At 36.1% G+C, this 65,796-nt stretch overlaps 6 protein-coding genes and 1 long non-coding RNA gene across 14 annotated transcripts; 4 read left to right on the top strand and 3 right to left on the bottom strand.

The window, feature by feature from the left end:
• Window positions 1-20,111: 20,111 nt before the first annotated feature.
• On the bottom strand, window positions 20,112-23,506 carry LOC128875777 (G kinase-anchoring protein 1-like). 4 transcript variants are annotated; one of them, XM_054121651.1, is made up of 7 exons: window positions 23,163-23,321; window positions 22,918-23,100; window positions 22,464-22,538; window positions 21,642-21,876; window positions 21,298-21,573; window positions 21,066-21,220; window positions 20,114-20,977 (listed from the first exon to the last, which is right to left on the bottom strand). In XM_054121651.1, the coding sequence occupies exons 2-7, from the start codon at window positions 23,089-23,091 to the stop codon at window positions 20,945-20,947; spliced, it is 948 nt and encodes a 315-aa protein (XP_053977626.1). In that variant the 5' UTR covers window positions 23,092-23,100; window positions 23,163-23,321; the 3' UTR covers window positions 20,114-20,944. The 4 variants fall into 4 exon arrangements, with proteins under 4 accessions (XP_053977628.1, XP_053977626.1, XP_053977625.1 ...); XM_054121650.1 differs by having other exon boundaries at window positions 20,115-20,977; window positions 23,241-23,506; XM_054121652.1 differs by having other exon boundaries at window positions 20,116-20,977; window positions 21,298-21,555; window positions 23,241-23,457.
• A 275-nt stretch (window positions 23,507-23,781) lies between these two features.
• Window positions 23,782-37,830, top strand: LOC128875774 (uncharacterized). The gene is made up of 4 exons (XM_054121646.1): window positions 23,782-25,620; window positions 25,933-26,216; window positions 26,338-26,414; window positions 26,541-37,830. Exons 2-4 carry the CDS (start codon window positions 26,041-26,043, stop codon window positions 35,726-35,728), a joined length of 9,441 nt encoding a protein of 3,146 aa, XP_053977621.1. The 5' UTR covers window positions 23,782-25,620; window positions 25,933-26,040; the 3' UTR covers window positions 35,729-37,830.
• A 271-nt stretch (window positions 37,831-38,101) lies between these two features.
• Window positions 38,102-43,487, bottom strand: LOC128875775 (phosphatidylinositol 3-kinase catalytic subunit type 3). Its single transcript, XM_054121647.1, has 10 exons — window positions 43,216-43,487; window positions 42,741-42,935; window positions 41,779-42,208; window positions 41,463-41,558; window positions 40,309-40,860; window positions 39,767-40,242; window positions 39,140-39,328; window positions 38,895-39,070; window positions 38,761-38,835; window positions 38,102-38,656 (listed from the first exon to the last, which is right to left on the bottom strand). The coding sequence occupies exons 1-10, from the start codon at window positions 43,284-43,286 to the stop codon at window positions 38,256-38,258; spliced, it is 2,661 nt and encodes an 886-aa protein (XP_053977622.1). The 5' UTR covers window positions 43,287-43,487; the 3' UTR covers window positions 38,102-38,255.
• A 2,416-nt stretch (window positions 43,488-45,903) lies between these two features.
• Window positions 45,904-48,650, top strand: LOC128875776 (odorant receptor Or2-like). The gene is made up of 7 exons (XM_054121648.1): window positions 45,904-46,464; window positions 46,538-46,804; window positions 46,871-47,330; window positions 47,824-47,923; window positions 48,002-48,121; window positions 48,195-48,350; window positions 48,427-48,650. Exons 1-7 carry the CDS (start codon window positions 46,428-46,430, stop codon window positions 48,475-48,477), a joined length of 1,191 nt encoding a protein of 396 aa, XP_053977623.1. The 5' UTR covers window positions 45,904-46,427; the 3' UTR covers window positions 48,478-48,650.
• Window positions 48,651-49,084: 434 nt separating this feature from the next.
• On the top strand, window positions 49,085-52,110 carry LOC128875989 (T-complex protein 1 subunit gamma). Of its 3 annotated transcripts, none has more exons than XM_054122068.1 (5): window positions 49,085-49,219; window positions 49,745-49,850; window positions 49,949-50,010; window positions 50,309-51,446; window positions 51,529-52,110. In XM_054122068.1, exons 2-5 carry the CDS (start codon window positions 49,814-49,816, stop codon window positions 51,939-51,941), a joined length of 1,650 nt encoding a protein of 549 aa, XP_053978043.1. In that variant the 5' UTR covers window positions 49,085-49,219; window positions 49,745-49,813; the 3' UTR covers window positions 51,942-52,110. The 3 variants fall into 3 exon arrangements, with proteins under 3 accessions (XP_053978043.1, XP_053978044.1, XP_053978042.1); XM_054122069.1 differs by having other exon boundaries at window positions 49,143-49,263; XM_054122067.1 differs by lacking the exon at window positions 49,085-49,219 and having other exon boundaries at window positions 49,352-49,850.
• A 153-nt stretch (window positions 52,111-52,263) lies between these two features.
• On the top strand, window positions 52,264-62,589 carry LOC128875987 (death-associated protein kinase 1-like). Of its 3 annotated transcripts, none has more exons than XM_054122063.1 (20): window positions 52,264-53,065; window positions 53,609-53,687; window positions 53,770-53,882; window positions 53,946-54,106; window positions 54,190-54,310; window positions 54,386-54,686; window positions 54,790-54,838; window positions 55,285-55,401; window positions 55,476-55,748; window positions 55,814-55,996; window positions 56,099-56,213; window positions 56,291-56,482; window positions 56,562-56,803; window positions 57,986-58,075; window positions 58,293-58,457; window positions 58,540-58,758; window positions 58,834-59,013; window positions 59,085-59,378; window positions 59,475-59,797; window positions 59,876-62,589. In XM_054122063.1, exons 1-20 carry the CDS (start codon window positions 53,023-53,025, stop codon window positions 60,036-60,038), a joined length of 3,423 nt encoding a protein of 1,140 aa, XP_053978038.1. In that variant the 5' UTR covers window positions 52,264-53,022; the 3' UTR covers window positions 60,039-62,589. The 3 variants fall into 3 exon arrangements, with proteins under 3 accessions (XP_053978038.1, XP_053978037.1, XP_053978039.1); XM_054122062.1 differs by having other exon boundaries at window positions 53,542-53,687; XM_054122064.1 differs by lacking the exon at window positions 57,986-58,075 and having other exon boundaries at window positions 53,542-53,687.
• On the bottom strand, window positions 54,133-56,480 carry LOC128875990 (uncharacterized). Its single transcript, XR_008456928.1, has 3 exons — window positions 56,361-56,480; window positions 54,330-54,460; window positions 54,133-54,256 (listed from the first exon to the last, which is right to left on the bottom strand). It is a non-coding gene; the product is annotated as an uncharacterized LOC128875990 (long non-coding RNA).
• Window positions 62,590-65,796: the final 3,207 nt, after the last annotated feature.

The following is a 65,796-nucleotide window of genomic DNA, read 5'->3' as shown; positions in this document are numbered from 1 at the left end:
TTATATTAATTGTAGAATATGTTCAACATACATTATACATACTGTATATACGTTTTCTTTATTAATATATGTATGTGTACTTATGCAAAATGAAATGATGATATGATTATGACAAATGTGAAATATATTCAACCTACATTATATACATTTTATATATGCTTTCTGTATTACCATACGTCATAAATGCATGAAATCCTCAGTCTAGTAATAAACAAGTTTCTCACTATGCAATTCATTCGATGAATTCTTTAATAAAAAGTTCTGTCACCCGTTTCTGTATGACAGGGCGACCAACTTATTAATCAAACGATTACTGATAATTTTATTCAAAATTCAGCTCTGCCATTGCCGCTCCCCCTTTACAATTCTTCCGATGTACCATCCTCTTCCTTCTATTGTACATTGCTCAGGAGTTGGCGACTTTCTTACGAACAGTCACATAGTCGTACTCCACACTATATCATCAGTTAAATACAAATTGTATCTTACGCGTCTCAAACTCTTCAATTTTTCTTACATACACATATCTACGCCAATAATTAATATTACACTCTCAGTTTATCTCGGTAACGGATTCAACCAATAACGAAAGTGCGTGCGAGTAAAAGTGTCGCCTTTACGCGACAATCGAACTGCCTCGCCGACTCCTGAACAACGAACAGTACTTCTTTCGGCTACGGAGTCGAAGTTACAAAAAACAGCTCCAATAATCACGCGGGCCCCGTCGAACAACTTCGAACACCGTCCCTTCAACCATCCCGCTCCCGCCTCGGGAAGAAGGGAGCACGCCTCCGTGGCTCCGGATAACAAAACGATTTCCGACCGAACGCGGCCGCGATATCGTCGCTCGTTGCGCGCGAAAACAGAAAAGAACGCGAAAGGAGCAAATGGCACGAGGCGCGGGGTTGGCGAGGCCGGGGGTGCCGGCGCGGGAAACAACGAGTCGTCGGCCGCTTAAATCCGAAACACGGCCGGCGTTCCATCAAATCGAAATTCATCTAACGGAGAAGGGTGTAAATACAGCCCCCGCGTTGTTGCGCATCTGCTTTCGCGAAAGAACGGAACGGTTAGGAAAAGGGCGAGAGATGAGGAATCACTCGAATCGGCGGTGGCTCACGGCGGGGGCGTGTAATATTCCCGGGAAGTAAAGCTCCCGAGAATTTCAAGACCCCCTCACCCCCTCCGCGTTACCCCTCCCGTGTCCGTCGCTCCGTTCCACAAACCTCTGTCCCCCATTCCAAACCCCCCAACCCCCTCTGCGCCCCATCCTCCCTGGTCTAGCACCGTGCGAACGTATCCTCCACCTCGCAGCAGGCAGCGTCGACCGAACCCACCGACTGCGGAGGGATGCAAATAACTGGTGATAACAACAGATAGCTCTGCCGGTACGGCCGACTCCGTATCTGTGTCGGTGTACCACCACGCGGTGGCGGTTTAGGTTTTCGAAAGGAGAGAAGGGGACGACTGAAGGGAGATCGGAGGAAAAGAGCACGACGAGAGAGAGAAAGAGAGCGAAAGAGGGTTTGGGGGGTTAGAGGCTGAGGGGGCACGAACTAGAAAGAGGAACCGAGAGAAATATCGCGAAGAGGAACACGACGGAAGATGAAGAGAGCACACACAGTGGGTCGACGGTGGGAGCGAAGAGGCAGAAATCGTGGAGCAGCGAGAGTCAGAGAAGAGATGGGTTTGAGGTGAGCAGAGGGGTGGTTTTAGGCTCGGAGGAGGGGGTGACAACAGAAGCAGGGTGGATGAGCGACGGGAGGGCTCTCTGTCGTAGATGGAGAAGGTTGCAAAGGGTAGAGCGACGACGAGAGAGAGGAAAAGTGGAAACGAGCGAGGACGACAGAGGGAAGAGAGGGAGACGGACAGCGACGGATTAAGATTTTGTGGACTCCTGGGCCACAGGTACCGCCGGTGCACGTGTATGTGGGGCGTTTAACTACAAGTGGGTGATCTTTTAGGGGGCGATTCCGCGGGCGCAAATAAGATGAGAATCAACGATGACGCCGTTGCGTTTTGGGCACATTGTAGCTACACAATTAAGCGAGTGTTCGGGTATAACCGATTTTTCGAACATTGTATTTTTAGAATCTTTGGAATACTGAAAAACATCCTACCCAAGGATTTTTAGAAATCCAACAAATTTACAGAATTACCTTAAGCTTTTGTTAAACGGTACACGAAGCATTAGGGTGGTTCTTAAAAGGGTAACTTTCGAGTTTTAATGCTCCCGAAGACTTAATCCTTTCGACTCGACCTTTTTCTATTGTCCGTTTTTCTTTTAGAAATTAATCTTATCGAACTAGAGTTGGCTACAAATCAAATTCCTCAAGGAGGATCAATTCGTCCAAGCGCAGATGATATTCATTTCTCTTTTACATTCGTACCCGTCTCTCGACCATGACGCGTTAAATCTCAGAGGGCCCTCTAACGAGGGAGCCTGGCCCCCGAAATCCACGCTTTAAGCCGGTCCTGGAGACGAAGATACGCGCGAGAATGGGGGTAAGAGCGAGCAAGAGTAGGGGGACAACAGCGACGGTCCGAGGAAAGCAGCGTTAAGGGGAAGAGCGGCGTGAGGGGAGTACGCTAGGTTTATAGAGTTGGGGAGGAGGAAAGGAGAGGAGGAGGAGGAGGAGGAGGAGGAACGTCACTCGCTGTCGCATCGAGCGCGAGCGATGAGCGGCGCGCGCTCGCTCGTCTTTTGTTTGCGATACGATGCGACTGCCAGCCTGGTGACAGCGGTGACGGGCGGGGTAGTTCGAGGAGGAAAGGGGGTGGGGTTGTAGGGGTTTGGGTCGGGGGTTGATGGAGACGACGGTGGCGGTGGCAGGGCGAGGGTGAGAGCCGAGAGCTGCGCCGCGAGGATGAGAGAGGGTGTGGGTGGGAGAACTGAGCTGGGTACCGGGTGAGAATCACAGAGCTACGCTACACTTAACGCGACCCATGCGTACATATGTTACGTCAGTGATTCTTAACCACCGTTCCCGCGCTACCCCACCGTTCAAGTCGATGGAAATGGCCGACATTCTTTGTTTATTTATTTTTAATGCTTCATGTAATTTTTCTTCCTTTACTCTAAATTTTTAGAGCCATGGCTATTTAATCGTATTTAGGGGTCTGGCAGGGATGAGGGACAATCTTCTTTGTTTATTTATTTTAGATACTAATTGAATTCTTTTTTTTTATTTTTAAAATGTATCGACGAGCACAAGAAGCTTCATTTGAATATACTGTGTAGTTATCTTTAAAAAAAACGTCTCAGAGATCGTTCATTTTTCAACTCCTTGGACGAGACTGCCCCCGTCTGACTACCCTCGTATAACTACCCTCAACCCTTGGAAACAGACTAATCTTTCGGAACTTGTACCATGAAAACTTATCGTACTTGTATCGAAAATGATCAGAAAATGTACATATCGTACTTGTATCGAAAATGATCAGAAAATGGGAATTGAATTTCACGTAATAAACATGCATGTACTTTTAAAAAGTATGCATAATACGTGTCTAATTAAGCAGTGTAACGATTAATAACCGTCAGAGATTTCCTGTAAACTGTGTCATCAGCCCAAAGGGATGAGGAATCTTTTCCTAAACGTTGAGCTTGAAAAGGTTAAGAACCACTGTGTTAGGTGGATGAGCATACGCGCGTATGGATTCTGACGAGCTTCGATACGCGTGTAAATTTCTACTGCTGGCCAAGTTGACTGTATCGGGGCCTTGTTGTCGGCAGGTTGCGCATCCACCTACGGATCCTCTCTGCTCTTCTCGCTTCTGCACTGCTCCGCTTTGCTTATCCGCGCGACCAACGCGTCCTAGTGCATGCGCGAATATTTGTGTGCGTGTGTATCGGAGCTGGCCAACGCGCGTCTCTCTCGTACACGACGTTTTGGGGATAATCGTCTCTACTGTCGTACGCGTACTATTGGATCAGGGTGAATAGTGCGGGGGGTTGTAAGAACAGAGTCGCTGGAAGAAGGAGCGAGGACGAGGCGAGGATGAAAGGGAGCGTAGAGCGGTTTGAGATTTGCTTCTGACACAAGTTGGTATTTCGTTTGGCGAGTCGTCGAATCGATGACACGAATTTGGAATTAACGCTAATTCCGCGCTGTGACGCGGAAATTTAGGTACGCGGGTGCGACTGAGAGGGAACTGACAATGTGACTAATCGCGGTGTAATACTTTCTGATTGTATTCGTCCTAGCACGAAAACACTTCAAGTTTCGAATTTGTTCACATTTTTGTTCGATTCTCCATCAAAAATGCTACGTAACTGTATTTTTTTCAGAATTTTCCAACTTGTTTAACACGTTCATGTCGGCGTGTACCACCGGTGGTTCGCGCTTGACTCTTACATCGGGCGGCGTGTACCACCGGTGGCTCGCGCTCGCGTGTCTATTAGATGGCGTGTACCACCACGCCGCCCTGTGGTGCGTCGTTGTGAATGTGTCAACATACTTTGTTTCACGTGTCTGACAATATTGAAAAAATTAAAGCAATCTTTGTAAATAAAAGATTTAAGCAACTTATTGTACTTCTGTGCATAAATTACAAAATTTGTCAGGTAGCCTACTATCTAGAATCTAGATTCTAGATTATTACGTAAAGTCATTGCTATCGTCTTTTATCCGAGGCTTATTGTCAAGGCAGTTGTTTACAGAGGCTTATTGTGAAGGCAGTTAATTTTCAGAGCAAATGACACGTATTCAAATCCTCTCTATTAATTCTAGTTTCGTCTCAGCATTATTTGCGTTCTATTTTGAGAAACGCGGCACGCGCGGAGACATTGCGTTTCGTCACGAATGTCAAGCGTCTATTCTAAGCAGAAAGAATAGTCACCCATAGATTGAGAATAATATGGTACTATCAGTAAAATTTATTTACATATATTTTAATATAAATATTACCTGTGAAAGCTTACAATCTCAAGTAAAACATTACTTAATAATTTTTCCTTTAACCCTTCCTTAAATGCCCTAAGTTTCAAATTTGACAGCAAACTTTTCAATCGAATTGTACACTCGCAATTGGTATGTCTTTTAATATTCCATAATGTTCGTTTGAACAAAAGTTAAAAATATAAACGTCAGCTGTCAAAATTGTTCAAATAACAAATACCATGACATTTTTTTAAATTTAATTTGGAAAATCAAGCTTCCAAAGGTTAATACGATAATTACTACCGACGATCCATAAGCCTCTACTTATTTTCGCCGTTCCTATCGTCGGAGAACGCCACGAAAATCGGCGACGAACTCTTCTCGGAACGAGGCTCGCGGTCCTGCGTTTCAAAGTTTATCGACAGACGTCTGCTCTTAATTGCTCGACGGTTCGCATTGAATCAAACATTTTTGTCTCCGCGGCGACGACGAGCGAGCAACGCGACGGAAACGTGACGCTTTATCGCGGCGAGCTTGAGGCCGCCAAGTGTTCCGCGGCGAGGAATATGCAACGCTTTAAAGTGCACCGATGCACCCTGTCGGCGCTCGTGCGTGTGTAGTGTGTATATATCCACGGAAATAGAACGTGCCGTTCGTAGCAACGCATTACGTGTGCATTCGATACTGAAGAATGCTCCGCGGCAACCGTGGCGTTTCATTAAATAGACCAAACGCGGAAACGCGAGTCTCTGCCCGCGGAGCGCGAACGAGTGCGATATTGGCGTTTTTCAAACGAATTTTTCGAATTAATCACCGCTGTAAACATTCGTGTTCTTTTCACTAGTTTGTTGGAATAACGTCGGGCGTGAAACGGACGGATTTTACATCAAAGGAGGGCCATTTATTCGTTGCTAATAAACATTGCGCTCTGTTTTGCCAGACCCGTATCGATAGCAACTGTGTTTCGATATCTTTTTCTTGGGCTTTCGAAACATTATTTTTTTGTTACCGTAAAGCGTAACGAGTAGACTGCGGATCTTTATGCAAAATAAAATCTTGGTAAATGTACCTACGAAAAATTGAACCTAAATAGAAGTTTATTTTACTCTGCAGATATTATAATATGGACTTTACTTTCAATCCTTTTTATATTCTTGCATATTGTTTGCATTTTGTAGGTTCTTGCACATTCAAACTCCCCTGTAAATGCATAAAAATCCGGAGTCTAGTAATGAGGCTAAATGTAGATTTTTAATTTTGTATACGCATTTTCTTTTTATTTCAACTTAATAGTTCAATGAAAAAATAGTTTTGTCACGCCTCGCACCGCAAAGGGTTAAAATCAATGAAGTTACAGGAGAGACAAATAGAGAGAAAAGTTCCTCTTCCGTGTACTTATAAAAAGGACAATTTTCGTCACGTTTTCGCCGTTTTCTTTTCGCGTATTCATCGTTTCGTCGTTCGGGATGCGCATACAAAGCGATGAAAACTTTTCCTTGGGATCGTCCGAAGGAAAATGGAAAATAACGGTTCCGTGGCAACGAACAGGAGACGAAGTAAGTTCGAGATGACAGAGTGGGGTCAGAGGATAACTCGGGTCTCGACCGGAGCTGCTTTTGACACGAATACGTTTACGCGATCGCTTGGCCTCTCGTTTCTCACTTTAAGGCTCTGTCCACACCGACACGGATCGCTTATCAGCGTTTTATACCGATCCACGGCATGTCGAGTCTCCTGCCGCCACTTCTTCCAATCGTGGGGAAAGATTTTCCACGTGGATGTGCCCGAGTGATCCTCAAAGAGAATCGTACAACTTTTTTACGATCTTTGGTATCAAAGACAGATCAAATTTTATCCCTGGAGAATGTTTTTATAAATAACGTTATTCATTTCTATACGTGTGGTCACTTTTCAAATAACATTACTTCATATATTATTTCTGAATATCAAACTTTATGTATTTGTGATATAAATTAATACAGTAAATACATGATGAACATAACCAAAAGTATATGCATTTATGCAAAACGACATAACAATGTTATTGTATTAATTCTAGAATATCTTCAATATACATTATACATACTGTATGTACGTTTTCTTTATTAATGTATGTATGTGCACTTATGCAAAATGAAATGATAATATGATTATGACAATTGTGGAATATATATTTAATCTACATTATGTACATTTTATGTATGTTTTGTATATTATTGTATGTATGTGCACTTATGCAAAACCAAATAATAATATTATTGTATTAATTGTAGAATATGTTCAACATACATTATACATACTGTATGTACGTTTTCTTTATTAATGTATGTATGTGTACTTATGCAAAATGACTATGATAATATGATTATGACAATTGTGCTTTCTGTATTACGATACGTCATAAATGCATAAAATCCTCAGTCTAGTAATAATAAACAACAAGTTTACCTCAGAAAGAATTAATTTCCCCGCCTAATATCTCGTACACTAAAAATCTTACTTGTATAAACGACATTTCATATGCACAAATCCTAATACAAAGATCGAGAAGACTCGCGGACCGCCGTGGTATAACGCGCCATTGCGTCTCTGAATCTCTAATGCTTTTGACATCGAGCTTCAGTCGTGTACGCTCCGGTGAAATGTGACGGGGTGAAAAAAAAAAGAAGAGAATGAAAAAGAAGAGGAAATCCGCTGACGACAGAACTCGGTTTTTAACCGATTTGCATCTGTAAACGCGACGCCCGGGCGTCCGTGTGCGCGAAACACCGCGCGAACCTATTAGCGCGTGAAATGGAGCGACTTGAAAGAAACGAATTCTGTCCTCATCGAGGATGCCTGTAATCTACGTAATCGCGGACACGCTTCAAAGCATCTGGCTTAATCCGAGTCGGTGGAATTTTCTCGATTGCCAACGTGCAATTGAGTCGGCAGAGGCGTCGATTACTCGTGCTGGCGATGTCGCGAACGCGGCCGGGCTTTGTCTCGTACGGAATTTATTTCAGAACGAGGGAACTTGGACGCCTTTTACTGAAAATTAAACGATACCGATCTCCGGATCTTTATCTTGAATATTTCTTGCGAAAACATGCGAAACTGGCTTCTCGTTTCGTAAGAGGAGACTGAAGTGAAATAAAATAGAATATCGACCATCTTCTTGTAATTCAAACAGTGAGAGACGTACAATATCAACACGTCGATTATCACGTGAATATTCGTAAACGTTTCTCTGAGAACAAAATTCTCTTTCGGGGCTTGTTTTCTTTTTCATTTAACAAAAATTGAATGAACGGAGTATGTAAACTTTTGTTGAAATTATTAGCTAACTAATACTTTCTTCGGTGTATACGAATATAAATTTCAAATTTTCGTTTGTCCACCACTGTATGTTAAATCCAGATATTGTTATTATTGAATCTATACATATAAAGTAGATTGAAGTGTCTGTTTGCCTGTCTGTGTAAACGGGGCTAATCTCCTGAACTACTGAACCGATTTTACACCATAGCCTATGTTTTATTTTGATAAAAGTACGTTCTCAATTTGAAATCTCAAAATGTATAAATAAAGTTGTACCGCCGTTATACTCACAACGAGAAACATCGATTGAAACGTCCGAGTTACAAAAAACAAAAGACAGTCACCTACTGATTCACGAAGGAACACGTAGTCGAATGCGACCGACATAAAATAAATACGTAGAATTCCACGCGACGTGAAACTACGGAACACAGCTAGTAACAAATATATATTACTATTATCGTTACACAACAAAGATATTATTATCACGATCACCCTGTTTAACTACTTCCTAAAACCTCCATTTTCATATTTATTCCTACACTTTCCACGTTGATCAAACGATATCCAGGTTTTTTTTTACCGATAAAACAGTATCGGTATTCGCGTTTTCAAGCCGACGATTTCAATGGCGGCCGCGTATGAAACGTCGCATGCAAAACCGCGGGGAGAAATACGCCGGTGCGCCTTCGTATAATCGCGAGTGACGTAAAGCTATGACAAGGGACACGGATTCGGCTTCAATATCAGCGCAAATTAAAAATAAAACGCGAAAGGGGGGGGGGTGCGCCTCCATTGTAATCCCGGCGGCTCGTGGGATATGAAAAGCGTGACGTGCAAAAATCTCCCGCTGTAATTGCGACATAAAAGTACTATATCGGAATAAATTAAAGGTTTAACATTTTACGCGACTCCGCGACGCGAGATTCCGTTGACAAAAGAAACTCGACGGATGCAAATGGGTTAAGGACAAGAGATACTTTTTGTCGCTTCGGGGATCGGTTCGTGATTGTTTCGTCGCGCAATGGAATTTCGTGGGCGATACAACCGGCGAGCCTCGCTTAAAGATCGCCGGCTATCTTTAATTGGGGGTCGGTAGGGATTTAGAAATTGCGTAACGAAGTATGACAGGTTTTAAGATGGGCTCGTCACTGTCTATTTTTTAATTTACTTTTTTGGTTCTTCTCGGTTCAAATAAAACTGTTAGGTATTGAAATTAACTCTGTGACTTTATATGTACATAATCGTTTGTTGTAACTCTAGTTTAGATAGAAATATTTATTGGCAATTTTGTTATGATGAATGAATGTAAAGGGACAGAATTAACTTTGACACCTCGTATATAACAATAATTATTAGACTTCGGACGATCATGCAAATTCGTATTTTCACAGATACACATACAGACAATTAAGAAATAGAAATAAACAAAAATTACTCGCATGCTTACACAAACGAAAATATGTATTTTTTAAGGAATATATAAATAGTTTTTTTTTTTTATTATTAAAGTTTTAAGTCGCATTAACAACTCTGGTCATGAGCGACTTTATACATTTACGTTTAACATCATGTATAATTTTACATTGTGTTGCTCGATGGGACTACCGTGTGTTTAATTACATGTACAAACTTATGTTATCAGTGATTTTACAATTTGTTACAGATTTTGGTTTCTTTTAGGAATATAATTCAGTTTTTGATATTGTCCCGAGAGTTCATTATTTCATTTATATTGTTTTGGATCTTGAGGTTTTTCCTAATTCTATTGAAATGCTGGCAGATAAATAGGATGTGTTTCGTGCTGAGGATTTCATTGCATACTGAACATTTGGGTGCACTCTCTTTTAAGAACAAGTAGATATGCGTGAGTCTGGTGTGGCCGATTAATGTTCGAGTGATGATTACTTGATCACGTCTGCTTAGATTACTAATGTCTGGTTTGAAATTTCCCTCTTTGCCGGAAGGTAGTTTTGATAAGACTAAGCTTGTTAGGCTTTGGTTCCAGTTATTTTTTAGTATTCTATTCATCTCTCTTCTGTAGTCCTGGAATGGAATTTTCACGGACTCGTCCAGGGTATCACATCGCGACGCTAATTTGGCTGCCAGATCTGCTTGATCGTTTCCCTAAATCCCAACATGGGAGGGTATCCATGTAAATATTAATAAATAGTTTTCTTTATCGTGAATTCATTTCAATTTAAAAGAAGCTAAATGAACAAAAATTCTCTTTCAAATTAAAAGAGAAAGGAAGGGAAAAAAATTGGTCAATTAATTTCAATTTAAAAGAAGTTGAATGAACAAAAATTTTCTTTGAAATTGAAAAAGAAAGGAAGGAATAAAATTGGCAAATGAGAAACGTTCGGTCCGATCGGTAGTGGTGAATTTAAGAGAAGAGTTACGGAGCCAAGCCGAGCCAGCAGCCTCGATCCCGACTTCCGGTGACACGATGACGAGCATAACTCTGGGGCCATGCGACGCATTAAACGCAAGGACAATTAAATGGCCCCTTTCGCTGCCTCCCGTTGGTAAGTTATCCCCAAAGTTTCCCGAACTTGGCCGAGCAAACAACTTTAATTAAATATCTGCCACCGATGGATGCGTGTGTGCGTCTTGAATGATTAAGACAGAGAGCGAAAGAGGAAAAGAGTGGAGAGGAGGTGAGCGCCGATGGGGAGGGATGAAAAGGAGAGGAACAGAGAGTTAAACGCGACCGCTACCGATATAATCCTGGGTCGATCGTGTCTTTACGAGCTTCGAAATCGCCCTGGAACGAGAGAGTACACAGGGTGGGCCATTAAAATGAGAACACCTCGACATCTTCGTAAGTATGCGAAAAAAGTGTTTCGAGCAAAGTTAAATTATTCGAAGGGGCAGATTTAGGAGAAATATTTTCCTGATGGTTCTGATGGATATCGATTATGTATGTTGTAGTTTGGAGATATAGAAATAATATATTTATACGGTCTCATTATAAGAATAGGATTAGGGATCCTTGTTTGATTGCCTGGTGAGTTATGTTCAATCAATCGACTACAGACTTTGATTTGAGGATTTGTGTTGTAATACGATAAATAAGTTTGTATGACAGGTCGATGAATTTATCTAAACAAATACTATCTTATTGTGGATAGTATAATTGATTTGCTTTTTAAATCTCCTCGTCTGAGTGGTGATTGAACTTCCTCTAAGTTGGCTACTGGATTATATAAACAAAAGTGAAGAGAACTGAACAAAACTGAGCGAAACTAAGCGAAATTAAACAAATCTAAACAAAGTTGAACGAATTTACACGAAAATGAAGAAACGCGTGGCTGATTCGAGAAAAATTGTAAACACACTGTCCCTCTAGCAACATTTTTGGAATATAATAGAAAATCGCGCCCTAATAGGTAACTCACACGAATACTTAACCCTTAAATGCCCTAAGTTTCAAATTTCGAATTGTACACTTGCAATTGGTTTGTTTTTAATATTTGGCTGTATTTATGTCAGCATTGCATAATGTTCTTCAGAACAAAAGTTAAAAAAATAAACGTCAGCTGTTTGTTCAAATAATAAATATATTGATAATTTAATATAATTTCATTTGGAAAATCAAGCTTCTAAGGGTTAAGAACTTCGTAACAAGAACGTTGTTGTTGAAGTATGAACGTTACATGTTGAAGTGTGTAGTGTACATAAAAAGTAAAGAGCATTGCAGAAGAGTGGCTAAACACGTCTAAGATGAACAAAATCGAAACGATAATTTTAAGGATAGAAGAAAAGTATCCTTTCGACGTTTAAATAAAGGAAGCATACAGAGATAGCGAAGACTGGAAGTCCGTTAACCCTTCGAGGACAACGAACCCATATATGCGTTCGACGAAAGCCATCCTCATAGTTGATGGACTCATATACGAGGGGACATCAAAAAGTTCCCTAACTGACTTTATAAACCAGTGTTTCTTCAAGTTGGGGGCACGACCCACAGAGGGAACATCTTACAAATTAGTGTGGGCTCCAAAGAAAATGCTTATAAATGCTTCTATTAACACGTTGACTGGCAGACAAATGTTCTTGAAAATTTCTGCTAGGATTAAATATTATTTAGACTATTGGACACTACTAATCAAACATTTCATTTCGGTTCATCGCAATTTATAAGTTTCATTTAAATTCGTTTCCTTTGATGCTTCATTTTCAGAATTAATTTCTTTAGTTTTTGACAGTGAAAATCAACGAGTTAAGTTAAGACAGTGAGACGATCAACGTATTAACATGTCCATTAACAGACTTTTACTGTAAGGGTAAAGTCTCGTGCCATTTTAAGTCTGCTACGTCTCCCATTTAATGAAAGCCCAGTTTCCAACTTTTAACCCCTTGAAACATATTGATACATACAATCAGTCCCATAAATATAATATTATAGTCGTACCTTCTCTTTATCTATTGCAAAGATTTGTATAAAGGAATTATATTTTTTGGACTGTTTGAGTTAATAAAGTTAAGTTAAACTTCTTCTATTCTGCAACTTCTTTAACCCTTCATTTACTGAATTTCTCAAAAGTTTTTAAAATCTAGCCGTCCATCTTGGTCTTATATCGTCTTATGGAGTTGCCTCTAACGAGCTTCCAAAAGAAAAAAAAAACTTGTGTTGCCATCCAGCAATTAAAAACGAATTTCGTCACAATAGGTTTCAAAGCGTTTAATTAATACAGTGCCGTGAGAAAATTGACGGGACTTATATTAGGTCTACCGGAAAGTTCCGTCTTTAATTAAAAACGATATACAAACTGCGATCATGCCGGCAAGATGTCATAAATAATGATAAAACTTATATTATTCGATAAAATTTATTCAAGGTATTTATTCTATGTTATTCGAAAAACGGACAGAACTTTCCGCTAGACCTAATATAGGTCCCTGCCCGTAAATAAAGGGTTAAGACACAAATTAACGAGGCCCGACTGTATCATAAAGAATATATTACTCCCGACAAAAATCTACAGGAACGTGTGTTTAATTCCAGTGGTGAAACGCCGGTTTCCGGACCACTGTGCGTTAGGAGGAATTATCGACGGTTCAAGGAGCGCGTGGGAGCCCGGAACCGGTGTCGATACGAAAAGGAATATCGACTTTGACCATCCATCGGCTCTCTCACCTTTGCCTGGGCGTTCCTTTTAATCTATCGACGATGGAACATCGTCGTTCCTCTGTCCCCCGGGGGTTTTACGAATCGCAATGGTGGAAAGAGTGGAGGAAAAGAAGGGAAAAAGAAGAAAGCAAGAAAGAAAGAAAGATCGAGTGCGGAATCGCGGGCGTCGAGTACGCGGAACGCATTACACGATCATCGCGTACGGAAAGCCCAGATCAATTACATAATGGCGCGACTGAAACGGATGCTCTTCAACCACCGCCCCCGGAGCCCCCTTGGCCCGCCAGCCGCCCGTACCCTCGGTCCACCACCCAGGAGCATCCCCCGCGCGCTCCTCGCGCAGCCCCTTTCGCAAAGTGACTATAGAACAAAGGGTTGAGCCTCTTCACTGCAGGCGCAGTAATTATTATGCTCTTTGACGATCCCTCTGTCTGTCAACGGTAACGCCAACGGAATCGATACTTCTAAAACTTTAATCGTTTCACGTATGAGTGACATGCTTTCGCGCTGAAGCCGACGTGAAAAAGTATCTCGCGAGACGCCGGATAGGGAGACGATATCGAAGATCGCGAAACGGCGGGGACGTCGATGATCGTCGTCGACGAGATTCTAACGTGCGGACGCATTTTGGGTAAAAGGTGCGAAGGGGGTTAAACGTGATCGTAAACCGAATTCTAGTTGCGATGAGAAAATAAAAACAATGTGTACGAAGGTTAAAGCATGGAGATATTATAGGGGAGTCGGATCTGCGACCACGCAACGGATACAAAGAGAAAGAAAACGGCGGTACCTTGCCTGTTTCTCTGTCGCTTTGAAAAAGTTGAACAAAAAATGAGGGTAAAGTACTATTTATTCTGTTTATGAAGAAAGTTTCGAAAACATGGAAAGATTTAAATTAGCTGATACTCATCGAAGACCAAGGGGAGAAAACTTATTGTGTCCAATTCTTACCGAAATTGAAACATGTATGCGGAAAAAGAAGCAAGGAATCGATTTATGCAATCGAAAAATCGATATAATCAACCGTTTTGACAGAAAACGGTCCACAATAAATAGACATCCGTTTTTGTTTGTTTTTTAATAAAAGGTTACCAGGGTAACTTTTTTTTCACCTGATTCTTAAACTGGATACATTAAACTTCGAAATACGTATTTTTGCCGAATTTTTAAACCACTATTAATGCCCCTAGGAGTTACGTAAAGTATAATCACGATTTTCTCCATTTTTAATTTTTGGACATAATGAATCTTTCCCCCTTGGTCTTCAATTGAAGTGAACGTTAATCGTTATTTCGGTCGAGTGATACAAAATTCATGATATTGAGAAAATAAAACCAAAGCCGCGGTTAAGGAAAATTAAATGAAAGTAGATTTAAATCATAAATAGAGAGCGAGGAAAGTCAGTTTTCGATAACACTCACCACTGGTGAGCAGTAGTGGTCAGTAGTGGCCAGTAGTGGACAGTGGTGGACAGTGGTGGACAGTAGTGGACAGTAGTCGCTAGTAGTGGACAGTAGTGGACAGTAGTCGCTAGTAGTGGTCACCCTCTTCCAATTACACAACGAGGAAATTCGCGCACGAAATAGCGGCGTCCTCATCGACCGAAGGATCCGCAGAAACTGAATCGTGACCTGTATGGGATTACCACGTTCGCGACCATGGCAAAAAATGTCCTATCCCCGTACGCCCAAGAATGCGCTACGCGTCTTGTTCACGCTTCGCTGTACGATATAAACAATTTTCCTTGTATGGAATGGCCTTGTATATTTCTCGGAATTTCTTAGATTTTAATCTAGTACCGAAACAGATCTTTGTTGTAATACACGAACAATTTTTCTGCTTTCAATTTATTCCAAAGTCAAGCTCCTTTACTTAGTTATTTTATAATTTGTGATCAATGTCTGTACATATTTTATTCTTAGTTCTCTCATACTTTTTATGATGCATATAGAAGATACTACATTTAAAAAATTACAGTTAAGTTTCACATCTTCTCTGTGCTTCCACTGATAAAAAAAGTTATTAGCTCCGCATTATGTACCCCTTCGAATCAAGTGTTCCTTCTTATTCGACGCTCTATTTTCTATCGTTAAAAGCAAACGAATTATTCTGGTGGTCTGTTTTAAATGCCTCATCCAGTACACACAAAAAGTATTTAGAATTCTCTACTAGAGTATATTTTGACAAATGAAAAATCCACAAATGCGTACTCGTATCAGCTGACAAATTCTCGCAAGAATAGAGCATTCGTACGAATACTTACATAACGAAATTTCTCATATTAAAAGATCTTTACTGCACGACACATACACACGATAAACAGAAATTCCACGGACAAATCGTGCACGTGTAGGTTCGAAAACTTTACAAAATGCCCAACCGACAATGTACCTACGCTATCTACATATATATGGACTAAGCATTTCTAAACAGACATACGAAAGATAAGCGTAGAAATTGTTGACTTGTCTGTTGTGACAAATAAAGGGACATGGAACGGTAAACGTGGGATCACGATGTTTCGAGCGGAGTTAGATACTTTCTTGGATCAGTAGTGAAAAATGATAGGGTGCGATCGAGCCACGGGGACGGTGGAATCTCATTATCCGAGGAGGAAAGACGAGATCTCCTCGCGGAACTTCTTTCCGCGGTCGGAGGAAGAAGAACCACCCCGTTCGACGATACAGAAACGCTTTCCTCGTTAGTCTTAATTTTCCAGCGGACCGACATAGGCTGACACTTCATACAGGCGAACGACAGTACATCCGTGGGAGCGTTAATGACACCGTGGATGCACACGATGAATAAGATCGTAATAACGAGTGCCAACCGTTGTTTGCACGGGCCCCCTTAATTTTCCTGCCTAATGTTTGGATTAATTTTCCGTTCGTCTTTTTCGCGTCGCGTATTTACTTTTGTGGAACGAAACAAAGAATGTAGGCCGTTGTCGTCGTCGTGGTCGTCTGAAAATGAAATTCCTTTCGCTCGTGCGACGAGAGCGAGAATTTACGCGTAGAATTGCGCATTGTATACAGTTACGTGCGAAAGTATCGAGCCACCGTGTGAATTATTATTAACTATTTCTAAATCTACAAAACAAACAAAAAAAGTAGAAATTACGCATAAATAGCTTCGCTAACTCGGTACACGCTTTTGTATTCGCCGAGTAATTGAACATTGCGCGCTATGTACTCCAGAAACTTAATACCGCGTAAGGCTTAATTGACGGTACGAGACAGAAGGAACTCGTTTAAAACGTGAAATATAAAATTCCGTCGACAACAATTACGGTGACATATGTATCCCAACAATTGCGAAAGGGTTAAGGGAGGAAACCACATTAGAAGGCCGAATATTAATCGACTTCGTGATTATTTATACAGAGAACAATTTTTCTAATTTTTTATTTTAACTTTGAGAATATTTTACGTAAATTTGCTACCTTTTTTAATTGATTTCTAAAACTAAAGGAAAGTAAAAGACGTTACGTAGAAAAATTTGGCGTCAATTCGTAAACAAGATGATGCTGGAAAATTAAGTACTACTGTTGGAATGTAGGTACATTTTTATTATGCGTGTGTCACGTATGGTATTGATGAGGTGCCACTAGTGGCTAAACCGTTAAACGTATTTGCGTTTTTGTTTTTTATGCTTCTTCTTCCTGCGACAAGGTGCGAGTACGGATGTACAAAATATGTCAGTCTTTGTTTTACCATTTATTATATTCTAAATAAATATATTATTCTTTCAACTACCACGAATGTTAAATTATGCAGTTTCCAATGGTCTTGAAAGAAACCTTTAGACATTTTTACGAGTATCAATCTGGCAGTCAACGCGTTAAAGGATCGTTTCCAGTAGTAACGTCGAAGAATCACGGTTGGTCCCGTTGAAAGATCTTCGACCGAGACGTATGTAACGTATTCGAAGGAAGAAAAAAAGGGAATCGAAGATGTCTGACATTCCAAACGCGTTTCTAAAGGGAGATATCGCGTATCACCGCACATATACGTCGCAGTATGAATGTACACAGACATATAACAGAGATGCTGCTCTTGGCCCGAGCAAAATCTCAGCCCGGAGGAATGACAATAGACTGTCAGATAATGAATCCCCACTGTCACCCCCTTTACCATCCCACGCCCTAAAACCCACCCTCTCTCGTGTTCTCCCTTGCTCGCGTTTTCCCTTCCTCTCCAGAGTCGCTTCTCTCGCGGCAGCGACGGCTTCGAAACTGGCAACTTTCACCCGCGGAGAACAAACTTTTCCGCTTTCCAAAATTGGACTAATCGAATCCGTCGCGCTAATTGCTTCGCCAGCGACGCCCGTGGCAATGGTAAAAATTCGATCTTGAATCGGGGTACTCGAAATCGATGAAAAAGAGCATATTTGATAAATCGGACGTCGCGTCGCCCGCATATGGGTGACAAGAATTTTCACTAAAGAATTAAATGAATTTATTCTAAAGGTGAGGCGTCAAAGAAAAATATCTGACTGAAAATATCTTGGTAAATTTCGAAGAGATTGAAAAAATGAATGGTGCCAGAAATATTGGATTATGTAGTTTCTAATTGTATAGAAACAAAATTCTAGCTTCTTAGATACTTTTAGGGAGAGACTTTTACTTAGGTTGCAGTTGTACCTATCGCTAACCGTACCCTTGTACTTTCCACCCTCAGCTCTTGTACCAAACAGGACTATGACCGAGTAGGCGAGGCGTCCACTTAGCGCTAATGCCCCTTTTATTGGTCAAGATTTCAGTCAAAAGCTGAATAGATGCCCGCCCGGCTCGTTCTTCCGCATCAGCTTCCCCGAAAAATTAAACGAAGCTATCGATTCAACCCTGTTTGCAAATATTGCGTTCGTCTGTCGAAGATCAGTTTAACGCGTTGGTCGCCACATTGCCCAGAAATCAGTATTTCGAAGTTTTAAATTTATTCGATTCTATTGTAGGAAAGATATTATACTATCTATTTGTTTCTCGAGGGTAGTAAAAGTAATAAATATTACACAAATGTATGTAGTAATGCATAGTATTCGGTTAAATATTAATAACAATCACGGTTCAGAATAAGTATTCATTGAAGACATTAATCGTGGGAAATTTGTCTATATTTTGATATCTATTGGTTGTAATAACTAAAAATTAATTTTTGACAATAGTTAAATTAATAATTCACGATACTTGTTGAAGCAATTGTGGGTAATATAATTTTGCTATAATGTTTATGTTTCGCGAACTGTTTTCTCGATGGATCCAACGAGACCTCGAATAGACCGTAACGCGTTTGTTGTTTGTCCTTTCCTCTCTCGATACATACGAGATACATACACAGTTTAGGCATTATCGCTTAGTAACAATTTACCTGTCTCACCTTGTATAAATATTAATATTAATCAAAATACAATTCTAATAGTATTGTATTTAATTACTGCCTCCCCTCAAGGTTTGCAGGGGCCCTACAATTCTAATAGATAAAATAGAGATTGAATAACGCTAATATTGCCAAAATAAAAAAAATCGCTAACGGTCGGTAAAGTGTTAATGAAATAAAAAATCACTGATGGGGTTACAGTCGTCGCTCTAAAATTGATAACACTCGACCCTCTACAATTTTTCTCATAGTTCATGTCATAAATCTTGAAATAAAGCATGAAACATTCGAACAATTAATCCTGCAATCAACACCTTAAAAACGCCTGACTTTTCACCGATACTGCTATTTACGCATGTTTCCCCACTTTTTTTCAGTTATCCTATTATTAACGATACATTAGCGTTTTACATATGACGTAAATCATTCATTTATCCGCTTACGGCTATAAGCCGATGACACTCTTTAATGAAAAGTATAATGCGTATTTAAATTTATCATGGTACGTGCAAATCCTCTTTGCTGCTTTTTTTCCCCTCTCTCTCTCTCTCTCTCTCTCTCTCGTTCTTTTTTTTACGTGAACTCGGGAACGAATGGAGCAAAGCCGGCAAAAAGAATTGGAACGTGAGGTGTAACATATCGGAACCGAATGTTGAAGCAGAGCGAGTGAGGGAGCACGAAAAAAAAAATTTCGCCAGGAATAACTCGAGGCAGGAAAAAAAAAGTGAACAAAAAATTTCCATAAAAATGGACCCGCACGCGTATAATCCGGATGAAGCTTAGCATCGCGCGAAATGGTATGTTACCGATGGGAATGGCTGAAAAAGCACAAAATTGGTACGTAGAGATGATGGCAATCGGAGACTAAAAAGACTCGCGAAGGGTAATATCGTACGACCAGTTTGGATCAAAAAGAATTATATTTTAGTATCGTAAGAGTTTTCATCGCAGTTATCTTAGTTGGGAGATAACAAACTCTTATAGGATGAGTGAGTTCTATTTACGAAGGTGATAAGCCGTATAACTTGACAATAACATCTATTGTACCAGGCTTGCATTTGCTTTACTTAAATAAAGCTCTCTTCGTAATTTTCCCATTAGGGATGACAGGGTTTTTTGGGCCCCATTGGGTTCCCTATAGCTCGGGTACCTCGGGATTGCAAAACCCGTACTGTAGCTGCAATCAAACATGTAGCTACAGCCCCTGAGGGTGTACATGATGACTTTAGTTCGATAAAGTTTATATTTACTAGATTTAAGTAAACCTGTGAACTTGGAACGAAACTCATGACTATGAATACAATGAATTCTATAAATAATTGTAGAAATACTACACGAGAATGCTAACAAAATATTAGTATTAACATATGTGGTTCAGTTTGCCAAATAATGTTAAAACACCCACACCATTTTGTGAAAATATATATTTATTTTATTGTTTATTTTGATACATTTATGATAGGTTGTATATAAATATGGCTTACATTTAGGACCTGAAATTTTGTTTCTGTAATGTATATAGTTCTGTGTCAGTCTCATAGAAGGAAAAATTTGATCATCTTCTTTCAATGTTTAACTTCTACAAAGTGCTCTTTATACGATGAAACATTGTCACTTTTAAAATATATAATAGTCTTTTCAAAATATATTAATTTCTCTAACCGATTTAACAGAATATCAAGGAAATCATTAATATCAACAAGCATACTGTAGAATATTTTTATTACAAAATATGTTAGATAATGTGTATTGTACTCACTGATGTAGATTCTAAAAAAATTTGGAAGATAACGATACTGTGTATAATTCACATCGCGGTGTTTTTACGTTGGAAGTAGTATCGCAGAAGATTTATATCTAAACTTTACTGCAACGCTCATTTGTACAGATTCAATGATTATTATGCAGAAGAGTTTGGATAAAAGGATAAGTAATATCCTTGCGTGATTTGTGAAAACATATTGTAAAGAAATTGAATTATAAACGAAAATGCATGGTTTAGAAAAATATTAACATGGCTATGTCTCCATTAAATGAATCTTATATGTATCTAAAAAATATGTAGTTTAAAAAAATGCTCGATATGCTTGCAAGTTGAGTATGAGATACATTGCCATGAGATCTTAGGTTTTAATAATTAGACATCAGTCTTGAGACTGTTAACTGATTAATAGAATAATCAATAGCAGTAAATTAAGCTTTGCAGATCACAATGTTTCAGTATTTTACGTTCAACAAAATTATTTTGTAACTTAGGCATTTTCACTAGCAGGCCTCTTCTTGTTCTAAAAAGTAAACATTTTATTTTCATTATTAAGCGATCGTGGGTACAAAAATATTAAATATTCAATTTAATTTAAAAAAAAATCTTACAGTTTGTTTAGATGGTTTGACATCCGCGCTAGAAATACGTGTCTTGGACCTTTCTTGTTCCAACTGTGCGTGTAAAGATGTTACTTCTGATGTTAATTCATCTCGTATTTCTTGTAATTTTGCTACTTCTGCTAATACCGATGCTTTATCCTTCACTAAGAGTCATAATTAACACTATGAATCATATTTACCACAATATTACAATATTATTAACAAAGCAATATAAACTTACTTTCACCGTGAGATAATATTTGATAAAGCTTTTTATTTCTCTCTTTAACTTGTGTCAATTCTTCTTTCAAGCTCCCAACCTGAGTCCTTAATTGATTAATAATTTCATCTCGTTTTTCCACTTCAACCCTTAGCTGAGCAGATGTAATATCATCATCAATTTTCTTTAGTCTTGCTTTCAACATATCTTTTTCCTTTCCCTTTGTTATTTCGTCTTTTGTTTCTTTTTCAACCCTTTCAAAAAATTCTGCATCCTCTTCTACAAAATTCGTATGAACTAATCACATATTATTTTATTTCACGTGTTTCCCTTGCAAAAGATTTGCAATTACAAGGAAATATTACCTTTTGATTTAATTTCTCCACAGTCAGGTGGTGGAACTGTATTTTGAACAGCATTTGATCCCATATTATTGAATTCCTCTAACGACATGGTGGCCTTTTTCGATTTTTTCCCTGACTTTTTATTAGGTTCTTGCTCTTTGTCTGACTTTGCTGCACTTACTAGTTGTTCTTCATAAGCCAGTTTCGACAGTAAGATGGCTTGATGCAACTCTTGCTCAAACGTTTCCTCGACAGCCTTAAGGAAATCACAATTGGACGTGATAACACACAACACATATAAATATGTCACTACTGAAACAAAACCTCAGATTTAAAAATTTATATTTGAAATTAAACGATGATTTTCACACTTATTAGTCAAGTCTGTGCTGTCCTTATTATAGACAACTCGATGGAAGGCATTGTATAAATACCCGTTGTAAAACAAGTACTATATTACATATGAAAGAAGCTTAGGAGATTAGAATGAATATAGTTTATTTATTTAATAAATGTTTCGTCTTTCATTTAGATCTCTTCTATACAAAAATATTTATTATAAATATACAGTTATTACACAATTTCAGTGTTAATAACCTTAAAATAAAACTAAAAGTTTAAAACATACATAATTGTTTTAATTTGTGAAACATCTTTGATGACATTTATATAAAGAAACTGAACTATTTATAGTGTTTTATATATTTATTTTAAAACAGATGTATGAAAATCTCAAGGACGCGTACGTGCGTCACTCGAAGCCAATGTGTTAGATTAGAATGAAATCATTTACAAAGCTATCATGAAATGAACTTACAATTATAAAAACAATTTATACATTACCATTGTATCTTTCTGTTTCCATTGTTCCCACTGCTGATTTTCATTGTTATTATTGTTAGTCTTTTTCTTTTTTCCCTACAAACGAAGAAGATAATTATAAATTAACATAGTAAAAAGTAAATGAAAATGTTATTGTACAAGTACTTTGACAAATTATATTCATGTGTCGTTGTCATGAATAAATCGCTATATTGTTGTTTGTTACTTGTTATTCATTGTTCGAATAAAATTTGTGCTACTTCCGATTTGATTTTATTTGAAAAAATCGAACACAGAAGAATAAATATACAAAATCGAAGATTGTCATATCAAGCTCGATTTTCTAGAAAATCGATTAAAAGTCGAGCATTTCTCATTTAACATTCCCGCCAGTGGTTTTGTAAGTATTGTGACGTTTCCCGGCTAATCAAAAACAACAACAACAAAAAAACAACAAAGACTACACGCGTTGTACCTTGTTCTGTTTTTTTTTGTCATCCTTCTTTGATTGTTGCTGTTGCTTCGATTTGTCGTTTTTGGTTTTTTGATTCAGCTTGCCAGTGGTAATGTTCTTCGCCGTTTTCTTCGGCTTACAATCGTCATCATCGATGCTGAGCACTGCAAATCTCGAAGGAACAGCGGTCGCCATTTCTGTGAACTGTGAATGTACGTATTGATAACGAAACTACAGAACTTCCGGTATCGTTATGGTCGCAATACTTGTTATATTCGTGGTGCCCCTCGCTACTCTATCGTATATCTCACAGAAAATGGCCTAACGTAACGTACACAACTTACGCGTGTGAACACTTATCGCGTGAAAAGGGATGCAAAGGGATGTAGAACGGAAAATGAAGAACGTTGTTCAACTACGACATAAACCGGAAACGAATAGTAAACGTTCTTGCAAAACACGAGCGCCCCTGGCGGAAAATATTGTCGATATTTCGCTTAACCCGCCCGGCGACACACTGCAGCCAACTGTCGCGGAAGAAATGAGAACACCTTCGCGTTACATTTTGAAGTTTTAAATTGTTTTATGTGTACGATCATTTTTTGATGGATTTGTAAGATTTGTAATCAAACGTCGTTCCTTTGTATATACATTTCAATACAGAAACAAGAATCTGTATATTGACGATTAAAGAATGTACTTGAAACTAAGTAATTTAAGTTAATTAAATATTGAATGTATTTCAGCAGTTATATATAGACTGCGAATTTCTATGTATTTATGGTGTGAATATGAATTACTCGTGGAAAGTGTATGCAATTTATATGTATTTATAAAATATATAAAATTTATATACATATTTATAAAATATATAAAATTCATATACGTATTTATAAAATATATAAAATATATATATATGTATTTATAAATTTATAAAATATATTCTGCGCACATTTTACATATCCTTTCTTATATTAATACATGTCATAGGTGTATTCACTCCACAGTCGAATTATTTATCGATTAGATGCTTTGGCTGAAATTGTGTGAAATATATTTCGTTTCCTAAATCGTCAGAAAAATATCATAGTTAGTAGTTTTTAATTTAAATTTATGATTTTTACTTCAAAAAAATGATCTTCTCTCCTATCAAATTTTTGTAGACAATTCCGTTCAACTTTGTACATTTTTAAGACAATGAATGTGGACATAATATTTTCAAATACCAAAGTGACTTAAATATAAGCCTTAACGTTTTAAATAAACGAGTATCTCTTTTTTAAATCGCAAACTTTCGATCTCTATTTCTGATAAACCTCTCCTGCGATATAGAGCAAAACAGAGAGCTCAACATACACACATACATACACGCTGTACATATACACATATAATATATCGAATTTTGTTCATTTTCCAACCTGAGAGATTTCGAAAAAGCGAAAAAGATCGAAGTTTCCATACCTCCTTTTCTGTTTTACTCGGTAACGGCTTGGTAAAGTAAAAAAAAAAGTAATAAAATGAGCATCGCGAAAGGTTATTAACTCGCGATAGTTGGCAATCCTGCCGGATCGAGAATCTCGATCAACGAGAGAGAAGGAAGTATCCATCTACACATCCATCCATCCACCGTACTGAGCCCCGTTGCACGTCGGGAACACTGAACATGCACGTACGTCGTACGAGCGACGTAGAGCGTTGAATGTGTCGATTGCGTTCGGGGTTGGCTTGGACTTTTCGCGGTTGTATGTGCGCGCAGCAACGTCGCGTGGTCGGCGATCGAGGGTGTCGCGAAGCCTTCTAGCGTATCGTGGACTGGTTGATAAGAGGCGAGGTTGAAAAGTGAAACTTGTTCGTTCCCTGGGACGCTCGCCAATTCTGGAGGTGCACCGACTCCTATTGCGGCGTCGTTCTAACAAACAGCCGGGAGTATACCGCAAAGTTCACAAACTGTGCATCCGTGTGTAGAGGCATCCAATCACGGAATTCGCGGGCTAAGATGCCCGACGTGGCTCCTGTGGACAACGTCGGCATCGAGACCAGGATCAACGAAGAGGTGCACGACGAAGGGAACGACGCTCGCTCCTGGTTTCCCGCGAATACACCGCCGATTTCATTTTTACGCATACCCGTGCATATGGGCCAACAGTTTCTCGTATTTTGAAACGCCAGTGCTTTGGCGAATTAACTGTTTCGAAAGAATTTCGTGCTCGATGCACTGGATTTGTTGCTACACGGTTTTAACAATAACAACATAGAAACAACGACTATTTACTACCGCGGTATTTTGCCCCTCGTTCACGTTCGAGGAAGTATGTCGTGCGTTATGTGAGCAGAAAAATATTTTGTTTATGGTGCAGATAGATTTGAAAGGACTTATATTAATTAAAGCTGGGTAAATGGTTTTTTGAAAGTATTCGGTAGTGACTGTGTTACTTTTCTGTGTTTACACTGGTCAATGAATGTCTACGTGGAATAACTAAAAGTGTTTTAATAATCTTGTCATACTTTGGAACATCTGACAGTGCTTGCATAAATTGAATACGTTGGCTGGTTCAAGAGAATATTTGTGTTCTACTCAGTCGCATTGGATGGTTGCTATTCCATTTTGAGATAATAGTGTAAAAACAACGATCACTTATTAACCCATTATTCGCTTTGCTTGCCTCTATGGAAGAATGTAACGTGTGATGCGATCAGAGAAATATTTCAAAGGAAATGTTTACGGTGCGTTCTATAGATCTGGAAAGTTATAAATTAATTAAGGCTTGGTATATGATTTCTATTAAAGATTCAATAGGAACCACATTATCTTTTGTACTTATGCTAGTAAATGAAAATATACATGGAACAACAAACAATATTTCAATACTGTGTACATATTAAAATGAAAGGCATGTAATTGCAAAGTACCCAAAATTTTAAGAAAATCATTTATTTCTTTGCATATTAATCATGTTACTTTTTCAATGAAATAAAAACATTTGTCATTGCCTTGTACCAAAACTATAAATATTTGTTCTGTATTATTATATACAGGGGCAGATAGTACTAGAGGTACGCATTGAAAGACAAATGTAAGACAACGGATCTATTTTCATTTTCAATGCTGATATTGTGAAAGATAAAGCCAAATATCTTTCAAAGATGTGCGAACAAACAGAAATCAATTACTTGGATGGAGACATTGTCTGGGTGAAACTCGGAGCTTGTTGGTGGCCAGGACAAGTTACCGGGTTTCATAATTTGCCAGAAGATATTCAACATGAATTTAAAAAAAAGCCTTTAATAGCTGCTGTAAAGTTCTTTCAAGAGGATACATAGTAAGCAATTTATATATATTTATTACTTACATTTAGCAATGTTTTCAGTTTCTTGGTATATCTGCATATTTATTCTATAAATACATATAATAACATCTTGTAAATGTTTTCCTTTTTTCAGCGAATTTGTCAAGAATTATCAACAGATTTACAAGTACAATTGCACGCAAAAAGATGACTTCATCAAAAAAGGATTAGGTATGCTGTTTGCACATGTGTAACCATTTAATCATGTAAATGGTTTAATATCTAAAAAATTGTATATAATTTTACATTTAAGAAAACATTTCCAACGTGATTGTTTTTTTAAACAATTGTTTACAGATAAATACAGAAGCAAAAGTAAGGATGGCTCTAGGTACATGGATAAATTCCCTGGAGATGTTGAAATGGCTGAAAAGTTAACAGGAGGCGATCCAGACATATTAAGCCAAGATAAATTCTGTCCAGAAGAAAAGCCAAACATATCGGCACTATTCGGAGAGAAGAAAATTCCTAAGAAAAAACGAGAGCGCGAGGAAAATCCTAGAAGAAGCGATAGCATCGAAGTAGTACGCAAAATTACGCATCCGCGATTTTTGAAGGAAAGTGATCATGAAGTTCGAATTCGTCACCAACCTACTAGTTTACCGTCTACGCCAAATAGTGCCACTTCTCCGCAATATCCCTGTCATTTGTGCAATTTCACTTCTTCCCGCGTTAACGTTATTATTTGTCATATAAAAAGTCATAGGTCGGGTGGCTCGCCAATGGCAAAATCAAAAGTAAAAACTTATTCCCAGTATAAAGGAAGAATTTCAGATGTAGATACTCCTAAAAGAAAATACGTCAAAAAAGAGAAAATTCAGTCGAACAGAAGTAAAAGTAATAGTGAATCAAGCAAACGAAAGCAATCTAAACAAAGTGAGAAAGCTGCTAAAAAGAAAAAGACAGATCCTCAAATTCGTGATACTATATTAGCGGATTGGGAAGATGAATCAGACGAGGAAATTACTTTAATTCAGAGTGAAAGTAGCTCGACAACGAAAAGTCAATTTGACCTTGAAAAATCAGAAGATTCTAATCAAAAGAACGATACAGTGCCAGATACCAATGAAATTATTGCAGAAACCGAAAAATTGCTTAAAGAAACTGAGAAATTAACATCGATCGACGTAATGAAGGATTCTGTTGGCGGTACTATTAACATTTCGAAAAGTTTGCAATCAAATCTCTCTGATAATAAGTCAGAACAAGAGAAAGATGCGAAAATATTGGATACTGATATTAACAAATCAATCGATAAATCACAGAAAGAGAAGGAAATTTTCAGTGTTGACAATGAAAGTAAAGTTAATGTCCCTAAGAAGGACGACAAAAAATCCCTATTATCTTGTTTTGATTTTCATGAGGAGGAGCCATCCATACCTCCTGTAAGGAAAAAAGTTCGCGTGTTTCACCAAAAGAAAGAAATTATAAAAGAATTCGAAATGAGTCAAGCTTTAAAAACGGAACAAGAAAAAGAAGCAGAAAATAATAAAGCTAGTGGTAAAGATGATACGAAACCAAAAGAGTCTGAAAACTTAGATGCACAATTGTCTTTGAGTGCGCAAGATTCGGATAAATTTGGCAAAAATAAAGATATTGATCAAGATAAGCAGACAAATAATGAAGTTAAACGATCGAAAGAAAAGAGCGAAGTTGAAAAAGTACCAGATGTGCAAAAATCTGATTCTGGTGGTTCTAGTACGGAATTAGAAATTGTAGAAATAGTCGAGGTTGAAAAGGTTGAGAGTAAGAATGAAAAAGCCATAAAGGCTTCGAAACCTTTAGAAGTACAAGATACTCGAGCAATAAATTCTGACAAAGAATTAATGGAAAATAAAAAATTAGATACACAAAGTGTACCTACCGACAATAAACAAGTAGAATCTAAAGATTCAGTTAACGATGATGAAAATATGGAACCGACGAAGCAAAAGTCTTCAAAAGAAGTTGACGACATTTTGTCTGAACAGTGTACGACAGAAACGGAGGACGAAACGATTTCTGAATCCGCTGACACACTTCCTGAACAAAGCGAAAATTCAGATGTAGATATGTTGGATCAAGATCGAGTTCTTCAATCTGACACTACGAAAATTGTATTAAATAACGATAAATTGACTTTTACTCCGCAAGTTCGAAAGCGCAGAGGTAGGCCAAAAAAATCAGAATCAGCTCATACCAGTACTAGTGGAAATACAAGCGGAACTGAAAGTCCAAAAATAAAGGATAGGAAGTACAACAAAAAATTGTTTGAAAAATTTGAGTTATCGAGAAGAACATCCGAATCTGACAGCGAACGTTCGTACAGTGGCAGAAAACGAAAACCAAATAAAAAATATTTGGAATCTGATATATATGTGCAAGATGTGGAACAAAAACTATATAGAACTGATGAAAGTCAATCCGAAAGTGAAGAAATTAGTTTTGAAAAAGTGAAAAGTAAATCAAGGAGAAATAAAAAAGGGATAGAAATGGACAAGAAAAGAAATGAGGGCATCGTTTTGGAAGAGCAAAAAGAATTGGAAATCTCTTGTAGTGTATTGAATTCATCAGAAAATAATGTTCCTGCTTCAAGTACAGAAGTGAAGCATGATTTGACTGATAATAGTGCATGCAAAACTGAAATGTTATTGGAGGTAGATAAAGAAGTAAGTGACAATCAACCTCCTATTGAAACTTCTGAAAAACTACAAGTGTCTTCGGAGGAAAGATGTTCCCCAGAAAAATCTGATATACGTGTAGTTTCTGAAGATACAAAAATGTCAATAACAGAAAATATTTCTAAAAGTCAGAGTATAACACATGACCTTGAGAAAGGAAAAGGTAATGAAATTGAAACTGAAAATATATTACCTTCAAGTGATCCTCAACAAGAAACTTTAAAAGATATGAAAACGGAATCTTCAAGTACATTTCAGTTAGAACCTTTGCCAGAGAAGGAAACAACTCCTAAAAAATTGGATACTTTGAAAACAGTCGACATGCTTCCACCTAAAAAGTCTCAAATCAAAAAGTTTGAGCTATCACAAATTGATTTTTTTGACACCAATGCCTCCACCAATAAAACTATTACACAGCCTGAATTAGATAGGGGACAAGAAAAATTGGAGGACGTGAATAATGAAATAGTTGAAACCAGTGTAGATGCAAATGCAATCAGTCCTTTGAAACAAAAAGAAGACAATTCTACGGAAAAACTTGGACAGAATACTATCAAACCAACAGATGAGGATATTGGAAAAGATGCATTAAAAGAAGAGAAGAAAATTCAGGATAAAGAAGAAACTATATCAACAAATCAGGAAGTTCATAAAGTAGAAATGGAAACACCAGAGACCCAAGAATTAGAACTTACATTAGAAAGTTCAGAACAACTGTCCAAAGATGCACCAACTGTTTTAAGCGAACAAGTTCAAAAGAGATCATCTATGCAAACAAGGTACAAAGGGAAATTTACACCAGAGACAGGTGCTAAGTCTAAAAAAGATAAAGAATCGATAGACGATAAATCAACGAACACATTCCAGGAAGCTTTTTTGAAAACTTTACACATAGATAAGAAAAAAGGTACAGTAGATGATTCTGAGTCACCTGGAAAAGGAAGAAGAGGTAAGAAACCAGTTAAAAAGAAACTTGAAGATGAAGAAGACACAAACATTTTGTCTGTGACAACCCAAGATGTAAAAACTGATGATGAGTTAAATAAAGGCTTAGAAACCTTTCCTAACAATCAGTCTCAGGAAAATAATTCTCAAATCGCAGTTACAAGTAATTTTGAAGGTATTGAAATTGTAGTTGATCACAATCTTGAAGTTGATACAAAAATGGACGATAGTATGTTTCAAAACATTGATCAGCTAGCATCGTCATCAAGTGAATTAGGCATTATGACCAAGTCAATAGCACAGTACCCTTCTATTGAGGACAGGCCTAAAACCATCAGCTTAGACATACAAAAGTTTGACGAATCTTCAAGAATGTCTACGTCCACACCTTCGCCATCATCGGACATTACAGTACCAGTAAAGAAACGTGAAATGCCGCGAATAATTGAAAATGTTACGTTGACTGAACCTATGCAGATTTTAAAATCAAAATTACTGGATAAGTTACCACAGAAAGGACTGAAGCATAAATTAGAAACAGATAGTACAAAAAAAGGTGATCAAAAAGGTAGTTCAAAGGCAAAAATAATGAAACTCGAGTCTACGTCGTCGAACGCCAAAATGAAAACTGGTCTAAAAGTTACATCTCCTAATCTGTCTCTGACTAAAAAATTACAAGTGCTGAAAGCTGAGGAAGCAGAAACTGCCGCAATGATGGAAGCACAAAATGAACAGTTAAATCTGAAAACATCGAAAACTGCTACCGCAACAACCACAACAGAGAAATATATTCAACAAAGTTCACAAAGCCTGGCGGATATGGAACTGGATATAAACTCGATGCCATTTGTCTTGAGCGAAGATGTTTTAACTCCAGAAAGTATTGAACAAATGCCTGTTGTTATATCATCCATCATACCTGCATCCAGTACGATACCGGCAACTTTGTCATTCACGCCTACCACACAAATAGTGTCACCCACTCAAACCCATTTTAAATTAAATGAAAGTACAAGCGAATTATCGCCTTCGAAGAAGAAGAGTGGTACACCCGCAATCTTGAAAAACAAAAGTAAAACGAAACCTACGATCACGAGTATAAAAACGTTAGTACCACCACTTACCGGTGGCGTAAAAGGTTTAAAGTTTCAAAGTGCTCCAGCAACAAGCAAAGTTCCTCCTCTTCTAACACAGAAGGGAACACCAGGTAAATATGTAGTTGTTCAAACTTCTGGAGGACAGCAATTACGTTATAGCGTTCAGGGTAAAACGGGAACGCAACAAAAAATTGCTATACCGTCTGGTAAAAGTGCTGGAAATGCACAAATAGTTCAACAAGGAGGAAAAGTGGTTATATTAACGTCAGCTCAATCTGGTCAAACGAAAATGTTACCTTTAAATATCTCTAAAACATTAAGTGGTAAAGTTCAAAGAATTATGACCAATAAAGGCCAAGTACTCTGTCCTATCAGTCCACAGGGTATCGTAAATTCAAAAACAATAATTGCCCCAAAGGGAGATGGTGTCTCACCAACGACATCTAAGCTTCCTGCGGGACATAAAATTCTTAATACCCAAAGTATAATAGCGTCGAAAGGAGTATTAACTCCTATTTCAGGAACAATTGCTAAGACAGCTTTGTTGGGAACCTTATCTCAGGGAATTCTTACAAAAGATGGAATTTATACTCCGATAAGTACTGCTACTTTAAGCGGGAAAACGATTATTGGATCAAAGGCTTTAGTAACAAAAGGTACTACTATTTTGTCTCCTCAGAATTTAGGAACTTCGAAAGCTATTTTAACTCCTATATCTCAAGCTCTCACGACGAAAACACTTTTAAGTCCTCAAGGTATCGTAAGTAACAAAGCTACTGTTTTGACTCCAATAACAGGGCAACAAGTAAAAGCCATTGCGGCAAAAAGTCCATCCAAAGGCACAAGTAAGGTGCACTATCAATCTGTACAACAAAAGGTGCAGTTACCCATATTACAAAAATCGCAAAAAGTTTCATTGTCTTCGCAAGGTAGATCTGGACAATTAAAAGCTACAGCTAATACGGTAGTATTGCAGAATACTATGCCCACACAAAAGACTGTACATCAAGGAAAGAGAGGAATAAAACAAACAGTTGTTCAGCAAGGTTCACTTCAAAATATTTCATCTCAAGGCAGCACGCAACAGGTAATAGGTATAAATCCACAAATTCAACAAAAAGGAAAAGCAGGATCTACATCGACTATACAAAAAGTCATCGTTCCTCGTGGTAGCCGACACTCAAAATCGCAACAAAAGATAGTTGTTCAAAAAGTACAAGAACCTGCAATCACGACAGTACAAAGTATTCATACAAAACAAACAGCACTGACAAGTGTGCCAAGTATGTCTAAGATAACAACGGATCAGAAGCAAGCAAGTGCTACAATCACAAAGGCTTCTACAAAAGGTCACGCGATAAGTAAAGCTACCCAACAGCAGAAAAATTTATTAAATATTGCGATGAATTCAGCATCCGCGAGTAACGTTAATACAAATCTCTCTGCATCGTTATCTCTTCCACCGCTGGAGCCTATCGAGCCTGAAAAGAAATTAAAAGTGGAAAACGTACTAACTGAGACTGTGCAGAAAGAGCAACCTAAAATAGAAAAGTTTAGTGTTGAAAAAGGCAGCGAGGTAGAAAAAGTGGAAGAACCAAAAGTAGCAACACAGCCGCAAATAATGGCTTTACCAACGGAGAGCAGCGACGGAACGCAAACTTATGTTTTAGTAACTATCGATGACCAGGGACAAATACAACCACTCGATAATAATACTCTTATGTCATTGGAAGGCACTACACAGAATCCAGATGGCACGAGAACTTTGTACATAGATCCTAGTTCATTAGGAGAAGCAGGCACATTGGATAACATTGTTCTACAATTTGACAATGGTGTCATGCCAAGTATACAAACCACTGTTACAGAACCCACTCAGACAATTATATCTGAAAGTTTTCCTACTTCAGAAGTGATACAAACGTCGAATCAAGATATTCTGGCAGCGGCTCTGGCTAATACGGATTTCCAACAAGAAATTAGCTTATCGGATAATCCAGCAGGAAGCGTAATGACTACTGGTTTGACTCAAACAAGTTTGATCAATCAGACTATTTTACAGTCAACTATCATCCCACCTACCGAGCCAATATCTTCTGCCTCTGTACTTGAAACATCGTTAACCTTGAATCAGCCTATAATGACTCCACTAGAGGTGCCCAGTAGTTTACCTATACAAACGGAATCAACTTCGACTTCTACTATAGCAACTATTCCATCTTCTCTCGAACTACCAATAACCATAACGAATCCTAACATTTCTTACATTTCAACTGGTGAAGCACAAATTCAGATTCCTGGTAATTCTATGCCAGATATTGGAGAAATCATGGAAAGTTCAAGTACAGCGGAAATTGCTCGAACAGAAATTCCTGCGAGTACACAGTACCTAGTGTTACCGAATTTGGAAAGTAATATCGCTGTGGATGCTCAAAATGTTCAAAACGACGCAATATCAATACCTAGCGTTTCATATTCAGTTTCAATACCAAACAACATGGTTTTACAAAGTTCCCAAGTTCAAACGACTCCTTCGATGCCTATAATAGATGATACCTATACTGAAAATGTACAATTTACATCTACCATTGAACCATCGATAACAACCGAGCAATCTTTTGTGGATATACCTGTTTCTGAGATGCTTGTTTCGAAGCCTGCTATTTCCACGGAAACTATACAATCGCAAGATATTACTGTAACATCAGAAATGATAGTATGCGACGATGTTCCTGCATCCTCTGAAGAATCTATCGTATCAACAAATGAACCTTCCACTTTACACGAACACCAAGATTTGAACAGTGTAGAAATATCTTTGCAGGAAGAGATCTCTTCTCAAGAAATACCCATTAAATCGGAAGAGATAGTTTTACAGGATACGATTGTTAAAGAAGATAGCAGTTCAATCATTGCAGCGGGTAGTCAAAGCGAAGAAGTTAGCAATAATGATGATATAGCACATGTGCAAATTGCGAAGCAACCAGATGAGTCGACGACAAATAGTTCGTCGATAATAGATGAGACTGCCTTAGTTACATCTGAATCCAGTTCAAAAATGTCGCCTGCGGAACACACGAGTTTTGAAGTTTCCGATTCGAACGTAATGGAAACGGATACTTCGCAACAATCAAAAAACACCGAGAAACTTAAAGAACTAAATTTGACTCGAGAAACTAGTACTATAGCCTCCTCTCCAGTAATCGAAGAGCAAGCTGCAACATCTAACGAAGTAGAGTCTGTTCCAGAGTCAGCGCAAATTGTACCTGCGGAGTCACTGAATCGTTTAGACGAGCAAAGTATGGACGTAGACGAGGCTATCGATTCGAAAATGTATGCTGCGAGTACAATTAAAGATGACTGCCAAAGAGACGAGCCGTCGTCTCAGGGTGAATCAGAACCGGTGCAAAGAAATTTAGAGTTACATTTCGAAGATACGAATTTAGAGACTAATCACGAAACGCCGTCGCAATCGTACGAGCAATTTGGAGTAGCAGTGACTACCGATTCTACCGATTTACCTAGTCAATCTGCTACCAAGTCCGAGAATTCGAGGGAGCCATCGCAGTCGATAACATACGAGCCAATGGAAACGGACGAAGAAGCAATCGTTACGGAACCACCGAGTCAATCGTTTGAACATTCGAAAATTAACGAAGCCTCTCAGTCGTACGAGACTTCCGCGGAAGCAAGTACAAATGCGCCTACGCAATCGTTTAACGAACTTATGCAGAGTCAAGAGGAGAGAACGACTATGGACGAGGCGATCGACGATCAAACGTTTCCAACGCAGAGCTACGAAGTCGGTAAAGCGGAAAATATTTCGGAAAATCTAGAGACTGACACCGAGATTAGCCAGGAGGGAAACATGCCGTCTCAGTCGAACGACATTGGTGCTGACGGTATCGGTACCTCTTCGGTTTCTACGAATAATTCTGGTCTCAACGAGGACGAAACTGCCAGTTCGTCTTACGTTCCAGAAACTCCTGAGAACCAAGAAAGAGATCCAGACCAAGAAAGTGCAATAAGTACGTCGTCTTGCGAGATTCCACCCTGCGCGGAACTGAACATTGCGTCGTCCAGCGCAGAGCACACGAGTATCCATGACAATGGAGTACCTGAAATACCTACATCTTCGTACAATTTGAACCCAGACATTTCGTCAACCCACGTGGATTCTGTACCAACTTCTAGTTACGAAGAGCAGAATGTATCAACCTCTTACGAAGTGCCGATCTCGATGCCTGGCCTAGAAGAGGCTCCCTCCCAGAATTTCGTTACCGAGAGCACGGATCATAGAAACGAGCCTTCCAGCTACTATGCTCATCACCAGGAAGTGACAGCGAGCTATTATGAATCGGTAGGCCAGGAAACAAATTCTAGGTTGGATGAAGATCCACAGGAGGAGGTCACACCCAGTTATTACGAGGGTAACCCGCAAGAAGCAAGTCAGAGCTATTTTAATCCAGAAGAAGCTACACCGAGTTATTCCAGTCATAATGTTTCTCCTAGTTATTACGATCACAGACCAGAAAGTGAGGCAAGTCAAAGTTACTACTCTACGGACGATATAGAAAAGACGGAGCAGTCCTCGCAAAATATTGAAGCCTCGCAAAGCTTTTATCAAGAACAGTCGGACGAATTAAAATTAAGGCAACAAGGAGAAGCTACTCCTACATACACGGAAAGATACCCAGTCGATTACACGTTGGAGAATTCACCTATAGAAAGGCATGATCTTGTAGAAAGTTCTGTACCAGCCACCAAGCCTACAGAAAGGTAATACATTATGATAGGAAATAGCATTGTGCTACGGGGAAACTCCTTGTTTTCATAGACTATCAGACATTACAGCCATTGATAGATAAACTCGAATCTATTTTCAAGTGTACATATAATATTAAGATGATAAGTGACTAGACGTAAGATTAAAATTAGATTCTTACTATAATTTATATCTATATATAAAAAATATATACATATATTATGTCTACTAAATGTATATACATACGTACATGTTAACACAATGTATGTATATATATATACATATATATTTATATATGTCGATATATTTATATATATATATACATATATATCGACAACGGATGCAATCCGTAGATAGAACTCGGTACGTAAGCAATGTAATTATAAAGAAATATGGTTTCATTACAAAGACACTATGATCTAATTATTGTTTTTTTCATATACTGAACTAGTATCGTCTTTTCAATATAATATACCCATGATTTCATTTAATTCTCGAAAGTGAACACGTTAATATTTTGTCATCTAATTATTTCATTGCTATTGTGCATTTTCAAACACTTTGCACATGTAATTGTGTATGTTGTAAAATTTTACTATGGATCATTGGAGTAGTAGTAAGATCTACCAATTATGTTTTCATGATGTGATTGTCGTATGAGAAATATGTTTGTCCTATGAATAATCTGTTTTACAATCATCTTGAATGAATAAACATAAATTGATCGTAAAATATTTATACGTTGCTATACATTCTTATTAAAGATGGTTGGGGTTACATGAGTTTACTACTACTCCGTAGTGTCGAGTCGTAACGAGCGATTTTTCGTCTGACACCCGAAGAACATCAGCTCGAGTGATTGTATAAAAATAAATGCACAATATATCTTCAATAAAGTACCAGTAATCTACGCCTCAAAATATTTGTAAAATACAAGTAAAGACTTTTTGGGCTCTCATTTGAAGACTTAATTTTTCAGATAAGTTTTTCACCATCCTTCTCTTTCGCTCGATGCGTCGCCTGCTGATAGAAATTTTTTAATGTTGTAACTAATCACGGGTACGAATGGTTGAGCGAATCGAGGATCGTGTTATTAGACATACAGCGTTTACTTTATAGATAATAGCTTACATTATGAGAAATAAAGAAGCCTATTATTTCAAATATAGTGATGTGTAATCTGTGTGTTGAAGTGTAAAGGATAAAAACGGTTTATTAGGAAATCTGTCGTGTTTGAGATAAGTTTATACCTACAAGGAGTGATTTTTAATTGAAAATATTCTGAGAATTCAATTTCTGTCGAATTAACTTACCCAAAACATCGCATATTTTACGCGTAAACCAATTTAGATACATAATGATCGACTGAAAGTACATTTTTATGGTTTTTAAAGAAGTCTTATTAGATCTTAAACAAGACAGATTTACCAACATATCCTAATAGAAATGATTATATTATATTCTTTATAAACTCATGTTATCAAAAATAAATCTGTTTTTATTTCTCGTGGCGTTTTCAATTACGGTCACGTGTGTACATATTATGTATTATGTTATCGTCAGGAGAAGAAAGTTATTAATTAAAGTTATTAATGTCGCACTAAAAAGAAAACACAAAGTTGATCAAATGTTCTGGATAAATTGGGCCAGATAAATTTTCTAAGATGAACTGAATTGTTAATATTCTTTAATTGCTCTTACAATTGAATCGATATGTATATATTTATGCATGCATATATGTACCTCCGTAAATATACATGCATATATATCTTCCACTCGAAAGAGGTACACTACAAAAATTTCTGTACCTATAAATAGTATATAATACTGTGAGATGGGGGTAAAGATATAGTTACATTTTCTAATAAAACTTTCTGATACAATCGTAAGTTGGGATATGTGTGTTGCTTCGTTGAAGTAACCAAATCTAAGTGGCATAAAGTGATACCGAATAAATTACCATTACTGCGTTCTTATATCAATAACAATTTGATACTTTCATCACTAACAATATTATCTTTTTATTTCTACAGTGTGCACCACATACACGATTGTAACTAAGAGATAATATAAATATATGAATATTTACGTAACAGATTATATGTATGTACAATGAATGCTTTTAGTTGTTTTATTATTTGAAAATTTCCCATTACAATAAACTTTTCTCTGTAAAAGAATATTTCATTTCCTTTTAGTCTATCGTCATAACGAAGAAACTTGCAAGTAAATATGTATAAGAAATTTATATTTAAAATTTGTTTTAAAAAATTATTAACAAATATCGTTTGTCTTAGTTTTTTGATAATATATTATATCTTAGTATAACATGCTAAGAAGTAAAATTTTTTTCCGTGGAATTTGCAAACACGCAAGAAGTACAATCCTTCGTTATTATCAAAGATTTATTAGCTAAAATAATCTCAAAATACAATAAATTATGTTACATTTATAGACGTATGGTCATTTATATACAATATAGTAATATTTGCAATAGTTAAAAAGGAACACAGTCTTTGTGATCATTATTTCGATTGATTTGGGTTTATTTCCGCCAATACTGTGCAAATTTGTGCAATTGTTCTACTAATGCTGCCATTACAGCTGTTACCGATAAATCCAAAAGATTCTGAACATAATGCACCGCTTCTTCGTCGCTCAAATCCAATCGCAATTTATCTTGAACTTTTTTTACAGCTTTATCCGGTTCTAACGCTATATCTGGTACGCTAGCATCCACCATCAACGAAAATAGATTTAACATCAAATTTGCATGTCTGCGTAAATGCAAAAATGCGGTATAACACTGTTTTCGAAATTCGTGATAATGTTCCGATCCTACGCCTCCCATAGCTTCAACCATTTCTTTGCTCAATTTCATAGGCGGCGGTAAAGGCTTTGGATCTCTGCCGAGAATGTAACCAAAGTCTATGTGGAAAAGTTTCCCTGTAATATAAATGTACTTGCAATTACGTCCTTTTATTCTTTTTTCGATAGTAATATTGTACTTATGTCACGTTTTATATTTACGATTTTGCAAAGAAATTTACCTGATGTTGTCAAGAGCAAATTATCTAAATGCCGATCACCAACGCCAAGTACATATGTAATAATACAATAGCCAGCTGAAAATTTAAAGTTTATTTAATTTGTATTACTAAAAATTATTATTGTGTACACTTACCACAACTTCTAATGTAAGTGTCCATAACTTCAGGTACAACGCCATAAGGACCATTCTCGGAAGGATGATGTTTACGAAAAAAACTTAATATAGAACCCTCGCTAGCTAAAACTTCTGCGACTGTCGTAGATTCGATGAATTGTAAAAAACCATGTCTAGTACTCGTTGCAAGGACCCTAGAAAAAAAATTAATTTACATTTTAAATAAAACATTACATTACATGGATCAGTCTAACAATATTTACCTGTAAGGAGTAAGTTTTAAATCCAAATTTTCCCTTCTTAATAATTTGTCCATAAGTGCTATCGTTTGTAAAATTAATTGATCTTGTCTTAGGTCGTCGCCATGTTTAAATATTGCAATGTATTCACTGTTATCCGTCATCAAAAAGGTTAATTTGGATGGCATAAGAGCTGATTTAAAGAGACTTGCTCTGAAAAGAATAATTTTTTTTGAATACCAAGTATACGAAACGTAAATACATTTAATATACAGAACGAGTCTATAACAGTTGCTATCCAACGATTTTTATGTATTGATTTTTGGTAAAACTGCTTTACGTAAAATATGTTATATTCGAGAGTTTATTCGGCTAGAAGCATTTCACACATTTACGATACAATACAATCTTGATATCGCCTTGATTGGATTAATTAAATGGTTTCATTCTCTGAATCTTATAGCGACATAACATAATTAATTAGATATACATTGCTTTATTTGTTGTATTTAATGTGGCAAATAGTCATAAAATAAAATAAAATATCTACATGTGATGAGCCTAATCGAATACAACATGTTTCAGATAAACCAGTTTAACCTAAAATCGATAAATCAGACTCGCTCTATACGGAATAAAAGTAATTCGTACTTTTCGGGAATAATTCCTTTGATACAAATTTCTGGATCTAAGGGAAAAGGTATTGGTTCAAAATTGGAGAAATTAATTTTGAATGCTGGGTCTGGATCTGCCAGTAATGCTCTAAGCCTGTCAGTCTTTTTTTTACGATTTCCACTTTCTCTAGCGACTGCTTTCACGAGCGCTACTAATTGGTCAATAAATATCTTTTGACGTAGAAGAAACGCTCTTCTCTTTTGCCAAATAGCGTTTCCTTGAGCCAGTATTGCCGAAAACATTGTCATTACGGTAATATACATTTCCTTAACACGCGTATCTTGTTTTGCACTTATAGCTGGGTCATTTTGCTCTTCGCATTCGATAGAAAGATACCAGTAAAAATAGTTAGCCAATGTGGTATTTTGACATGCACGAGTAATCAGGAAAGATGCTAAATCCATAAGAGACTCTTGATTTGTCAAAGACTGCCCGTTTTCGGATTCACAGGACTGCAAATTATGTTTACTATTTGTAATCATTTATAACCTTAATATTACTACCACAGAATTACTTACATTCGTAATAGGCGTAGATGAAGAATCGTTGATCTGTATGTCTCTATCTAATTTATCGATTTTTTCAGATTCCTTGTCCTTCATTAATGTATGATGTGCTCTTTTAATGCCTTCAAAATCTTCATATTTTAAAGCTTGCACTAACTGTAACAAGTATAACATTAAGTCATCGTCGGGTGCTTGATTAAGCCGACCTATAGCGTATCTTCTAACAGCTGGATGCGTGAATGCTGGACCAAGTAGTTCTAATGCATCTTCGGGATCAGGTGGTGCCCATAATGTTAACATTTCTAAAGCTTGCCGTTCTTCTCCGGCAACTTTCCAATTCACGCATTTTACGAACTTTGTTAAAGCTTTCTTTTGACTTGACAAATAAAATCTGTATTTCCAAATTAAATCTTGTTCCTCGGTAGAAAGTGCCGTCGTTGGCGGATAACTTAATATTATATTCAAAGCATCGCGTACATTTGAAGTTGGCTTTAATTCTCGTGTGTGATCCCCACTACGTAAACTTCGAGCTAATTTGTGATGCTTTGCTTCCACAAGATTTTCCTAAAAATAATTAAATGTCCATGAAATGAAAACACAGATATATTCGCTTAATAATTAAGTGTTGTGTATGTATTTTGTTATGACATTACTTTAAAATAACAAAGAGTGTACTTTGTATCTTTTAAATTATTTGAGATATGTATTGTTCATAGATAAATAAAAATAATTGTTATGTACTTCTTGTTTTACCTGTTGAATTTCTTTTCTATGTTACATATAGCGAAAATTTACGATATATGGATTTCTTTTTAAATCAATCAAAAATGTAGCATACACTAACCAGCCATTTATAAATCTTACTTACTTTCGTTACAAGCATATTGCTTCAGATTAAGTAATATGTATGTCAATTAATACATCAAACAAAAGTTTTAGATTGTATCATACTTTTCTGTCAAGATTATAAATATTTTTCAATTTATCTTGAATTGTACAGGTAAAACAGAAAAAAGCAAAGTTTCGTTTTTCTGAAACATAAAATGTTTGTGTATATTTTACCTTTAAAGATGACGATAAACCAAATTAGAAGTACACGTGTTGGGGTAATCATTCGTGTTTTGTGAATTGTATGAGAAAATATAATAATTTATAATCACACTTACTTGTAAAATTTCATAATCAGGAAGAGTTACAACATCTGGTTGGGATCTATGTTGAACAACTTCATCCCCATCTCTCTCATAATATACTACTGAGTACTACAACAAAGACAGTGTATCAATACAATAGAAATTGATTCGATCATAACCTATACGTTTGTATCTAATACTAATAACTTAGTCCTTTTTACTTTATGTGTAAGATAAAGAGAATAAAAATTAAAATTAAAACTTCTTCCTTATCTCATATATAGGGTAACAACAAGAAAAATAATACTAGAAAAAAAAACGAATTTATTAAATATGGAGTTCTTCATACCGGTATTCCATCCATAGTAATTTCTGGAAACTCAATCATTAAATATAAATATTCAGATGCTCTTTTCTCTCTTTCATTAATTAATTCGATTTCTCTGAATGTTAATCTATCCAACCAATCAACTTTGTTCATCTGACCATTTCTGTGCTTTTTAACAAGTTTTGCTAATCTCTGCATTTGTTCTTTTCCATGATCTCTAGTTTTTCCTGGAGTACTGGTAGATATACTACCATCTGCTTCTACTCCAGGCCAAACTCTAAGATCTAACATTCCCTGACGAAAGACTCCATGTTTTCCAAATAAAGATATTGTTGTACCGCCAACTGGCAGTCGTCTACCAGGCCCAGCACAATCATACAAGCTTATGCATAATTGAGCATCTCGTGGTAAGTCGGAATAAGAAATAGGAAGAGTAACCCATTGATTCCAACTGCAAAGATTACAAAAAAAAAAAAACAATATTAATCTATATGTGATACTTTGAACTTACAAATGTGGAACACCTTCTACACATATGTAGAAAACTCTTGTTGAAAAATATCAAATAGCATTGCTTTCAATCTAATTATTATTACCACACAAGTCTGGTGTACAGACATACATAGGACTGGCTGTATATGAAACCAAACGCTGCACTCTGATTGAACAAGAAAGAGAAAAAGATAAATTAAAACAATTAATCAGGGAAACATGATTGTCATATCTCTGTGTAACTTTCCACATAAACCATTACATAGATTTTAGTTTAAAAGCAAGGAATTTTTTAAAAGTTTATACCTATGCTTGACAACAATTAAAAATTAAAAATTGAAAAGCATACCATTTAATTCCTCTCTATAAGAGCTTTCCAAAGATGCATAAAAATTGTTGCAATATCTTAGGTACAAAATGCCTCATAACCTTTAATGTTTTATACTAAACATCAATTACAGTGTTAATATAAAATCCAAATTTATACATACTTCCAACGTGATGTAAAGTGTTTATAAGCTGTATGAACAGGTAAAGCAAGCGGTCTTCCTCCAGCCCACACTTGCAGAGAAGCTACTAAGTCTCCACGTCCTCCATTGGCTCCATAGAGACCAGAGTATTTTAACATAGGGTCGATGAGTAATTTATCATATTCAGGTCGTTGTCTTTTACCTTCTAAAGTTCCTCTGCAAAAAAAGTATGATGTGTTAAGATAATTTCCATTGGAGCGTGATGGTACATTAGTTAATAGAATTTCTAGAGCAACATATTTTTCAATTAAATATTTGGTAGTCCGTTTCTTATCCGAATTAGATATTATAATCGGATTATTTCATATCTAACAATACTGTCATTCGTTCACTTGTCGTCGTCGGAAATGTACACCAGAAAGAATTTATTATGGTAACCTGATACCAGCTGATACTGACGTTTATTATATCTAAGTCATTTACAATGAAATCTTACATTTTAATTTGTATTCTGATGTCTAAAGAAGAACTGTACACATAGAAAAACTTATCATTAACATCTTCCATGATTATTTTACGAAATTATAAACTCAACACATTTCTCTACTTTATATTTGCCGTCATTCTACAGCGTCTACCGTGTTGAAACAAACACGTGTTCATTAATTCTTGCCGTTTGAGGGGAATACGGCACATGAAACGTATCCCCTCCTTTTCTGCAAGCTTTCACCGTTGCGTCAATGAAACGTTAGATGGTGTTATTTAAACTTTGCAATAGATTATCGTATCTGCAAAAAGATTATTATTTATTCAATACGTATAAATGCATTTTAAGTTGCTAAAAGTTTTTATTTCATATCACTCGCCATGTATAGGTAATAAGTCTGAAACGCAATAGTACATTTTTAATGAATAATGAATGATGGTATTAATCTAGTTCCTAGAGCTGTTTAGAATTTTGCATAATAGATCTCAGAGAATCGGAAACAAAACGACCTTGCATTTTTATTTACTTTAATATTATTTAAAAAGAAAATTGGTACTGCAATTATATAGTCGTTTAGTTGCTAATGAATCGATAGTTTCTAGTTGTGCCGTCTGATGACACCACTAACTTCCGTAAACTCCCACAAGTAGCTTCCATTTCCTTTCTTTCGTACTCAAATATTGATAGTAGCGGAGAGATCAAAACAGATAGTGGAAATCAGTGCAGAATTGCAGATTGGTGCTGATAATTTGAGGAGTGACGTTGTAAAGCGTTTATATATTATTATATATTATAAAATCCAGAATAATTCACGAGTGTGAAATTATTAAACGATACGTCATAATCCAATCATTTTTAATTGTTATACGTAAGTAAAACGTCATGTCATTTTATATAATAGCTGAAAAATAAAATAAACATATCTTATTATAAATTCGCTTTATTTGACGTTAATATGTCTGAAAAGTCACAAATAATAAATATAGAAATTAAAACCTTGAAAGTTTATATAAATTTTCGAAATTGTGGAAAAGCGAAAATAGTGATGCAATTAAACGCAATTTCCCATTGTTTGCTTGTTGATAAGATATTAGCTTTTTATGGCTTGTACTATGAAACTTCAGATAATATCAACAAAGATATTAGTCATAGGACTAACAAGAATTCTGTTATCTCCTTTTGATATATTATGTTTTCGATAAAAATTGAAATATGAATTACACAATCAAATTATGTTTCAGGTTCAACGAGTAAAAGCTTAACTGAATAACTGTTCAATCAGATTGGATACAATTCCACCAATTTCTGCTGTAGAGGCCACCAAATTGTGTAACACATCCTTTCAGAAAATGGGTCCAATTTGTAATTCGCCTACATCTTCAAAAGATAGTGGGTTACCAATGCCACTTCATCTATATTTAAATCGTCTCCATTTTCATGATGGCCATGGTCATGGTCATGGACCTGGTCGTGGTCATCATCATGGTCATGGTCATCATCATGGTCATGGTCATCATCATGGTCATGATCATCATCATGGTCATGATCATCATCATGGTCATGGTCATCATCATGGTCATGATCATCATCATGGTCATGATCATGGTCATGATCATGGTCATGGTCATCATCATGGTCATGGTCATCATCATGGTCACGGTCACGATCACGGTCACGATCACGGACACGGTCACCGTCATGGTCATGAACATCATCGTCCGCATATACAACAGCATCAACATGAACATTGTCGTCGCGATCGTTGTTAAAAAGTTGAACAATGTTCTTGTTATGTGCAATATGGTACAGCATATTAAAAGATTAAAATAAAACAAGAAAAATGTTTTTCTGTTATAAAATATTTTTAAAAAAATGACAATCGCTTGATGATGACGAAAGTACTTAAAACCGATAAGAAATAAAATCAAATGTACGATATGCATGTACTTACGCCTCCGAAGGCTCGTGGACAATTAAATAGCTTCGGACGGAATCGATAATATGGCAAACAGTTATCGCAATACTTTTTTGGTATTCAGTCGAGTAGTTCTAATTCTATCGCGACTCCGACCACTTGTTTACAGCACATGTTGATTACGTAACTCGATTATAGTATTACTTTAACCACGCAGTGAATACATGTTCGTTACGAGTACTTTTGAAATCATTGTATGAATTATAAAATGTTATATAAACGTTAATCAAAAAACGATTTTAATAAATATTGTATAATACTGATGTTGCAAAAATTGAAAAATATTGTCGAATTTAATTATATACCCAACCGCTTTCAGTCGGCAAAGTGTTAAGCATTTATCGACCAAATGCTTCTCTACACTTTGTTACCGATCGGTAAAGTGTTAACTTTAGAGCTTATCATTTACCGACACCTCTACGTTATCGACTTCTCATCCATAATCAATACATCAATCATTAGTTTAGCGGGTCAGAGCCTGTATCAGACACTTAACATACATGTAATAATATAATGTAATACTCTTACATTTTGCATATGTTTCATTAATAATTAAATATTTCGGGTGCATAAGTATCGTACGTTTATTACAAATCTTACGTGTGTAAACATTAGCGCATTAGTTATAGTCTTCTATTTTGATCCGGTTACGTCGATGGCTCCAAAATGTTAAGGGGTATCACATCAATTGTTCATCGGTTCCGAAAAGTGCCATAAGTACTCTGGACTTACGCTAGCTTCACAAATGAAAGAAATAATACGTAACAAATATTCACTGGAAGTAAACGAAGATGATAGATATTATCACCGGAGACCAGAGAACTTGCGTAAATGAAACACTCGACGTGATCTACGCGCGTGACGAATGTGTTCTGCTGTTGAAAATGAGTCTTCGGGCGATCGGACCCCCCCAGTCCTAACGCGATATTAAAAAATGTACGAGGAAGGATAAACTCTTTCACCCTGTCTTCGAAACTTTCGTTAGAATAACGTTTCATTGTACTCGTTTGCAACTATGCTGTCTACTGAAAAAATCATGCGACGCAACTGCAACGTGGAAAAATTTCACTGCCCGCGACGTCGCGCGATGGAATATTAAATCCCTTTCTACCTCTACTTGGTCCGTTTTTTTGTACATACTTCTCGCGGAGGTATAATAGTAGCAATTTAACGTTGTAGTTTTTTACTACGATCTTGTGGACAAGAGAAAACGATAGGGTTGGATCGCGCACGGACGAGTTTAGCCATGAATAACTCATCGCTTGGGTTCGCGAAACACGCAGGTATAATTTCATTTCTACCTATTTGAGAAATGTCTATCCAGTTGATGTTCAATCGTTGTTTTTACCCCCTTAGACTACGAATGGGCAGTTAGCTTGAATCGCTACTGCTTGAAGATAACTGGTCTTTGGCCGCAAGTGAATCATGGTGTCGGTTCATTATTGGCAAAGCTGCACATAATAGTGATTCTTATAGCGTTTACATTGGTCTGTACGATTCCGTGTTTCTGTGGATTGATCATGAAATGCGATAACATTATGGCGCGCATAAACTGTTTAGGATTTTGTATACCTTTCCTGATCGTCTATCTGAAGTATTTTGTTTTATACAGCAAAAGGAGAAGTAAGTTCGTGTATCAGGCACCGTTTTAATATCGACATAAATCGTTTTTTGCTTTCTTATTTCAAGTTCTGTTGCCTGTTATACGTATGATCGCCGAAGACTGGGCAAAATCGAAAACGGATGCGGAAAAAGGCGTAATGATACGTCAAGGTCGTATTTCACGAGCGTTCATAATATTTTCCTATGCAAGTACAGCTTTGGCAGTGTTATGTATAATTATCATGCCGCAATTCGGTAACTCGTTTCGACTCTCAACCGAGGAATCCGATTTATTTCCTATTCCGACTTATTTCGTGTACGACGTTTCGCAAAGTCCGTATTACGAGATAATATTCGTCGTTCAAGTAATTACCATAGTGACCTCAACATGTTGTTACATCGGAGTTGGCCATTTCTTTGGACTATTGATTCTGCATATTTGCGGCCAACTGGAAATTCTTCGAACTCGTTTGTCGGATATGAAAAATTCCGACAATTTTGATTACAACTTAATGACCGTCGTATTGAATCACAATCAGCTTATCAGGTATCTTGCAGAGATGAGTCGAATTCTCATCTAGATAGAATAAGGTAGAATAAGAAATAAGCTGGGTCGATACCAATTGAGGTTTCCGGTTGTACGCCGTGTCCTATTGGATAAGATACCTCGACGGTTTCGCCAACACTGCAGATAGCTTCTTTAGGGGTCAACTGACATTTCGATATTGCCGTGGTTCGTGTATCGACAGTCATTTTAGAGATCATTCAACCGAGCAATCAGAATAACTTCTATTGGTGACCAGTGAACCGTGCTTTGAGCTCGATGATTGGTTGTCAATGAACCCTGACATGAGCACGGGTACCACTAATGACCACCACTACACGACAAACACCAATACAAGTTTGTCATTTGACCTCTGAAGGGCTATAATCGCAATATCTTATCCAAAAGACGTGCCTTACACCTGGAAGGCTTAGTTCGTACGATGTCCATTTATGTACCTCCTAGAAATTACTATAAGTTTGACAATGATCTCCAGGGCAGTCGATGCAATCGAAGACACGTACACGCTGTTGCTTTTTGTCTTATTTCTTTACTTCGGTGTGTTTATTTGTATCTACGGATTAATTTTAGTGAACGTAAGTAAACGAACTCGAAGCACAGTCCATACATAGAATGTAAATTGACCATCCAGATATGTGATTATTTTTGCCTAGATGATCACTGGAGAAGGCACTTTTTCACCGTTGGAACTGTTCTTTTCGCTAAGTACTCTTACGAATACCTTTGTTCAGACGGCCCTTTACTGTACCGTGGGTCAGATTTTGGCAAGTCAAGTAAATAAAATTTAAAATTTTTAAATGTTTGATGCTCGATCCTTTCGATTTTATTGCGAATATTTATCTAAAGTCGGAGGGAGTGTTCGACGCTGCCTACGAATGCGAATGGCTCAACCTGAAGGTGAAGGAAGTGAAAAATTTGATTTTGATCATGACGATAGCTCGGAGACCGCTTTACGTTACAGCAGGAAAAATATTTCCTCTGACGATGCTGACATTTTGCAACGTAAGACGTATCCTTCGCGTACGTTCTCGTTCTCGTTCTTCCTCGCATCTGTGAATCTCATTTACTATCGTTTCAGATATTGAAAGTGTCGTTCAGCTATATATCTTATTTACTGACACGGATATAGTATCATAGACCTTTATAAAAATCATTAATTTAATCGACGCGTCTACTCTAATGGAAGATTCGCTCTTAATAGAGTGTAATTGATAGATACATTATGGAAATGTACACAGAATCTTTTATTGCTAACGTTAAAGATGATTTATGGTAATCGTAAATGCAACGATCCAAGTTACTCATCGGTACTACACATCTCTCGAAACTAATAAACTAACATATTGTGTTTGTATAAATACAAATATGTAGAAAAATATTCCTATTCTATAGTTTTCAAATTATTGATAGTATTACAATTCGATCGAAGATTTGTCAACAATAAATTGAAACGTGAAACATAGACTACAATTTCTTTTTTCATCAGATGATTGTAAAAGTACTTTTTTATTTTATATGAAAACCAGTATAAGAATCTTTCTTTCCTGATTCAATGTTTGTCGTTTTGTTCGGATACATACTGCTACATTAGGGTACAATATTCAAAGCTCTGTACATTGTTATCCATTTAATATGTATTTCATACCATTTAGGTATGTTTTATTAAAAAACAAAATCTTATTTAGTAAACGTGCCCATGTACAAGCGTAAAGTATTGACTCACAAGTACGTCGGGTTGCCTGTTGCTAGGGGCGTTTCGACAAGAACGAGTTCAGGGTGTACTTTTGTAATATACACATTTAATTTACAATTTACACATTTGAATCAGTGAATATTTATCTATAAAGTCTATTATAACCTTAAGACTTCAGGTAATATTATTTTTCAAATTCTAAATATTTTACCTACAGAGAAGGTAAGTAGCTGTAACGGAAGCACATGTCCTAAACGAACAATTTTATTTTAATCTTTATTTTTCAATTATAATTTATAGAGTAATTGAAGATTGTGGTGCAAGAACTGGTTGTCTTCAAAAATGAAGATTTATCAGTAAATAAAAGTATCGTTCTTCTTTCTTAATTGGCCGAATACATTCTAACCTACAAATGATCGAAAATAGAAACGTTCGATTTATGCGCAAAAATCTTCAATTATTCTTTTACTTTGGTATTAATATTAATCTTAAGTACATGTCTTGGTACAATAATATGAATGTATTTCAAACTTTTATTAAAGTAGATGTAGCTATAGGGATATTTCATACTTTCGTTGGTAACGTATACTTTGATAAAGTGTATTTCGTTTTAGTACTATATGACAGTTGTCACACGTATAATTATTGTAACACAGAGTATTCTTCGATGTTCTTCTGTGACTCGTCTTTCGTTTTCTTCTAGAAAAATCAAGTGTGTACTTAAACATCATTTTCTGTCAGGATATTTTACTGTTAAAGTAACTGAAGAATCATGTTCAGACCAGGGACTGGTTCGATCATAGTTTTAAGTAAGTTGAAGAAAAATGACGGCTAATGATTTTCGTTTGTTTAGAAATTAAACAGAACATTTCCTTTTTTACGATGTCGTGTGCTCTGATTATTGCAGGTCAGAATACCAAACGGGATTCCGGCCGAAAAGTTCAGAGAGAAAATATCGAAGCCGGCAAGGTGAGCTTCATAACCGATTTGCACATTTACCTTTTATGGTACCCAATCGTCGGCACGCCCACGTGTATTTTACTTTGCGGAATTTTTCGTTAATACTATTTATAATTCTACCCAGTAATGCCAATTCTAAAGAAAATTTCAAAGATTTTTTTCATATAATTGTTGCACCATGTTGTACTTAGTTCTAAAATGAATTCTTTACAGTTGCATTACAGACACTTTTGTAATTAAATTTATATAGTCTTTATACTTATAAACTTAAATCATAATTTCATCATAACTATATTATTTTGTAAAGGCGATTGCAGATGTCATTAGAACATGTCTTGGACCACAAGCAATGTTAAAAATGTTGATGGATCCAATGGGAGGCATTGTTATGACTAACGATGGAAATGCTATTTTACGCGAAATCACTGTCCAACATCCAGCTGGAAAGTCAATGATTGAAATTGCTAGAACTCAAGATGAAGAAGTTGGAGACGGTACCACATCGGTTATTGTACTGGCAGGAGAAATTTTAGCTACCGCAGAACCTTTCCTGGAGCAAAATATGCATCCAACAGTTATCATAAGAGCATTTCGTGAAGCTTTGGAAGACATGGTGATCATCCTCAATGAGAAAGTTAGCATAGACTTGGATTGTAACGACAGAGAGAAATTGATTCAAGTGATAAATGCTTGCGTAGGAACTAAATTCATTGGTCGTTGGCCTGAATTAGCATGCCAGATTGCTTTGGATGCAGTTAATACTGTTAAACTTGAGGAAAATGGTAGACGAGAAATAGATATAAAGCGTTATGCAAAGGTGGAAAAAATTCCTGGCGGTACTATAGAAGAAAGTACTGTTCTTAAAGGGGTGATGATTAATAAAGATGTGACGCATCCGAAAATGAGACGATACATTAAGAATCCTAGAATAGTTTTGCTGGATTGTCCTTTAGAATATAAAAAGGGCGAATCGCAAACTAATATCGAGATAATGAGAGATACTGATTTCACTAGGATTTTGGAATTGGAGGAAGAACACGTTAAAAAAATATGCGAAGAGATTATATCTGTAAAACCAGATGTAGTCATTACCGAGAAAGGAGTATCAGATTTGGCCCAACATTATCTCGTGAAAGCTGGAATTTCTGCTATTCGTAGATTGAGAAAAAGCGATATTAACAGAATCGCAAGAGCTTGTGGCGCAACCGTCGTTAATCGTACGGAAGAATTGCAAAATGAAGATGTCGGTACCAAAGCTGGTCTTTTCGAAATTAAAAAAATTGGAGACGATTACTTCTGCTTTATTACGGAATGTAAAGACCCTAAAGCATGTACTATAATCTTGAGAGGTGCTAGTAAAGATGTATTAAATGAAATCGAAAGGAATTTGCAAGATGCTCTTCATGTTGCAAGAAATCTTCTCATTGAACCCAAATTAGTACCAGGTATGTACTGTTTCGTATTTGAATTATATACAATGGATTTTACAACATTCTATTAATATTACAATTGTATTGTTTATTAAAGGTGGAGGAGCAGTGGAAATGGCAGTATCAAGACTTTTGACAGAACAAGCGGAAAAATTGGATGGCGCGGAACAATTGCCTTATAAAGCTTTAGCGCAAGCCTTGGAAATAATTCCAAGAACTCTTGCACAGAACTGCGGAGCTAATACGATTAGAACGTTGACCGCGTTACGTGCAAAACACGCCACTGAAGGAATGACATGGGGTATCGACGGAGAAACTGGTCAATTAGTAGACATGAAAGAACGCGGCATTTGGGAGCCTTTGTCTGTTAAGTTACAAACATATAAAACAGCTATCGAAACTGCTATTTTCTTGTTACGAATCGATGACATTGTCTCAGGAAGCAAGAAGAAGAAAGATAATGAGTCTACAGCACCTGCACAAGTCACAGAAGAATCTATGAAAGAATAAAATTACTAAACTTGATTGCGCTCGAAATGCTTTTATATTTGTGTTAACATTTAATAACTCATGTCCACGATAATTTTATTCGAATTCGATTCATGTTCATGAAAGGCATTATTTGCTTATCTGTATGCATTTTCACATAATAAAAATACTTTGATAAGTTATTAAAGCACGTGTCGCATTTATCTACATATTATTTTCAACCGACTTTTCGTTATAATGAGCTAACAATGCGAACCTTTGATAATTAGTGCAAAGTAATCATTTTACTGAACACTGCCTTGATAGCATATTTATACAAAATTCTAATAAAAGTAAAAAAGTATTTTACAAAACCGATATATGTACACGTATATTGGTCATGGTTTATACGTAGTACTGTTTCACTGCATGTTTAATATACCATGAAATAATACAATACTGCTGAAATGTTATCTTCTGAACTTTCAAATGCCTCCATTTGCATTCCATTCCGTCGAAACAATGTGCATAATAGGTGCTATTTTGTGATTAACGTTAAAAACACAGATAACATTTTAAATTATCAAAGGTCATAAATTTGCTAAAGTTTTGTAACAAGTGAATTTTATCAAAAAATATTAACAAATACTATTTGAATTAAAACTTTGTTTAGGAATTGAATGACAGTGTATTACGTTTCACATTCTGCTATAACAGTTATCGAAACTTCTTAATAATAAGACAAGTATCCTTTCAATGATTTAAGTATCGCATAATTAATAATGTTAATCAGCGATGCATAGACCGGGAGCTTCGAAAGATTAGAATGTTCCATGACAGTGTTTCTCAAACAACGAACTGCTACGAACCTTTTCAGACATGAAAGTTTTGTTATGAAAACGTTGAATACTCATGGACCCCATGGACAGTTTGAGAAACGCTGTTCTATGAGATCGCAATGTACTTTAAGGAAGGTGGCGTTTCACGCGACACAGGTATATCGATTGTGTGTGTGGGGTGGCCGGCATGAGTGAAGGCCGACGAATGGGACACAATTTTCGTAACGGCTCTTTGCGAAACTGAAAACTGTCCGGTTTGACTGAACGATGAGAATGAACGTGAGATGATGCCAGGCACGTCTCGCCAACTGGGAACTTCGAACGGTGGTAAAAACCGATTTCCTTTGGATTGTTTTTTAATTTTTTTTATACGATACCGTGTCGATATTTCTGTCAAGGCTGGCAGATGTTTAATATTTTTCCGCGACTCGATGCGAACGAGGGATGCGAGCCGTACTCTTAACATTTTTTCACACACATTTGTTATTGTATTAACAAGAATGTATCCACGTGGTTACGTGTATACGGAAGTGATTTTCATATCTGTTTACTACGAGATTGACAGGTGTCTATGTTCTGTTGATTTCTAAGCCGAGTTATTAATAAATAACTCTTTTGGATTATCAAGAATCGTGTTTTAATGAAAATATCATCTCTGTTTTTTTTTTGTTTATTTGTATTAAAAAGTATTTATAGAGAGGATCTGTTCTTGAAATATTAGTAGATATTATTAGTGTTTAGAAAAATATTACTTGTTAATTACAAACTGTGTTTTCATAATTTATATATTTTCTATCATTAAGTGAACAAATAGAATTGTTTACATGGTAAAGAGATTTAAGCAAAATACAATTTTGCCTCTGCAATTAGGCCCCGAGTGGGACACATTGATGGAGGTTCATCATGAACCGATTGAGAAAAATTTTAAGTTGCTGGAAGAAATTGGCAAGTAAGTATTTATCAAGTCATACATTTTATTAATAATAAAAATATAAATATGTTTTAAACAATTTTTCTTTTGTAAATTGTAGAGGACAATTTGCAATAGTACGAAAATGTATGGACATAAAGACTGGAGAGTTATACGCTGCCAAAATTATGAGAAAAAGACGAGTTGCCAGAGGTGTTGCAGCTGCAGACATTGGTAGATATCTTTAACTATACATTTGTAATTATTTTATACATAATTGGCTACTGTTTGTTTTAGCTCGAGAAGCTGGTTTATTAGCACGTCTAAGGCATCCAAATATTGTTTCGCTGCACAAAGTTGTAGACACAGGCACAACTGTTGTTTTACTTTTAGAATTAATTTCTGGAGGAGAACTATTTCACTGGGTACCATCTGGTGAATTAGAGGCTGCTCATGTGGTTTGTACTATAAAATAGTTCACATGAAGAAAGTATGCTGGAATTCATATTATAAACCTGGTATCAATTGTATTCTTTTATAGGTCCGTCAAGTTTTAATGGCACTTAGTCATTTACATTCTCATCAAGTTGCTCATTTAGATATCAAACCTGAAAATATCCTTTTATCAACTCCACCGCCAATGCCAAACATAAAGTTAATAGGTAATACACAAATATTTACTATCAAAGCTGACTTGTGAGTGTAAAGAAAATGTGTGCAATTCTATTATTATAAAGATCTAGGTCTTTCACACCGATTAGTACCAGGGTCAGAACACAGAGCATTGTTTGGTACACCTGAATTTGTTGCTCCTGAAATTGTGAATTACGAACCACTCAGTTTGGGAACTGATCTTTGGGCAGTTGGTGTATTGACGTATATACTTTTAAGTGGTGCATCACCATTCCTAGGTGAAGATAAACAAGAAACTTATGCGAACGTAGCTGCTTGTCAATATCAATTTGACAACGAGTATTTCAGTACTGTATCAGAAATTGCCAAAGATTTCATAAGATCCTTGTTGATCAAGGATCCAAAGTAAGTGAACAAAATTTGTAACTTATATTAAAGGTCTCATCTTTGAGACTTATGAGCACATCTTACAGTGTAACGAAGTAATAACAATAAATTTAATTTTCAGAGAAAGAGGAACTGCAGAATCGTGCCTTAAACATCCTTGGATCCTCACGGTCTGTTCCTGATTGCAATAATTATAATTTACATTATAACTGTCAGAGCTGATTTTTAACTTTTGTTTTTAATCGCTCGCATAACTTTTTTGATTTTTTTATGAAATAATGTTTATTTATGTACATCATGTGACTGGTGTTAGTATCATCTGTACAGTTGCATCATACATACAAATTACTTCTCACAGAATATACATTATTAAGTTAAACTCTATATATTTTTTTACTGAACATTTATACCTTGAATTATATTTTCCAAAATATAATAATTTAATATTTCTTACATAGTTGCAGGTAGTATTATTGAAAGATGTTTCGCGTGTTAATAATTTTTGGTTGAATATTTAAATATTTTTAATAATACAAATATATAAAGTTTAAATCATACATTATAATATAATTAAAAATAAAACATTGAACAGCTGTATCTTTTTGTTATTCTGTAGGAATCGGAAGCTTCTCAAGGTCTTGGTGGAGCCATGATTAGCGCTGTCAAACGTGGCTGTGTGGAGGCTGTGTCTCAGTTATTGCTACAAGGAGCACCATTGAACGTGAAAGATTCTGTAAGATTTTGCTTTTATGAATATCTTTCAAATGCAATATAAGTAGGATATAAACGTCGTGTATCTCCGCACAGAAAGAAGATACACTTTTACACATAGCGTGCGAGGCTGGAGATGAGGGAATGGTAACTTTTTTGATAGAGAATGGAATAGATCTGGATACACCTAATAAGAATGGCTTAACACCACTTCACGTGGCTGCTAGGCATGGTTTCATTAACCTTGTTAGACATTTGTGCCTTGCTGGATGTGATGTTGACAAAGCAAATCGTGGAATTAGAGCGGATGTGACAGCAATTAAGTACGGATATCCGGATATTGCGTCGTTATTGGATAAGCTCCGAAACGTATGTTACTAAATAACATTTATTCTATGGCGTGTATTTTCTACTAATGTCGATTCAAATTCTAGCCCATTCAACGTGAAAATTACATTAAACAGTTGCAACCAACACATAGACCAATAGATCGTCTACATATTAGACTGTTAGGACATTGCGCGTCAGGAAAATCGTCTTTAATAAATTCTTTAAAATCTGGTATTTTTAGTTTTGGCTTTTTTAGAAGGTCAAGAAGTCAGAATTATACTGCAAAGGTAGTTATATTAAATATACGATAATAGTATCAAAGATATAGCATATTTATTGAAATACTCCGAAAATGAAACATTCTATTAAAAATGACATTTTATATTCAGAGGGAACCAAGTATCGAATTAGATGTAACTAGCAAGCATGGTTCGCTTAGTTTTGAATATAGCGATAATGAATATGAAGGTACGCAAGGAGTAGAATGGAGTCGCGGTAACGTAGGTGAGAAAAATAACTTCGAGTTTTCTTTACGATACATAATAGTAGAAATACGCACGTTTATCATTTGAATTGTTAAGGTGGAGAATGTGTATTTTGGGAATTATGTGGACGCGAGGAGTTTCTAGCATCATATCATTATGTTCTTACTTTTCAACAACCTGCAGTTCACCTTATAACAGTCAGTCTCAGAGAACCACTTACTGTACAACTTCAGCAAGTGAAATTTTGGCTGCGATTTATTTCAGATCGTATTGCATCAATCAATTTTGGTAAGAAATATTAACTATAACTTCGCTATAGTATAATTATATCTGTTACTAACTTTTAAAATACTTTTTCACAACATAGGTTTTGGTGGCAAATACAGTGATGTAAAAGTAATCTTAGTTGGGACATATGCACCAGAACCTCTTGCCTCAAATTCCAATTCTGGTAGCCTTCTTGCACCACTTTTACCTTTCTTAAAAGAGTTCACATCAATTTTGGGAGATGAACCTCAAATGGTCGCAGTGGATGCAACTAATTCTTCTAGTCCCGGTCTGAAACTTCTAAGATCATATTTGAATAATGCAAGGATGGACTTTCTAGAGGTGAAGTGATTATATGATTTATAAAAACTATTGTACTTCACGCATTTTCTTACGCGACTTACGAGACAATTTTTTTGTTTCTATCAAGGATTGCTAAACGCGTACTAAAAGAGCATCATTGCGATTATCATAGTTTTTACTAAGTTCTTATAAAAATGCGTAATCACTTCCACTACTTTTTCAGTCATAACATTTTTTTTATAACATTTACATTAAAAAATGTTTGTATTAAATTGTTAAAATGAACTAAACTAAACAAACTATTGCATGCCGGCATATACAGTACCAGATTTAAGAAAGTCAAAATCATTTTATGTTTGACCTGAATTGAAATTTTAGGATATAAATCATGTCAATAAACAACAAGATTTATACAATACAGTGTTGGTTATTAATTTATTACATTTTGAATCTATTGATCAATCAATTAAATAATTACAAGTAACATGTTTTGATAACGATTTACATGCACAAGTCTCAACTCAGATCAATAATTTGTATGACCGCGAAATCCTTAAATATTTAATCATTTCATGCTTGATTGCACAAACGACTCGTTCAATCTAGAAAATCTGATGTGACACACTATTAAAATATTTATGCAGAATATACGAATCGAAAGGTTCAGGTCCAGCTGAATATCTTCGTGTACATAATTATACTTCCACATTTTTTTACAGGAATAACGCCAGTGTTTGTACAGCATGCAATAAATGTGTGCATTAACATTTTCAAAACGATTCTCATTAGAATCGGGTCATTTCATTTTGCATAGTGCCAAGTATATTTGTCCGATTCACGTCTCTTTGATTTCAAATCCTGCAATGTTAACACTGTTCAATAAAGCATTAACTCCTAAATACGATGCAATTATTTTTGTTGAAGTTATGATTCAGTAATCCATGGTCACTCATGATGCATGGTTGATTTTATATATGTATAAGTAATCGAGCTCATCGGAAGTAATATTTTGTATTTTTCATAATTTCCAATTAAAGTAATTGTTTGCGACATTTAATCAAGCACACTCCCAACGAAAAATATCGTTCCGAACAATTTTTCTTATATCTGCTGTCACTCTGTCACATAATCAATTTACTAACAACATATATTTTAGTTGCTGATTATTTGGTCATTAACATTTATTAACATCAGCCTTACTGCATGCAATGCATGATGTAGGAAGGACCGGAAGTTGCAGAAAGTATTCTCCGACGCGACACGCCGCGGGCTGCGGCCACGTACGTGCCCTTGGCGAATCTTGATAAACAGGTCGAACTATTTCTCAATTCCTTTGATAAGTGATGTGTATAATGAAGCTGTAATTTATTTAATAATTGCTCTAATGCTTTATCCCATTAATACATACATGCACTACTGTCCAATGCAATAAAAAAACTACTCTTGTATATATTTTCTGTATCAGTGTATTATTTAATACTTTTTTTGCTTGTATTCTATCATTAAGGATTCAAAAATCTTCTTATAGAGTGCACTAGTTTGGACTGGTCTTGCCGAATCTTGGAGAACATATGTGCAAACTTTAGAGGTACCTCCAGTAATGCTCACGCAGGAGGAATTTTTGAAGGAAGTGAGAAAAATTAATCCATTAGTCTGTTTAGAACATTGTAGACATCTTGGATTGCAATTACAGGTTTTTACTTTTAATATTACATATTATAATGTATTTTTTATAATTGTTTATTAATGTTGATTAATTAAACATTCATTTTCAGAATTTAGGAGAATGCATGTTACTTCCTGGGAATTTAGTAGTTCTAAGTCTAGAATGGTTTTGGCAAGATGTTGTAAATTGGCAGTTAAGCTCAGAACAAAGAGGACGCCTTGGTGGACGTACTACGGGAGTTTATGCTTTAGAAGATTTTCAGGCTCGTTGTCCTTGCCCCGCAGGTCAAGCTTTACAAGCTTTGCAAGCCGTAAATTTATGTGTTCCAGTAGGTCTTTGAAGTGTTTGTTTATTAACAAGCAATGCTATATTATTATTATAAAATTACCTAATCTTGTGTCAGTGTGAAGTCGATGACGACGAAGTGGAATATGAAATACCCTGCTTGAACTTTGTCGAGCGTTTACCGGGATTATGGGAACCATGGAAGCCGTGTTCCAATGTCTTACCTCATACAGGTCTTCGTCTTGCCCCAGCTGAAGCTCCTTTATATCATTTGATCGCAATATTTCCACATTTGCAAGTACGTAGTAATGACAAACAATTGTTGATTTAGTATCTTAATTTTACTGATGATAATGCGTTAATATATAGGCACAGTTGAGAAAAATTACGCAAACGTGGGATCCATCGAATTCAGATTTATACCAATGGTGGCGAGGATCAAAATTATGCATCGGACCTTGCGAAAGTATAATAACTTTTGAAGAAGAAGACCAGGGTTGTATAGAGATACGAGTACGAGGACCACGAGGTACAAGTGCTCAGTGTTTTGCACTTTTGAGCATTATTTTCGACGCTATTGAGACAACTATCGAATTAGTTGCTCCTGGGATGCTGCTGGAAAGGCACTGGCTAAGTCCTAGTCAGCTTCGTGAATATGATGAAGTTAGTTATTACTCTATAGATATAAGTTAAAGATAAAAATTGTAAGCCCTACGATTAAAATGTATTTAATCGTCTTTCAATAAACTTCATGTATAGGTTGTACATTCTTGGGAGCCCGCGCCGATTATATCGGCGCTGGTAGACAAAAGTCTTGACGAAGCAAGTCTTAAAAATCCTTTGAATGGTCAAGAAGAAACTGTATGGGATATAGTAGGTTGCGGATTACCTTTAATGGAAAATTGTCTTCCTGGACCAAAACAACCCATAAAGCACATCAAACCTGCCATACAAAGAAGACTAGCGCAGATGCTCGACCCTCCTGATCGGCATGGAAGAGATTGGTGTTTACTTGCCGTAAGACTTGGTTTGGGAGATCGAGTCGCACAGCTAGATAGTACAGTAGACAGTCCAACGTTGAGGTAAATTATTTTGCAACTATTTAATGTTAAATAGTAAGTTACATAAAATTTTGTATTACATGAATTTTTTCATTGCAGATTATTGAATACTGCAGGCGCTGATTGTGCTGTCGGTTCTCTAATACAACAGTTGCGAGCTCTGGATAGAGAGGATGCTGTACACCTGTTGCTCTCTTATACACCAACGTATATTCTATCAACGACAATTGATTCCGAAACGGGATCTAATCTTTCTAGATGACAATGCTGCGTTTATCAATGGTGCATTAATACTTTCTGAAAGATTGATTTCCAAAGAGACTTTGTTTCCATGCCGTGGGTTTGACAGACTTATTACAACACCGCTTCCGCCCAACGTAAATTTTGCATTGCTCTTTAATCTAAGTACGTACATTATAATACATCGTCTGTATACTTCTGTAGAGGTATATCAAAATGCACATGCACCAATGTGTACTTTTATATCAACTTATTACCAAGCACTTTAAGCGGCACAAAATTCATTTTTATATGTACATATACATATACAATCATAAGTTAAAAAGTTGCATAACTTGCGTCAGTTTGTGTATTTTCTCTTACGAGCTCTTATAACATAAATATATCATAATTTAAGCATCCTTGTTAGCATAACGAAATATTTATAATTATTTGTTTTCGTTAGGTTTGAGAATATTTACTTAAGAGGATCTATATAAACAAAGTTTTAATTTCTAATATTTAGAATTTTTTTGCATTATGAAATATTCGTAAGCGTTTGTATTGTGATATTATATTGTATGATTACCTAGATCCCTGATCATTTTTTTAATGAATTTGTATTAGAGGAATAATTCTAAATAATGTGTATGCACATGCGTGGCCCACAAAATAATGCATTTACACACTATATAACACGATACTATCGTATTTGATACTAATATTGTTTTGAAGGCTTTTCTTGATATGCATATATATTGTATCTTGCCAAAACTCAGTGTCAATACGCGCTGCTTTTTGACTTCTATGATATTTAGAAACTACGCGAAAAGAGAGCGGAAACCATTCGCACAATTCTTTGCTTTTTTGGTACAACTATTTATGAAGCTCCATTTCTAAATGGATATTTTTTACGAAATCGACATTCCTGAAGTACGTATTACGTGCCATAAATAATATTTGCTCATCATAACTATTAAAAGGTATTAAATTTTTTTTTAAGTTCTCTAAATTGGTTCTGTAATTATCTGTACAGCATTTGTCAACAAATTGAGCTTAGAATATGAAGAAGGATCACTTCTTCCAAGTATTGCATTATAGATGATACATTTGATTTAAGATTGTTCATGTTTTGTAGGCACAAGGGTATTAAACGAGATATACTATTTATGTGCAATGCGCATGGGTATATATATCATAAGAACGAGTAAAATTTGTTGTTCACGGAAGACCTATTCTTTGAACATATCTAGTGTGCATTAATTTGGTTCGGTGAATATCACTCTAGTATTCCGCGTTAAGTAAATTTACATTCTTACTTTACATAACACCATGTTTTACATACGTTTTGAAAATGTAATAATATTTGTCTATATTAAAGATGAAGACGCCAAGAGTCTTTGGTTAGGATATATCTTTAGAATAATTAGTTATAATTCTGTTCTGAAAAGTGTATCTAAAGTAGTTCTGTTACTTATGTGTTCCACGTATTTCTTATAAAATGAAGGTTCAATATAATGCCGTATAATTATACAAACTGGAATTATAAAATTCATAAGTACTGAATTATCCTCTGATATTTGTACTCTGAAGCTTGTGTTTTCACGCGCTGTGTTCATCTTACATTTACACGTTGATGTCTAAAATACAAATGTTTCTAATACTATATATTTTGGTGAGACATTGTTTTCGTATTGTATACGTTCAATTGCGAAACTAGAAGTTTAAATTGCCCGGTATTATTAGTCGATTATACGACGTATTGGAATCCCATTTCGAAGATTAGCTTTACGACAAACATTACTTACTTTATCGATATGTACGATTTGTCCTCTATGCGCTTTAGCATTCGTTTTGCAACTTTTGCTTGGTACTAGATGTTAGTTGAACAGTCATTGTTAAGGTGAAATTTAACGAGAGGAAAATATGCGCAACAAGGACATTTTGCAGAATAAGAAATTGTAAAACTACGTGTAACTGTTATTTATTATGCCGTGTACAAATAGGCGTATAGACTTTCTGATTCTGTTATGATCAATGGTATTTACATTTTTCTATTTTTTATAACGATAAGAATGTCGATGTCAACATGGATCGCTTTTTTCGAAACTGAGCTTGTATATTCGCTTGAAAGTCTTTAATCCTATGCAAATTATGAAAATGTATGGTTCGGCAAAATGTATTATTAGAAAATTGTATTCTTGAAATTGCAATCAAAATTGACTAACTATAGCGTTGGTATTCCACGAATGTTCCTGAACTTCAAGAACGTTCTACGAATTAATGTAATATCGAATTGTCCTGTAAATTTCTACAATGTATTGTAGATTACATGAAAACACATGTTTTCATATTAAACAGTGTAAATTGTAAAAAAATTACATAGAATTTTGTTACTTTTGTTTGTTATGTAAACTTTCATAAAAATATTCAATTTGTTTATAACCACACCGTATGAAAAATACAGTAACATTCTTTCATTGTGTCAATAAAACCGTGGTGCTCCGTAAGAAAACTCTAATTCATTGCATAATTACTCATGTATATTTATCGTATTATTGTATTATTTATCAATATATTACGTTTAATTATTATATTGGGTAGTACTTGCAAGTTCCAATTATATTCGATCCCGTTGCATTCCCTGACATTCTTCAACTATATGGCACATTTTTTTATTTGGCAAATTTTCAAAATTTTGCTTTACAACAATGTTGGCATTTCTCTCTAGATGGCAACAAAGTTGCAATTTTGTGACGCCATCGGTGAAAAAATGCCCAAGTTTATAATGAAAATAGTTCTTACTATTGCTGCTAGATGGCGTCACCGATATCCTCTAATCAATTATTCTTTTTTCTTTTATAAATGCATAATTAATACGTTTTTGTGCTTTATAAATCTACAAGACAGTAGTTAATATGTCAAATTTATCATTTAATGAATATTTATTTAATACACCAGTAATTATCCACCGTTTAGTTAGTAGCGACATCGATGGGAAAACGTTCAAGTTCGTAGTGAAAATAGTTTCCGTCGATAATTATTAATGCATTAAATAACTGTTCATAGAAATGATAAATTTTAAATATAAATAATAAGATTGCAGTGTTATAATGCAAGGAGTCGTATTGAGTATGCATTTATGAAAAATAAAGAATAATTCATTAAAGGTATCAGTAGCGCCATCTTATAGTAATGGTGCGAACTATTTTCACTACAAACTTGGGCGTTTTTACACCGATGGCGCCACTAGAGGAAAATTTCGAAGGCTCCAAAATTCAAATCATCGAAAGGAATTTTATTTATTTATCAGGATCAAATTCGATGCAATATATATCCTGAACAACGTCACATACTGCATTTGTATTTCTTTGATTAAAAAGTAATAAATGCAGCATACATATTTATCCATTTGATTCTAATTATTAGCCTTAAAGCCTTGAAGCCTTAAATATTGAATGTAGTATCACCATATTATGTTCATGTTCATTTCATGTTTCAGACAGATTGTTAAAACAGTTGCACGTTAATTGATCACAACATCCCCCAGTTTATTATCCAAATAAACGCATTACCAACTTATTCGTAGCGGTTTGTGGATGGAGCAAGAGTTTGCCAACATTATTCGCGTTTCTGTCTAAATTCTTACGAGCGACCTGAAACTTTACATGCATGAAGTACAGTAATAAATAGTTGGAGGAGTTTTGGTAGTCTCTGGCGGTACTCGGCGGGGATCGAGAATAGGTTAGCGAAGCAGATGAGCAGTTGCATCCGGAAAGCTGTGCTTAAATCTACGTTCGCGGATGAAAGGTGCGCTAAATAAAGAACCCGTTCCTCGGATCACTACAAATCGGCGTGATCGTGCACGGAAATTACTTTGTCACACGTAATGTCCTAGTTGTGGTTAGGGCATATTTTAATTCAAATGAAAATAAGTAATGACTAGTTGAAATAATTGATTTCGAACGGTTATTTCCAATACTGTTATTTGTAAATAGAAAAAAATATCAATTCATTTGAAATAATAGATACTTCAAATAACGAATTATTTCGTTATTTATATATTTCAAATTTAACGAAAGAAATAATCCTCAAAATAATACTCAACAAAAAGAATTTATTTCAAGCAATCTTAACAACAATTTACTCTGAGCAATTTTGTTTTTTAGGAGATAGGACATGCTTCCATTAAAATTACAATTTTCTTTCTGTCTTTGTGAACATATAAATTTTTATATGAATTTTAATCTCCGCTTAATCATTTCCTTTCTTTCCATCTTCTATTTACAATTCTAAATCACTTACCTCTGCCGGTATGCCATTCATCTTTGAACCAGTTCTGATGAAAGTAGTTCACAAGTTATAGTTTATACGCTCGATTGCGTCTTAAGTATAATAAATACTCGGTAATTAAATTTGAACGCGAGGTTGTTTTCTTTTTATCAGCGCTGTGGACGATGCAAATTGAAGTCGTCGAACAGTACGCAGATCGAGACGCAGTTTGACTCATTTCGTCGTTCGCCTCGTTGCGCCCGAGTTTTCTTTTTTCTTCGCCATAATGAATATTTGCTCTGTTTTACGTAACGGCGTCGGGTTGGTTCTTCATCGAACTTTAAGCAACCTCGTTGCAGTTATAGATAGAACTCACGATTTCTTGCACGCGCAGGATGTTTCCGGCCACTGCTCAACAAGAAATAGAAAGTATACACGATTTTTTTCTTTGTCTATACTTCGTCGTTCCACGGACGAAGTAGACTGTGGACGTTGGAAAACGAATGGTTACATAGTAGACTGTGGACTTTGGAAAACGAATGGTTACATAGATCATCAAAATATAAACAGAAACGTATTTCTTGAATATTTTGGAAATCTGCGTATTTTGAAAATCTATCGTCTTCAGCGATATTGGTTGGAATGTTGCTGTAGAGTAAGATAAGCAGAATTTGTTATCATAGAATTTTAAATAAGAATAATATACAATCAGTCAAAGAAGCATTCTTACCCTCTATGTCTATGAAAGAAAAGCATCAATTTAAGTTTGGAGTTTTGTTGGAATTGGAGTCGTAATTTTTGATTCGTCATTGGGAACCAATGAAAATTTAAAGCACCAGGAATAAATTGCTCTTCGATTCGTTGGTTTTAAGCACCATTTATTATTCCATACAAATTTTACTCGTTTTCGGTTGCAACGAGTTCCCAGAAATGTTTTATTGATTCCATCGAACCTCGCACAAACATTTATTCAAGAGGCAGTGACTAATTATACGGAACCAAGCGAACCGGTGATTCAGTGTCTCAAAACGCAGCCGGGATACGCGTAGTTAAGAAACACTGCATTTAATTTACTTCATTGCTGGAAACTACTCATACTCGCTCGTTACTCAAACCGGAAAAGCTGCGGCCACTTCAGCGCCCCATAAAAATAAAACAACGCATTTCGAGAGAAAGGAAAAGTCCTTTAGTGACAATTCAATTGGAACTTACATTTACTTGCAGTATTTAAATAAATATCGTGGCTTGTTTCGATAAGATAATCGTGTTGGTTGTAAAAGTTGATTGGTACAGCGCTTACGAAATTAAAATTCCACTATATTTCTAAATACAACATTTGCGTATATTTCTATTTAATTTTGCATTAGGTTGTCGCATATTAAATGTCCTATTTTGTGGAGGAGATTTACAGATCTGTATTTATGTTATAAATTAAGTTTATTAATCCAAATATGCACTAACAGATTCAGTGCACTTTTCTCAATGATGCACGAGTGCATTCATATATATATTATATATATTATATATAT

The sequence above is a fragment of the Hylaeus volcanicus genome, chromosome 4, assembly GCF_026283585.1.
Source record: "Hylaeus volcanicus isolate JK05 chromosome 4, UHH_iyHylVolc1.0_haploid, whole genome shotgun sequence".
NCBI classification, from domain to species: Eukaryota; Metazoa; Arthropoda; class Insecta; order Hymenoptera; family Colletidae; genus Hylaeus; species Hylaeus volcanicus.
Note: the sequence above shows the minus strand (reverse complement) of the source record. Positions and strands in the feature narration are given on the sequence as shown.

What these genes read in the sequence shown, in the direction of transcription:
- LOC128875777 (XM_054121650.1), bottom strand. Translation starts at nt 23,091, where the DNA reads ATGGCGACCGCTGTTCCTTCGAGATTTGCAGTGCTCAGCATCGATGAT. An exon ending in ACAAAAAAAAACAGAACAAG is followed by an intron (nt 22,539 to 22,917) that starts GTACAACGCGTG and finishes CTTCGTTTGTAG; the next exon opens with GGAAAAAAGAAAAAGACTAA. An exon ending in TGGAGAAATTAAATCAAAAG is followed by an intron (nt 21,574 to 21,641) that starts GTAATATTTCCT and finishes ATATGTGATTAG; the next exon opens with TTCATACGAATTTTGTAGAA.
- LOC128875774 (XM_054121646.1), top strand. Translation starts at nt 26,041, where the DNA reads ATGTGCGAACAAACAGAAATCAATTACTTGGATGGAGACATTGTCTGG. An exon ending in TTCTTTCAAGAGGATACATA is followed by an intron (nt 26,217 to 26,337) that starts GTAAGCAATTTA and finishes TCCTTTTTTCAG; the next exon opens with CGAATTTGTCAAGAATTATC. An exon ending in CTTCATCAAAAAAGGATTAG is followed by an intron (nt 26,415 to 26,540) that starts GTATGCTGTTTG and finishes AATTGTTTACAG; the next exon opens with ATAAATACAGAAGCAAAAGT.
- LOC128875775 (XM_054121647.1), bottom strand. Translation starts at nt 43,286, where the DNA reads ATGGAAGATGTTAATGATAAGTTTTTCTATGTGTACAGTTCTTCTTTA. An exon ending in CTGATTATGAAATTTTACAA is followed by an intron (nt 40,861 to 41,462) that starts GTAAGTGTGATT and finishes AATTATTTTTAG; the next exon opens with GAAAATCTTGTGGAAGCAAA. An exon ending in TTTGCTCTTGACAACATCAG is followed by an intron (nt 38,657 to 38,760) that starts GTAAATTTCTTT and finishes TTTATATTACAG; the next exon opens with GGAAACTTTTCCACATAGAC.
- LOC128875776 (XM_054121648.1), top strand. Translation starts at nt 46,428, where the DNA reads ATGAATAACTCATCGCTTGGGTTCGCGAAACACGCAG. An exon ending in TGGGTTCGCGAAACACGCAG is followed by an intron (nt 46,465 to 46,537) that starts GTATAATTTCAT and finishes TTACCCCCTTAG; the next exon opens with ACTACGAATGGGCAGTTAGC. An exon ending in TTTATACAGCAAAAGGAGAA is followed by an intron (nt 46,805 to 46,870) that starts GTAAGTTCGTGT and finishes TCTTATTTCAAG; the next exon opens with TTCTGTTGCCTGTTATACGT.
- LOC128875989 (XM_054122068.1), top strand. Translation starts at nt 49,814, where the DNA reads ATGTTCAGACCAGGGACTGGTTCGATCATAGTTTTAA. An exon ending in TGGTTCGATCATAGTTTTAA is followed by an intron (nt 49,851 to 49,948) that starts GTAAGTTGAAGA and finishes TGATTATTGCAG; the next exon opens with GTCAGAATACCAAACGGGAT. An exon ending in TGAACCCAAATTAGTACCAG is followed by an intron (nt 51,447 to 51,528) that starts GTATGTACTGTT and finishes TGTTTATTAAAG; the next exon opens with GTGGAGGAGCAGTGGAAATG.
- LOC128875987 (XM_054122062.1), top strand. Translation starts at nt 53,563, where the DNA reads ATGGTAAAGAGATTTAAGCAAAATACAATTTTGCCTCTGCAATTAGGC. An exon ending in CATTGAACGTGAAAGATTCT is followed by an intron (nt 55,402 to 55,475) that starts GTAAGATTTTGC and finishes ATCTCCGCACAG; the next exon opens with AAAGAAGATACACTTTTACA. An exon ending in TGGCGAATCTTGATAAACAG is followed by an intron (nt 58,076 to 58,292) that starts GTCGAACTATTT and finishes ATCTTCTTATAG; the next exon opens with AGTGCACTAGTTTGGACTGG.